Source organism: Copadichromis virginalis, linkage group LG3 (genome assembly GCF_057382275.1).
Source record: "Copadichromis virginalis isolate Kocher_CV1m ecotype Utaka linkage group LG3, C_Virginalis_male_GT1.1, whole genome shotgun sequence".
Taxonomy (NCBI): domain Eukaryota; kingdom Metazoa; phylum Chordata; class Actinopteri; order Cichliformes; family Cichlidae; genus Copadichromis; species Copadichromis virginalis.
The window spans coordinates 60236090-60308178 of NC_140620.1; the positions used below are offsets into that span (position 1 = coordinate 60236090).

Sequence of the window (72089 nt, forward strand, 5' to 3'; positions counted from 1 at the left end):
GTTGGACCATCATTTGTTTTCCAAACACACCTCCAGGCTGTGTCAGGGCTGTTTGACCAAGAAGGAGAGTGATGGAGTGCTGACCAGATGGTCTGGCCTCCACAGTCACCTGACCTAAACCCAGTGGAGATGGTTTGGGATGAGATGGAGCTCAGAGTGAAGGCAAAGGACCAACAAGTGCTCAGCATCTCTGGGAACTCCTTCAAGACTGTTGGAAACCGTTTCAGGAGACGACCTCATGAAGCTCATGGAGAGAACGCCAAGAGTGAGCAAAGCAGGACTCAAAGCAAAGGCTGTTTGGAAGAATCTGAAATATCAAACATGTCCTGAGTTATTTCACACTTTTCTTGTTTACTACAGAATTTCATGTGTTTATTCATAGTTTTGATGCCTTCAGTGAGAATCTACAGCGTAAACATTCATGAAAATAAAGAAAAAACATTAAATAAAAAGGTGTGTCCAAACTTTTACTGGCAGTGTGATTAGCAGTGAAACCACAGTGTAAACACTGGGTGGGGCTCTTCTGTGTGCTTTGGCTGCTCGCCCTGTGACGCTCTCCTTTGACTTCCTCTTATTTATTTATGTATTTGTGCCAAAATATAAGCATTCTAGTGGAAAATGTATCATTATTTTTGTTAAAACCTTTGTTTTAAATGCTCACGATGAGATTTAAACTGTAAACTTCCTCCTTTGTTGATGGGTGGAAGTTGGAAGAGACATCTGATTTTATTTTGAAAGTCCCAGTGACGATGGGTTCCGGTTTGTCCGCGTTAACTTCACGATATGTGACCGGAGTATTTGTTTTGTACCGTGTCTACGGATCGAGCACTGGTGAGGATCTGTCATCGAGGCAGGTGGAGTCTCCCATCCACTCCCCGGTGAAGGAACACGGAAGAGGGGACACGCCTGCCCTTCGTGTAATTTAACTTCAGCGTGTGTGACAGGGTCGAGCATGACTTCGGTTTGGAAACGGCTCCAGCGGGTAGGAAAGAAGGCGTCGAAATTCCAGTTTGCGGCTTCGTTTCAAGAGCTGATCATAGAATGTACAAATAAATGGTGAGTGATATAATTCTTATATTTGTCAGTATTTGATAACTGTGGATTTGTTGCGCACCCCGGCACTGCTCCGTGGTGTGCTCTCTGAGCGTTAAAGAGGCTGACAGAGAGAGTGATGCCAAACTCCGGTCAGGCGTGTGAACTTCTCATTTCGGCGAGTAAAGCCTGTGAAACTAAGTGTATCATCCACACTCAGTTTACACGAGCCGGCGTATTCATCACTGCGCATTAACGTCTTATTGACAGACTTAATACAATTACTCCGTGTAATTACAGGTCGTCGGCACAATACCTCAGGTTTTAATGTTCAGAAAAAATAAACGCTAAATGCTTTGTTTTGCTGCAGAGAGAGCCCGCCCCATTACTTCCGTGTTTGTTTTCTTGATAAGAGAACTGTAATTGTTACCATGCGGCATCCTAATAACCATGGCAACGGGTCAAGCCAAAAAACTGTCGTGGCTGTGGGAGTGAGTGGTGTCACGTGTGCTGGTGGAAGGATGAAGCATCTACGCCGTCATCATTGGCTGAAAGTAGACTTCTGGACACTGAGGTCATGGATAAAAACTTCCCCTCTTATAAGAAATCTGTGGCAGGCCCAGGTCTGCAATAACTGTTGGGAGGAGTTAAAAACACGAGGAAACCTTTTTATGAAGGCAAACAGTTGTTCCGGTAAAGTAGCGCTTCAACCAGATTCAAACACTTGTGTTTTTGTGGCTCATAATGTGATTCTGGGTGAGTGCTGGGCCACCACCAGCTGACTTTACACTAACTGGTCACATTTTGTGAGGCTGGGCTGTATAAGAAATCAGCCACCACTTTAATCACACTCTGGAGCACAGAAAGTGCACATTTAAGAGTTTTGTCTATTTATTACTTAACAAAATTTACATTTACAATAAAGACAGCTGGGGAATAGATTTCATTACAGTATCTTTTGGAAGGTGCTGTAACATAATTCCTCATTGCAGAGAGTACTGTGCTCCCTGAGCCTGGTTCTGCTGGAGGTTTCTTCCTGTTAAAAGGGAGTTTTTCCTTCCCATTGTTGTGCTTGCTCATAGGGGGTCATGTGATTGTTGGGTACTGTGGCCCCTCTGTGAAAGAAAGCCTCAAATCAGAAGTGGACTCCATGGTATAACTCTCAAACATGCACCTTGAGATGAAGTGGTATCTCACTAATTTAGAATACCTTCATTTTCCCAGGAACGATAGTTTGTTGCTCTATTTAAAAGCCCTCAGTAAAGCTGTGACATCTCACTCCTCATCATTAATTGAAGAAAGTATTGAATTCACTAATTTCTTTACTAATAACATTTTAACAATTAGAGAAAAAATAACTGACCACAGATATATAATATGTTCAGCTACTTTCAATACTATTTATATTTATTTAGTCTTTATCTGACTGATCCTACTGCATTAACCTCAGCAATCATCATGTGTCTATTAAAACCAATTACTTCAAGACTGCTATAATATGTCCTACCATAAATTAGTGCTTCAATTTTAAAATATGATTAATCTGTCTCAATCATCACCTACGAACCACAGGCCTATGATGGCAGCGTTACTCAAACAGCCTCAGCCTCAGCTGTCTTAGCTAATTGCAGGTCGATCTCCAATCATCCTTTAGCTCAAAACATCTCCAAAGAGTCAGTGTAAAAAAGCTTGTTTTATTTGTAGAGGGAAAAACCAACCCCAATCTCTGGTGCTGTGAGTCTTACCCAGTAAGCAGTGCTTAGATGGAGCTACTGGGTGTGGGGATTAGCCCAGTACTAACTGCCTGAAAAGCCCTGAATGCCTACCCTTCTTCCTGTGACAGAGCCAGTACAGGCCCAGCTGCCAGCAGCCCCGTTTGTTACTGCAGCTCCCCTCTAGATTGGTGCACTTGGTAACTAACTGGGTTAAATTTAGCGTCCTGGAAGACTGAGGAGGGCTGGATTAACCTGTAAGAGTCATTCATGGTGATGTAGATGAATACTTTACCAGTCCCTTTGTAAAGGCCCACAATTAAAACCATTTAACGAAGGATATTTTATTAAAGCAATATAATAGGAGCAAAACAAAAGCAGAACCAAATAATACTAATCAGAAAATATTAATCAAATCACCTCGGTTACATGTGTCTAATGAACCCATTGTAAGCTAATGCTGAGCTTGTTCGGATCCTTGTGAAGAAGGAGGTTGGAGAGATGGGCACACCCAGGCATGAGGAGGAGCTTCCAGCTGTGAACATCTTAGGTCCAATCCTCTGAACTGCTCTTCTTATCTATTCTGCACAAAGCTTTTATACCTGCTCCTCCTTTCTCCCCCTTTTTACGTCACATCGTCTAAGATAACGTCTGGTCTCACCTGTGGAATCACTGTCCACCCGTACCTCATCATCCTCTCCCTGTCTGTCTGAGTTGTCATCATACATGATTTAAAACTAACTTTAAAAGTTAAAATCACTTCATTACAGTTTCTTTTTTTCCGTGTTATTCTTACCATAGAAAGTTTCATTGTATATGAACATTCAGTCGCATATTTCTCCTTATGTTCCATTAGTTTATACAACCTCTCTGTCATGATCTTATTCTTACATGAACATCTTTTAGCATAATCCCTTTTAATCCAGTTACAGGAATACTTTCTTTTGCTGTTTTTCTTTAAAACTGAATACTCAATACATTTTCTTTTATTTAATCATACATTTATAAAGTCAGACATTCTCTCAGATTAGTGGCTCCTTGGTGTCACACCCACACACTGATTATATATATTGGCAATTAAGAATTAAGCAAAAACAAATATGAATTATGGCCGTTTGTCCTTAATTTTTTTTTTAAAGGCTTAAAACTCCCCGAAAAGCCTTCAGCTGATCCAAAATGCTGCAGCAAGAGTCCTGACAGGGACTAGAAAGAGAGCAGATTTCTCCTGTTTTGGCTTCCCTTCATTGGCTTCCTGTTAAATCCAGAATTCAAAATCCTGCTCCTCACATACAAGGTCTTAAATAATCAGGCCCCATCTTATCTTAATGACCTTGTAGTACCATATCACCCTATTAGAGCACTTCGCTCTCGCTCTGCAGGCCTACTTGTTGTTCCTAGAGTATTTAAAAGTAGAATTGGAGGCAGAGCCTTCAGTTTTCAGGCCCCTTTTCTGTGGAACCAGCTTCCAGTTTGGATTCGGGAGACGGACACTATCTCTACTTTCAAGATTAGGCTTCAAACTTTCCTTTTTGCTAAAGCATATAGTTAGGGCTGGACCAGGTGACCCTGGATCCTCCCTTAGTTACACTGCAATAGACGCAGGCTGCAAGGGCTGGCTTGCTTTTGTCCTGTCTCCCTCCTTTCACCTCCAGCGAGTCCTGGCTGTTAGCTGGTAGCTGTCCCTCCCTGAGCCTGATGCTGCTGAAGGGTTCTTCCTGTTAAAAGGGAGTTTGTTTCCTTCCCACTGTTACTATTTAGTGTCATCTGACTATTCTTATAGGGTGGAGGGTCTTTACCTTACAATATAACTGACCACTGTTGTTGTGATTGTGAAACATCAGCATGTAATGGTGCACAAATCTAAATAACAGAATTATTAAATGAGTCTACCAGTGAGAGACGGGGCCTTAAATGAACCCAAAAAGCCGACTGGCCCAGTCACTAAAAGTTTTGTTTTGGCAAGATAAGGACCTTTTTTTCTCTCATTATTCCACGACAGATTAATCAGATCAGATATTTGGACCTGATCCCAGATGTTGAACTTGAGTATGAGAATAAAGGAGTATAAAGGAGTACATGATTAGGATGATGATTGCCAAATTCTTTAAGAAAAACTACAATATTTTGCAAAGTGAAGAAAATTCTTTAGGAGGTAGATCTATAACTGACTCTACGAGCCAGAGACATCTTCATGGATGAACCATCAGTCCCCATTGGCCTCTTCCAGAAAACATCTAAAATCTTGGTATTTGCTCGGCATTTCTCTTCTCGTGAACAGATTGGATGATTAGTCTGGTTTTCAGTATTCAGGACGAGCTTGAAACATGTTCCTCTTGGCCATTTCCAGTTTATGTATACAGAGGATATTGTGCTTAGCTTTAGAGCTGCTGTTTTAGGTTCGGCATGTAGGAGTTCCTTTAATTCCACTGGCGTTAGTCATTGTTCAGTCAACATGTGTTTTCAGTCTTCTGGCCCTGGCTTGTATTTTGGCCGGCCTTCCTTTCACACTGTTTGTGCTTTGTGGTAGTTTAGAGAGATTTGTCACATTTTGCATGCTCTGTACTGGGGTCAGTGGTGTCTGTTAAGGCAGTGTTACTGGAAATCTAATGACAGCACACTGTAAAAGGTAATTATCATGTGGGCTCTGAAGGAATCTCTGAGGTCAGAGTGCCCGAGGTGGTTTTAAGCATCCCTTATTTTGTCCCATAGGATTTTCTTTTCTGGATTTCATCCCAAGACAATTAGATCAAAGCCGATATTCACCGGAACAATAAAACCACACACAAAAGTTTAACACTGAAATAAGTTAAATGTCAAAGCTAAAACGGTGACAAAGATTTTGACACCACGACTAAAACTAAACTTTTATTTCTTTCCCAGCAAAAAGTTTTTGAAACTTATGATCTATAATTGTACATTTCTTCTTCTTCTTCTTCTTCTTCTTCTTCTTCTTCTTCTTCTTCTTCTTCTTCTTGTTATTTGAAACAAAAACTGAAGCAGCAAAGTGCATAAGAAACAAACTTTGTGTCACTGCTAAAATGTTTGGTCATGTCTGTAGGACAAAGATGCAGCCAGTTCATGTCAATAGTAACCAGTTTTATACCAGGAGTAATGCAGATTAGCAGCTCAGATCGAGGACACTCAGTGAAGGAGTGAGTAATGTAGTAAGCAGACGGTTTACATACGTCTGTATTTCTTTCTGAAAACATCGGGCCAATTCAGACCAGTGAAAGGGGGCTGAAGGAGAATCTGTGTATTTGTTGATGTCAGGGTCATGAATTGCTGTGTGAAGCAGGCAGGACAGGATCCCACTGCAGACTCACAGACAGGCCTTTATTTTAGAAGACACAGCTGTGAAATATAAAACTAAGTAAACTGGGACGACGCCTGAACTAATCAGGCAGGCAGAACACACAGCAGGGAAATGAAGGAGGTCGCGACAACGGACAGAGTGAAACAAAGGGCTGAAGTATACAAGGATAATGAGGGAACGAGAAACGGGGGGAAACACAGCTGGGGCCAATCAGACGCATGAGACGAGGCACCTTCAAAGTAAGACAGGAAGTGACATGTACAGTGAGAACCAGACAACGACAGTAGGACATTGAACATGCAGATATGCACGCAGACAACTAAAGGGCCAGATGTGACCCCGAGGTCGTCTACCACCCAGTCACACTGTCTAATTTGCAACAAGAGTTAACAACATGCTTCAGTTTGACCTCCGACTAAAATGATCTCAATAAATGTTTTTTATAGGCAGATTCATCATGTAAACACCCAAAACTGGACTGATTTGGCTTTGATGAAAACTATTTTGATCATAACTAATAGAAAAGATTCCCAGAACTACAAGTTGTCAAGTTGTCATAAAGCTTAACCAAATTGCTCTAAATCAAAAACAAATACAGTGAGTAAAGCAGAAAACTGTTGAACACTTGCCCAAATGATCAACTAACCAGCTGCTTTTGGTAAGAGACTGTGAGCGATGAGTGAGAATGAAAGCAACGGACAGAGAACAGACATGGACAACACGCTTCACAGAGCTTAGAGCAACACCTGCTGCACTATTTATAACAGACATGTTTCTGTGCTGACCTATAAATGTACAGGCCTGTGGTGGTGAGTAACTCAGTGGTTTGTAGAGACAAAAGCGCCTGAAAGAAAACATTCACAGGTACCAGGAATGATGTATAACGACCTCATTTTAAAATGCACAGTGTTACAGTGTAACCATATTAGAGGAGGCTTCACAGTTTGAGGAGCATACAGCCTAGCTGATCCATATTTAAAACATTCTTCTGATAGACTTGTACAATGATTGTGATGCCACAGAAATGTCATTTATGGCAAGCTTAAATGATTCGCCCACACCCATGCATGTGTCTTACCCCAGGCTGTAGAAACAATGGGCTCAGCTTCAGCCTGAAAACTGAAAGGAACATGAAGGTGCCTTAAACCTGAAAACATCCTGTTTAAGTATACCAAACCTACCTGACCGTAACCCATAGATGGCTATGGGAAAGCTGCCCTGAACCTTGACCTTGTAAACTCTTTTCTGATGAGTTTACGGGCTTAGTCGCTCACTGAGGGTTGAGGGATGTAGCTCAGGTGGTCACTTACTAACTAGGTTGATGGTTGGATGGTGCTCCAGTCTGCATGCCAAATCCTCAGGAAAGATACTAACTCCATGTTACTCTTCGATGCATCCACTGAATGTTAGATTGGAAACAGCGTAGAAAAAAGTGCTTTTGCGAATGATCGAGTCTACAGGTTGTGTTAAAGTGCTGTATAAGAACCAGTCCACTCAAAGGAGACACTCTCTCCTGCACCATGCCTGTTTGTGATAATGCAACTATGCCTCAGTCCACTGAGCATCAGCCTGGTAGTTTTACAATGCCCATGTTATAGCTGCTCATCGCCGATGCTGTAGAATCGCCTTCTGAACAAATGTTCTTTCAACTTTGGGAACAGATGAAGTCTGGACTGTAGGGTGGATGATGAAGTTTCAACCAAAGTTTTGCAACAGAGTGACAGTTTGACAGGCGACGTGTGGACGTGTGGACGTGTGGTGTCGTGGACGATGCTTACGCACAGTGCTCAGCTGTGTTTTGGGACTGAAAGGGGGTTTTGTTGGTTGACTTTGATGGCTGGCACTGTGAAACACTGGAAAAACTCAGAAGGGCATTTCTGAACTGGAGAAGACAAATGCTGAGCAAGAGCGTAAGCATTCTCCACAACACCGCGCATCCACACGTCGCCCGTTAAACTGTCGCTCTGTTGCAAAACTTTGGTTGAAACGTCATCACCCATCCACCCTACAGTCTGGACTTCACCTGTTCCCAAAGTTGAAAGAACATTTGAAAGATTGTGCGGCGGCGCTGGTGAGCAGCTATGACACGGGCACGACCTGTTTATCTTTCTATCCCCATTTCGGTCGATGCGGGAGTCCTTACTTTTGGGATTGCGCTTGTATGTTTCAGTTTCTTGTCCATTTAGGTTCCCCTTTTGTCTTTGTCCTCTGTGTGTTTGGCATGTATGTGTGTGTGTGTGTGTGTCCTTGTGTGTTTTACACAAGGTCTGACCAAATCGTAGATGCCATCATCATTGCCACACAGATTGCAATGAAACAGGCAAAACATGTCAGTGTTTCTGCTCACAACAGAGTCAGTGTCTATTGTAAAAAATAGATTTCACATACAGCCTGGGACTTGTTACCAACATGAAGCTGGAGAAGAAAATCTACAGCCTGGCTGAAGTGAAAGTCAAACTTTCATTCAGAAACTGGTTAACTTGTTTATCTGTGTGTAAGACAGTGTCTGTGTTGAAAAAGGATTTTAGTTGTTGCTGTAATATACTCATTGTATGCTGCCAGACACAGTAAAATCAGTAAAATACAGTAAAATACAATATACGCTCTGCTGTTATTCAGGCAACCGGACAAACTGAGAGTGGTGTGGATCAGAAGGAGCAGACGTCACAGCACAAAGGTAATAAAAGGAGAAACAAACGAGCGTCTTTACAAAGCACCGAAAGGAGCTAGTTGTGCCAGCGCTACTTAAGAACAAAATTTGACTTGTCATAATATAAAACCAGTGTTTCTACGTGAGCATCTGACAGATGGAGTAGTTTTTACACTGGGATTAGTCATTACTAAATATTTTGACCTAATACATGAAGGCTGCACATCCAATTTGCATAGCAATTAAAACGTACCACATTTTCCATTTTGGACTGATATAATCCTCTTTAGTGATTTGCAGCCTTTTCTTGATGCTTCCTGTTTCTGTTCTGTCAGCTGCACAGCTGGCAGACAGGAATCCAGAACCCCTACAGAGGCTTGGTGGTTTGGCAGGTTCCAGAGAGTTTAGATATCACGGTCACACTCTTCAAGGTATGGAGCTGATTAATTATATGGATTATAGATGGGGAATATAATATGTCATTCAGCTAATTATTTATGCTCTGACAGGAACCGACTGCAGAGGAGTTTGAAGACAAAGAATGGACTTTTGTTATTGAGAATGTAAGTCTGATCTGTTTGTGCTAGCTTTCATATTGTGGTATGATCATAAACACTTGGGGCCTGAAACTTGGCTACCTGGCTAATAGGACATAGAGGTGTTCTGTGGTAACGACACGGGACCAAAATGGAAGAACAACAAACTAAATTAGAAGATTTTCTCACCATATCCAGCCATACTGAGTAGCAATAGCAAGATGATTATGTGACTAACTAGTACCGAACTGATGGGACAAGAAAAGTACGAAGTAGAACCAGAACAGCTTAGGATCCAAAGCACATCGAATCCCTTATCAAAGATGGTGGGGCAGAGGGAGTTGGACATATCTATGCCAGATGTCGTCTGGGATTCATTCCTTTGGTAAACTCCACGTTGCTCTGTGCTACTCCCTACTGCAATTCAAAGTACCACAGGGCCCACTTATCTAAATCCAAATTAGCTACAATCTATCCTATCTTAGACCCTCGCTGTAACAGGTGCAGGTCTGATGATGCCAAACTAACCCACGTTTTGGACTTACCCTGCCTTGGCAAATTTTTGTGAGGATGATCAGTATATTACTGGGCAAAACGTCGGCTGCGGTCTTTTGGTTCCCTCCTGGTTGTTGAGGTGGAAGGCTGCTGCCCCGCCCTCCCACGATCATTGGCTGATCTCATGTTGTGTCTCAGTCTTGAAAAGATCCACTGCTCCATCCAGAACCAAAAGGGCACATTTGATCAAATCTGGGGTCTTTTTCTGACAAACTTCTCTAACCTTAACCTAACCTTCAGGATGTTCCTGCTGACTAACTGACTTGCTTATTCCATCGAGGTCTGATGTGTGTCTGTGTTAATGGGAACGTGAAGCTCAGTGGTGTTGCAGCTAACTTCTGTGGGGTTTGTAAGGAAAGGGTTTGTTAGTATTGATCACTCAATAAAAATATTTTGAGTAAAAAGATGGCGGGGGCAATGTTATGTTATGCCATACTGTGGTTAGACCTTGAGTTGTGTTGTTGTTGAGTGGTGACTAATTATCTTTGGGATTAATGAATGTGTGTGCATTCAAACTTGAACTCTATTTTTTTAAATCAGGAGACAAAAGGATGTAAAAAAGTGCTGGCATCAGCTGATGTCAATATGAAGAAGTATGCAAGCGCCACACCAGCTCAGTACGATTTAACACTGACGCTCAAACCACTCTCTGTGAAAGTGGTGGAAGCCACACTGAAGCTCAACCTGTCGTGCATCTTTCTCAGGGAAGGCAAGGCCACGTAAGTCAAGAAGCATTTTTATTTATTATTTTTTATGACGTTCCAGGAGCAGTGAGGATTACTTTTCTCTGCAGATTTCCAACGTAATGTCCAAGTTGTTGAGGTTTTACTGGGTGGATTATGGCCGTATGTGGTCTATAAAATTTGTATCTGGACATTTGAGCACAGCACGCTCAGATCAGCAGTTTGTGTAACATCCAGTGTGACATCAGCAGCTTTGCATTGAATCTAAAACTTTCTGTTAGGTATGTGAAAATATTAGTGGAGCTGGATAAAGGTAGTGATGTCTGCTGATTTCTTTGTTTTATCACAGAGATGAGGACATGCAGAGTTTGGCCAGTCTTATGAGCATAAAACAGAATGATATTGGTAATCTGGATGACTTTAATGACAGCGACGATGAAGTCAGCGAAGAGAGAAGGTCAAACTTTGGAACAGGACAAGTTACTTATGTTACAGGTAAGATTTGTGAGGATACCTGTGCACTGATTCAACCAGGCTAAAAATGACAGAAGACAAAATACTCAACTTTTAGGTAAAAGCAAAGCCTGGAAGATAAACGATGTCTTGTGGTTTACCTGTGTCACACATTTAGTAGGTGCCTACAGATAGTAAATGTAATGATGAGGCCCAGATATGATGGCTAGATAACAGTTATATCATCTCCAAAAGTTCAGGTTCTGTGTTTGCTGCATATGGGACTGCATGGATATGTACTGGTCAGAGTGCTGGTACATGTTCACCAGCAGAAGTACCTAAAAGGCCTGACAGCATCAGAACTAGATGATGAGACAATGAAATAGGGTGGTCTGGTCTGATGAATCAGGATAAATACCTGAGGTAGTCTTAGATAGTTCTACAAGTGATTTTTGTTTGTGTAATATTTTCTGCTACAAGAGTCAATGCATGCCTGCGCTTTTTAGGTTTTAAAATTTGCAGCTAGAAATATTGGATTTAAAGTGCAAATATGTACCTAAAAAGACAATACCAGAATTAATACATACAGTGCCATGAACAAGTATTTGTCCCCTTCCTGATTTCTTCTGGGTGCTTTGCATGTTTGAGTGACGAAATGTTTCTCCCACTGAAAACGCGACGTCCAGATAACCAGAATGAACTTTTTGGGATTAGACAAAGATGACCTGAATAAATATAAAATTCAGCTTTTAAATGATGAATCATTTATTAAAAACTAAGGAGATCTACCTGCCCGGTGTGAACAAGTAGTTACTCCCATTTGAGGCTGGGCGATATGGCCTAAAATCCATATCGTGGTATAATTTGAAGCACGTGCGGTAACGATATATATCGCGATATATTCTTTTCTTCTGTATACCACATTTTCCGCACTATAATGCACACTTAAAATCCTTTAATTTTCTCAAAAATCAACAGGGCGCCTTATGTATGAATTCTGGTTGTGCTTACTGACCTCAAATCGATTTTATGTGGTACACGGCGCTCAAAAATCTGTCAAAAAATGTTTTAGTACGACTTTGGTAAGCTATGAAGCCGCACCGCTTGATGGATTGTCGGAGCATTACGGCCACCGTAGTCAGGAGCCTCGTGGAGTAATCTGGGCCCTAAACTCTGTCCGCTTCAGGTCCCAAAGTCAAACGAACACAGCCGCATCACTGAGAGTTAAAAACTGTCTAAAATCTTTTATCTTTTAAAATGATCAGCATTGCTGCTTTACCAGGTGTAACAATTAATTTTAACACCCAGGCATCCATAAAAACAGGATTAGTTACATTTAACAGAGTTAGAAGCTAGCAGGAAGTTAGCTCGCTAGCTTTCACCTAAACATGATATAGCATGTTCTGACTGAGAGATTTTTGACAAAATTCAAACGTACAGCTCTGCTATCACTTCCAACATGAATGAAGACAGAAAACTAAACAGCAGTGACGTTTGCAGGGTTACTGAAGTTGGGCTAGCTGGTATATAATGATGTGCTACGTGATCGCTAGCGACACAGCTATGCTACCATAACATAAACACAGCGAAGCTGGAGAATGAATGCTAACTTTTTTCCACTCGATAAAAGTTAACGTGAGGGTTCCCGATGGTTAGAGACAAATAATAATAATGGATTGGATTTATATAGCGCTTTTCAAGGCACCCAAAGCGGTTTACAATGCCACTATTCATTCACTCTCACATTCACACACTGGTGGAGGCAAACTACGGTTGTAGCCACAGCTGCCCTGGGGCAGACTGACAGAAGCGAGGCTGCCATATTGCGCCATCGGCCCCTCTGGCCAACACCAGTAGGCGGTAGGGAAAAGTGTCTTGTCCAAGGACGCAACGACCAGGACAGAGAGCCCGGGGATCGAATCGGCGACCTTCCGGTTACAGATACGCGTCCCAACCCCCTGAGCCACGGTCGCCCCGCAGTGTCATGGCAGGATGCTGTAAGATATCGTGACACTCAGGCCTTATTACTGCCAGACCTAGGAATCAAGAAATCACTTGACTAGAACCTGCGTGACAAAGTGATGCTGACCAGAAAAAAATGGACTTCATGCCATGACTGAAAGAAACTGGAGAACAGCTGAGCAACGTAGTCATTGACTTCTATCAGTCTGGAAAGGGTTTCAAAGCCATTTCTAAGGGTTTGGGAATCTAGCCAACCAACAGAGGCGATCCTTCTTTGGAGTGGCCGGCCTATAACAACAACATTGATCTAAGTACACCATCATGACTCATTCAGGTGGCCTTAACAGAATCCAGAACAGCATCTAAAAAACTGCAGGCCTCACCTGCCTCAGCCCATGAGAGAGTTCCAAGGCAAAAACCACTTCTGACCCCAAAGACCTCAACGACTCGTCTCACATTAGCCAAAAAACTACTTGAATGACCTCCAAGACTTTTAAGAAAATATTCTCTGACCTGATGAGACAAAAGATTAACTTTTTGGAAGGTTTGACTACTAAAACTCTAAATATAGTGTTATATTTAATAAAAAGAACATGATACCAACAGTCAGAAATGGAGGTGGTACTGGGATGGTCTGGAGCTGCTTTCAAGCTTCTGTACCAGCAGAGACTACTATGATTGATGGAACCATGAATCCAGAAAATCAAATAATCTCCAGTTCAGGGCAGGAAAGTCAAGCATACTCGAATAATGCAGCAGGACTATGATCTGAAAAACACACCAGCAAGTCCACCTCTGAATGACTAAAAAAACAATCTGCTAAAAGTCTGAACTCTGCAAGGAAGAGAGCCAGAATTCCTCCACAGCGATGTGAAAGACTTGTTGCCAGTTATTGCAAACACTTGATTGTAGTTCTTGCTGCCAAGGGTGGCACGAGCAGTTATTAGGTTTGGAGGCAGTTAATTCATGATTTAATAAAGGCAGCAATTACTTTTTAACAGAAGGCCAGGTAGGTTTGGATGGCTTTGTTCCAATAATGAAATCGTAACTTTATTGTGTTGCACTGTATTTTGTATTTATTCTCCTTATCTTTGTCTGATATTAAAATTTTCTTGATTTGTAACAACAAATATGAAAAAACTAAGAAATCTTGAAAAGGGCTCATATGTTTTTCATGGCACTTCCAAACAGATTTGTTCTGTTTCTGGTAGATATGGAATCAATGCCACATGAACGAAGCATTTTAGAAACTGTTTTTAGCTTAGACTCATGTTGGAGGGAGGAAATTATGCCCCTTCTCTCTATTCTGTTTCTCTTTGAACTTATATTCCTTAACTGTTGCTGCTTCCTTTTTGGTTTCCTATATAAAATGTGCTTTGCATTCTTTTAATCACTCTGCCTGCTGTTTTCTTTCTTCATACAAAAGCCTCTGCTTCCCCCACTGAAAGAGTTCATGATCTGGCCTGGAGGCCTGTAGTTGAATTAGGCCCCACAGGTAATTCTCACTTCTGTGAATTTATTATCATTTCTCTTCCTCCTTTCAGTTCCTCTCTTCCACTTTCCACACTCACATATGTTTTCTTAAAAATAACACAAAAACCCACTTTCATATATGCATCTGCGACTTTACTTTAACCCTCTAAACCAGGGTGTCAAACTCCAGGCCTCGAGGGCCGGTGTCCTGAAACCTTTTCATGTGTCACTGCTGCAACATCCCTCGAGGACTGGAGTTTGACACCCTGATCTAAAGCCTAACCTGTCGCCGTGCATTTTCCAATGTTTTTTTTTTAAACATCTGTAACTCCTGAAACATTTGCTCAAATGAAAAAATTCCAAAGCTTCCTAAAAGCAGCGATTTGTGCTTTTCAGTTTTATTAGAGTAATTACGGTAATGCCAGGCATGGTGTTGCATTAAAGTTTGGTTGAAAGAAGAGAGAGTCAGTGTGATGGAGCTCTGCAGAAAACAGACATTTTAAAGGCATTTTGGTTCTTTTTATCGTGTTTTTTTAAAAATTTGTTTTGTTTTTGTTGTTTTCTGTGTTATTTGACAAGATCTGGATGTGGCGCCTTGCCTGGGAGGACCATACTGACCCTAATATCACTGAAAAGCACAGAGTTGGTGCTTTTATAAACCATTGCAATTTTTCGATTGTGCCCCTGGAACAAGAGTTACATTAATTTGACCTAAAGGTTTGGCCTAAAACTGATTTAATGGGTTAAAATCAGTGTCCAACCTGACCTTTTTATTTATTAGAGCCAGTTTGGGAGTACACATGTCATTATGTTTTTACATTTCTGCTTGTTTCCTGTTTCCTGCTGACCTTTATTTCATTTCTTTATTTTCCATCTTCTCCCTTATCCCTGTGCATGTCATATCTTTCACTCAGTGACCTCAGAGACTGATAGGAAAAGGTCTTCTGGCATTTCTTCCACCTTTTCAGCACCATCTTATCCTCTACTGTCACTGCCAGTCCCTGATCCATCTGTTCCATCTTTCTCATTGCAAACCCACGCACAACCACCGAGCACTACCCAGCAAGCTCGGCCCTCTCCCAATGCCTACTCGTTGCCAGCCTTTGCACACTCTCACCTTCCTGTACTCCCCAAAATCTTCCAGCACACTGTTGGATCAGGTACTCGTCAACAGATGTTACTAGTTTTGTGTGCTTCCCTTTCTTCTCTTTGACCCTGAGAGCCCATTTTTAAAGGGATTATCTGCATTTGATTTAATGCATCAATGCATCTGTTGCACCAGTTGCAGAGCTGAAGCACTTTCTGTTAAAGGAGTGTATGTTCATGGATTTACACCTATTCTTAGTAAAGTTAGGATAAAACTGCAGCTCACTGTTGATATTTCTTTCTCATTATATCCTATTATAATGCTAGAAGTCATTATTATAGCTAATGCTGCAACAACTGAGGTGAGGCTGTAGGTTACTCCTGCCATCAAACTCATCTCCACTGCCTGCACTCTCTCCTTCACCTCTCATGTGCACTTTCATAAATGCTGTGAATCCTGTCTTCTGGTTGTAGCGTAGTTAACAGTCTGCATATTTTCACTTGCTCTCGTTATTTGTCTTTTATCTTCACACTGCTCCCTTTCTCTTCTGATTCTGGCGCTTCCTGGACATGTTCTGCTGGCGTCTCGTGGACATTTCAGCTCCTCAAAGGCCCCAAAGCTTCCATTTTGGCTCCTCTTCAACTGAAGCCTTGAAGGCCCAAGGTTTCCTCTCTTTAATTTCTTCAAAATTCCCCTTTACCCTCTGATCCATCTTTCTATCTCCCTCAATCCTCAAATTCCTTGCAAACAGCTTTGTTTTGGAAAAAACAAAGCCGTTTGCAAGGAATCCCGTTCTGCTCTGTTCGTATTGACATTAGAGTAGATGCATCATGTAAACTGGTATTTATGTATTTAGGGTAATGCTGCACTTCAGGGTAAAACATCCATTTAAGCAAACATACCATAAAATGTATGAAGGAAATAAAATCTGATAGCAACAGGTAAACTAAAGGTGGGTCCACACAGGAAGTGATACTTTGCTTTGTTGCTTAGTTGGTGTTCAGCTGATGTTCCTGTCTTAGGTTGCCTGGGTAACCATTTCATGGATGTGCTGTCCTAGCCAGCCAATGCTATCCTGGCTATCTTGGCAGTTGCTTCTTGTCTTGGAATTGAGAAAGGTTTAACTCAGGACTGAGTTCCCGTGCCCTCTAGCTCCCCACGCCCATTATTAGACACTGTGAAGTAGCATAACGTAAGCAGCAAGGAAGGTGATAAGTAAACAGCATCAGCAGACTATTTAAGCTTCTTTTAAATATACTTTATTTCTGGCATCTCCATAAAACAATCAACCTGGTAGGAAAAAATCCCACTTGCTTTATACAGGATTTTATCCACACCTGAACCTCGTTAGTCTCTACCATCGAAACAAATAGGTCGGACCAAACAATACAATTCTAAACAAAGAACAGGAATAAGATTATGCATGAAATTGACAAACTCATTTACTCAGCTAAATGGTTTGAAAAGTAAAACACTGCATGAAGTACAACTCAAAAGGCTACTTTAAAGAAAATAATCAATACAAAATGAAAAAAAACTTCATTTGGTTACACCCAGTGATGCAATTAATGACCTCATGACCCTATACCCACATAGCAAGCAGGTCTGGCCCGGAGCTGGTATCAAGCCGGCACTGCTGGCTGACCTCTGGCATGATAAGATGTATGTCATCCAGATATGGGCCAGGCCTGGCATAGATGGCACTGTCTATGTGATTGCATGCTCATAGAAAACAGGTCTGGCCCGGATCCGGCATCAAGCTGGCACTTCTGACTGACTGGTGTCATGGCAGGGTGTATGTCAACCAGATGTGGGCCAGGTCTGGCAATGATGGCACTATTCATGTTCCTGTTTTCCTATTTTAGTTAGAGGACCCAAATGCCTTGTTGCAATACTATACTGCTGTGGTAGCCAACGTTTCAAATGCAGGTTTGACAGGTTTGTTAGTTTACACTTTATCCAAAACCTAGTGACGGTTTACTCATGGTCACCACCGGGTGGCTGTAGCTCAGGAGGAAGAGCAGGTCAGCTACTGATCGGAAGGTTGGTGGTTCAATCCCTGGCTCCTCCAGTCGGCATGTCAAGAGTGTGAATGTGAATGAATGCAGTTAGGAAGCACTCAGTTTAGAGAAAGTGGGTGAATGTGGCATAGAGCACTTTGAGTAATCTGGGAGAGCAAAAAAGCGCTATAAAAGAACAGAGTTATGTTACTTTTGCACTATTATGTTCCGGCACATGTTGTTATTACATGGCTTGATTAAGGTACACATTAGGCTGACATCTGAGCCAGCAGTGTGTCTGCAACTGGCCTTGTGCTGGCCCATGTGTGGGCCACCTCTGGCAAACCAGATCTGGGCCACCAAAGGGCCGTCATTCTTTGCGGCATGTGGGCCATGTGTAAGCACATTGTGTGGGCCAGATCAGGGCCATACCAACTTTGCTATGTGGGTATAAACAGGAAATACTTGGCGGCCCTTCCCATATACCCGTCTTAAATATAGGACCTGAATACATGGACAAACATGGTAATTATAACCAAAGCAATATGAAGAAACATAATTTACCGGACATTTGCCTGTGAACAGAAGAAAATTCAAATGACCTGATGGTTAGTAGTGTTTGCTTTAAAACATATGCATGGATGTAATAGATGTAACTGCTGCTACCACAAACAAACCCAGGATAGTGTGTCAAACAAAGTTACACCAGCAATGTATAAATTAAAGCATTATGGCTAACTGTAAATTAACAAGGAAATAAGTTATCAATTCGGTTAAGGGACAAGTGGTAATACAAGCAGAATACAAGCTCACACACACACACACACACACACACACACACACACACACACACACACACACACACACACACACACACACACACTATCGTGGTCTAAACATATCATGCATTATTAGCTCTGTATGCTGCTCAGTAACACTGGATATTTATTGCTCACTGTAACTGATGCTCATGTTGGTTGGTGCTGTGGTTTCCCTGCTGTGCTGTTTCTTTTTCTCAGCAGGTGATCGAGCAGATTTTCAGTTTCTTTTCTTTCCCCCTCGTCTTTCTCTTTCCTGGCCCCCCAGTCCTGTACGTTCTGTTTGTAATAAAATCTAAATAATAAAAATTGAACAAACTATGCCAGTCAAGTGGACCATTATAGCAAAAGCTGTGGTGGTCCACTTGGGAAAATCAATCTGTTGGGCAGACGGGACGGGCAGGAGTCCCAAAAACCTGAAAAGTGTTTTAAATATCTCCGTCCAGCCTACACATGGGATTTAAATCAGGATAGATCTCAGCAGTTTCTCTTTGCACAATATTCCAAACAAAGAATCCATGTCTTCCTATGATGAAACCAGTTTGGCCTTGAGATGTGATAGAGGGAAGCCGAGCATGTTGGTAGGTGGTTAAAGTGTTAAAGTTGACCCACTGCTTCACAGGCTGTTCCTGTCTCAGTGGCCTCTGGCCCCACGTCACTGCTGGTCACTTCCTGTGTGGACCCATCATTAGAAGTATAGTTTTCATATTGAGAATGAGACTTACTGATCTGAATCTATTTTGAGAACAGACCATTACATTAAGCACTGACAGAGCTCTGATGTCATAGCTTTGAAAATAACTGCAGAATAAATACTTTCATATGTTAAATACTAAAACTAAATGTATCCTTGGAAAGTTGTCAAACTGCTGCCAAATGTAGTGTTTTACACAAAGTAGTGTGTCATGCAGCCGATGTTATATGTAGTACTCTGCATGCACAGGTAAGCTTCCCTTGTATATTTTCACATGTGAAAAGTTTGCTGTCTTGATTATCACAATAATGCAGCGATAACTTTTCTTTTCTCTTCTTTTCTTTTCTTTTCTCTTCTTTTCTTTTCTTGTCTTTTCTTTTCTTTTCTTTTCTTTTCTTTTCTTTTCTTGTCTTGTCTTTTCTCAGCCTGTACTAGTGCACGTAGAGAGCAGAGTGGTCCTTCTTTTTCCTCTGTTTCCTCATCATCATCCTCAGCTCTACTCAGCTCTTTCCCTATACCTCCGCCACGTCCTGCTCTCAAAGCCTGCTCCACCTCTGAAAAGCTTGCCCCACCTCTGCTAGAGTCTGATATGGGGTCTGCCCATATCAAACCTACAAGTCTACCGTTTTCCCCAGAGTCAGGTAAAGGGACAGAGATTAAAGTGTAGACCAAGCAGATATTTTCCACACCCTTTACTTGACCTTTACCTTTGGTTTTTCCTTACTCTGTCCTCCCATGTTTTCCCCTTTGTTTTCCAGCTTCCTGGCAGACTGAATGGAGGCCTCCTAAATCTCAGGTCCCTCTAGCACAGCTGGCCCACTCTCCTACGTCTCTGCATCCCTTTGTCAGTGATCCTGGACAAGCTGCACTTCTGCAGAAAAAGCAGAGACTAGAGATGCCATGTAATTCTGCTCTACTTTAAACCCAGACCAGTACTCTGCCATGTTGATCAGAGGCTGCTTGCTGTACTTCTCTTTCATTCGTCTCTGTTTTTCCCTTCTTGTTTTCTTTCCTGTCAGCTTCATCTTCTCTGCCCACTGCTCAGCCTTTAGATGAGAAACCCAGCGGAGGGTCTGGATATGTTTCTTTTTGGAAACCTCAGGTCACATCTGCATTAGAGACCGCCTCACCTTCTCTACATCTTTCCTCTGCTCATGTGTTTCCTTCTCTTTCAGTCTGTGAACATGATGCAGGTACATGGTTAGGTTCAGCACAGAAAAGAGTGTAGCTGCTATGCTAGCGTGATGGCACACGAACCTCGTTTTTTAGCTTGATTTGTAAAATCGTATCTTTGCTTTTCCTTCTTATTAGAGTTCAAAAGACAGCTGAGCACCCTGAATGAAGAGGATAACCAGTGCACAGCACCCACAGGTAAGCATCAAGTCAGCATTCAGTGGGGTAAGGCCTACAGTACGGACTGCATGGCTAACTCTCTGAACTGTATGTTATTAGCCTCTAACCCTGGAGGCCCAGCCAGCCAAAGGTCAGAGAAGGTCAGAGCTTCAGAGAGGAAAAGAGATACAGCGTGTGGACTCGACGCTGCCAAAGCATCAGCAGGGTAAGTTGTTCCTGCAGGCTGCTTGAGTTTGGCACTTCTGAACATTTGCTGTGTTTTCACGATCGTCTAACAATAATCCACGTTCCCATATCACAACATTTTTGCTTATGGTTCTATCAAACTGTAGTTTCGAGAGTACTTCATGAGGTGTAGTTATCCTTGTTTAATTGGCCTATAAAAATGAAAAACACTGTTTTTCCTCTTTAAGGTTATATTCTCATGTAATTCTGAGCCACTTTATTTGAAGCTGCTGTGTAACGACATTGTCTGGAAGTTATGTTCTCTCCATTTGTGCTTTGTCAGAACTTTTGATTGGATTTTCATTTTTTAACAAAGTCACAGTGAAACAAATCTGAGTAGTGAGGTGTGCAAAGATTGTGTTTGTGTGACCAACAAATCCCCAATTTTTCAGTGTAACAAAATTACATGCTGGCATGCTATGCAACAGTTTCACTGTTGTCCACGTGAGACAAATTTAGGAAACAAACCAGTGAATTTTGAAATAAACAACGATCATGCTCGTGGTCTCACCGTGCAACTGAGATTTTCCTTTTTTGGCCTGGGAACGATGTATTCATCAAATAACCTGCTGAAAGCTCAGAGACTCACATGAGCAGCGATCGTCAACGGGAAATCTTGCACCGAAAAAACACACATTTAGTTTATTTTCTGCAAGTATTCAACTTTACAAGAGGAGGTAAAACAGGACTCACTTTAAGTGATTTAAAAATAGCACCTGAACTGTAAAGAGTTACACAGGAAGATGATTCTGGTGGGGAATAGAAAAAAAGTATTTATTTATTATTACATAATGTTTAATGTGACTCAGGAAGTGTTGCTTTTAATAAATGATAATAGTGTCATAATTGTAAGAAGAACATGTATTTACTGAGCAACAACGCGGTCTACAAGAAAGAATGAACAAAACAGCCTCGAGATCAAGAAAATAAATTGCACTAATTGCAAAAATTAGTGCAATAAATTTTTTTTGAGTTTGCACTAATTGCAAAAATGCAATTTTTTATTACAATATATAAAACCACCCCATGCTATTTCAGTCCCGAAAAAATTCACAGAATGCGTGGCATGCTTTGGAAAGATGGACGCATCGGAGAGCAACTTGGAGTTTGTATCTTGCCCAAAGATATTTGGTGTGCAGACTGGAGCAGCCTGGGATCAAACCACTAACCTTCCTTAACCTTAGTAGATGACCTGCTCTACCTCAGAGCAGCTACATCCACCTCAAGGAAACAGTCAACAACATCCACTGAAAGAACATTTCTTTAGTAAGGCTTCTGTCAAGTCGAGTTACGCCTGATATATTGTCTCTAATCAAGCTGCATAAGAAGTCATGAACCTTTCCCATCAAGGCTGCTGAAATTCAAGTCAACCAATCATCATCTCAACTGAACAGGGTTGGAAAGTTATGAGAAAAGGCCAGACCAATCAGATTTTAGATCTGATTTTAGACTCCATGTTAAGAAGATGAAGCTGTTGCTTTAAAAACAGTGTTTGAGTTCCCTGTTTGATGTTTCTGGGTGAAATTTTTGAAACTTCTGCTTTTTGATTCTGCTTTTAGAAATGTGATTTGTAAAATGTGCCACTCAATTCCTGACAGGCCACTATTTGTGATTGCTAGTCCCTTGCTTTGCATTGTGATGCAGTGATGTGATACATTGTTACAGCTAAACACCAGCTGGCAGAATTCTTATTTGTAGTTTGCATCAGTTGTGTAGTTTTGAACTTTTTTGTGGTTGCTAAAAATATAAAGTACGTTAAAGTTACAAAGGAGAGAGAGTGTTGCCAAAGGAGCTGAGATCACTGAAGTCACTTTCAGAGTCACTGGTTGCCATTACGTCAGATTATGGTATTACTGGTATGCTAGGAACAGTGAAACAGTGAGAGCAGGTAAGTGTATGTGAGCGTGATACCTGACCTCTGCTCTGGATGCCATTAATTATGCTCTTTTTATGAGATGAGCTTCAGTTGTTGTTATTGTCACTATTCCAGCAATAGTGATGTTACTGAGCAACACTGGTTGCAGCTAAAAGCACTGAATATAAAGCAAATAAAAAAGTAATCAAAGACTATGCATTGCAACAAAGTCAGAAGAAATGGAAAAAAAAAAGTTGCACAGTCGCTGTGGAATCATCATCAGCAAAATGTTGTGACTTGGTGCTTTGTTTGTGGGGTGCAGTTCTTGAGTGTGGTGTCTTAGTACTGGACTGTTTGTTGTGAAATGCATTTGTCGAATACCATGCATGACATTATGAAGTTATTAAAGCAACAAAGAGTAGTAACAGTGCTTTATTCAAGCGTGTTATTTTAAAAAAATGATTTTAAAATGATTTTAAAAGATTTATATCTACTTCACAGTGACCGTAACCCTGTACCAGAGTTTCACTGTATTATTATGAAGATTATGAACTTGAATTGCATTGATCTTTAATAAAATGATTTAATATATTTATTATATTATTGTGGCATCCTCCTCCTTGACTGTAGAGTATTGACTGTGACTTTGTATTTACCTTTTCTTTAGTGATGAAAACGTGGTTTTACTGCAGTCAACATGTTCGATTGGTGCTGCAAAACCACTATCCCAAACCCAAGTAAATAACGCTGAACAGCAACTACAAAAACCTCCAAATAGTAGCACCATTCAATGGGAAGAGCTACCAAAAATGACTACAGAAAGTTATCCTGCAGACAGGATCATTCTGTGGGAAGAGCTACCAAAGGTGACTACAGAGGAAATTAGAAAAGCACCACAGAAAGACAGTGAGATGATGAAAGAAATGGCTGACACGCAGATGGAGACAAATAGAAAAGCTGGGATACTGTTGCCTGGCCCAACCATCAGCAGCACATTTGGATTTCCTACTACTTCTGAACAAACATCTGAATCCCTTGTGCACAATGAATCTACTTGGAAAAAGTCATCAAAAGATTTTGAAGTTGCAACCACAGAACTTGCTCTTCACCCAGAAGGAGACGTATATCTAGAAATAGATAAAAATGTTTGCCAGCCTAGTGCACAATGTGTGCAAAGTTGTGTGGCGCCTGAAACGGGCTATAAACAGGTTAATTTTTTGGGGACCTGTTCCAGGTTGACAAACATTGCTGGCATGCCATCCAAAATGCCACCAGATTATGAAAAACAGTGGCGTGTTGATCGAAAGCTAATCTGGAAGAAACAATCTCAAATACAGCGAATATTACCACCATCTTCATTAGAGAAGAATGAAAGTGAAAAGAAGGAAATGGTTTCACTGGCACGCTCTTGCCCCAGGAAGGCTAGAAATCCAGGATTCCCATCTGTGTCTCAATACAGTTATACAAATCACTTTGGTCCAGATGTATGCAGCATACCTGGCTCAGAATCTGTTATTGATAGCAGATCAAAGATGTCGCAAGAAGAATTTAGTGCCATGACTGAAAGAGAAGTGTTACTAAGAGAGAAGGATGGAATTCAAGAACCGGGAGTTTTGACGCCAACATGTCCAGAGCATTCCTCAATAACAGACATGACCGTGATTCCACAATCTACTATAGTAAAGTGTGGATTGGCTAAAAACAGCATTTTAGGTTCTTGTCCAAAAATCTCTCTAATTGAAGGCATTCCCTCATTATTGGAGAATCCTTTCAGCAAAAACTGGATAACAGATTTTAGACCTTTAGCAGTAAAACAAGCGAAACTCAACCTCATAATGACTGAATATAGCCTTGACCATGGTGAAATGAAGGTAATGTCAACCTTTGCCTCGATTTGTCCAAAAGAAGCTTCTGTCCCAGGATTTCCATCTGTTTTTGCACCGACAGTAATCTGTAATAAGTCTAGAATGCTCAGTCTCCTTCCATCTTCCCCCACTGTCTCCAGTATAGCTGGTTTTCCATCATTACAAGCTGACAGCAAAAACTGGAACACCATTCATCAACCATTGTGGAAGAAGCCGTCTGAAAGGGAGCTCGTGTTAGTAATGGAGCTCGATAAAATACCTAAAAACATGAATGGAATCGTTTCTCTTGCACAAAGTTGCTCAAGGAATTCGTGCATCTTTGGGTTTCCCTCTGTGCCAAATCCCAGATTGTATAATGTTGCAGATATGACAGATATGGTCAGTCTTTCATGCTCATGCCCCAAACTGTCACAAATAGCCGGATTTCCATCATATTATGATTCAAAAGACTGGATAATAAGCAAGGAACCACTGTTTGAACCAAGAATGAAAGACAAGCAGATGGACAGAGAGAGCAAAATGACAAGTAATGAGAGAGTAATGAAATTAATGGTTTTCCTTCTACCAACTTGTCCCAAAGTTTCAAGTATTCCTGGTTTCCCATCTGTTCCATGTCCCAAAATTCATGGCCTGAATATGGTCAACCTCCTTCCTTTGTGTCCAGTAATTTCTGCTGTACCTGGATTTTCATCGATTGAATCACATCTGAACGTGGGATGGCCATCTGAAACGGATTTACTGATGCACAGACCACAAAGGAATACTCATCTTAGCATAATCTGCTCACCAGTGATCATAGACAAACCAAGCCACATGCTTCCTTTAGTTCCATCGTGTACAAGATCATCATTGATTCCAGGCTTTCCTACTGTCACTAAATACAATATCCTAACTCTCCTACCCGCTTGCCCGCAAGTATCAAGTTTGCCAGGGTTTGCCTCACTCAAAGTGGGCTTAAAATCCCAGTGGCTTTTAGATCCATATACTTATGGATCTATGCATAAAAATCCAAAGGAGACAGTTTTTCTTAAAGATGTTCCAAATCAAAATGCAGAGATTATGCATTTAATGGCGCCAGCTTGCCCAGAAAACTCCAGAATCCCTGGATTCCAGTCTGCGCCCCATTACAATTCCAAGAATAAATCCAGAATAAGTTTTGTACCTTACTGTGCCAGTGCTTCATGTATCAAGGGATTTGCATCCATGACTCCAGTACCAAGCACAGGTTGGCTAAGTGAAACAAAATCTATTTTGTCAAGACCTCAGAAGAAAATGGCAGAAATGTTTGTGGTACTTACTCAACAGGTCAAGTCGGATTGCTTCAACGTAAACATACTGTTGCCTGGCCCAACCATCAGCAGCACATTTGGATTTCCTACTACTTCTGAACAAACATCTGAATCCCTTGTGCACAATGAATCTACTTGGAAAAAGTCATCAAAAGATTTTGAAGTTGCAACCACAGAACTTGCTCTTCACCCAGAAGGAGACGTATATCTAGAAATAGATAAAAATGTTTGCCAGCCTAGTGCACAATGTGTGCAAAGTTGTGTGGCGCCTGAAACGGGCTATAAACAGGTTAATTTTTTGGGGACCTGTTCCAGGTTGACAAACATTGCTGGCATGCCATCCAAAATACCACCAGATTATGAAAAACAGTGGCGTGTTGATCGAAAGCTAATCTGGAAGAAACAATCTCAAATACAGCGAATATTACCACCATCTTCATTAGAGAAGAATGAAAGTGAAAAGAAGGAAATGGTTTCACTGGCACGCTCTTGCCCCAGGAAGGCTAGAAATCCAGGATTCCCATCTGTGTCTCAATACAGTTATACAAATCACTTTGGTCCAGATGTATGCAGCATACCTGGCTCAGAATCTGTTATTGATAGCAGATCAAAGATGTCGCAAGAAGAATTTAGTGCCATGACTGAAAGAGAAGTGTTACTAAGAGAGAAGGATGGAATTCAAGAACCGGGAGTTTTGACGCCAACATGTCCAGAGCATTCCTCAATAACAGACATGACCGTGATTCCACAATCTACTATAGTAAAGTGTGGATTGGCTAAAAACAGCATTTTAGGTTCTTGTCCAAAAATCTCTCTAATTGAAGGCATTCCCTCATTATTGGAGAATCCTTTCAGCAAAAACTGGATAACAGATTTTAGACCTTTAGCAGTAAAACAAGCGAAACTCAACCTCATAATGACTGAATATAGCCTTGACCATGGTGAAATGAAGGTAATGTCAACCTTTGCCTCGATTTGTCCAAAAGAAGCTTCTGTCCCAGGATTTCCATCTGTTTTTGCACCGACAGTAATCTGTAATAAGTCTAGAATGCTCAGTCTCCTTCCATCTTCCCCCACTGTCTCCAGTATAGCTGGTTTTCCATCATTACAAGCTGACAGCAAAAACTGGAACACCATTCATCAACCATTGTGGAAGAAGCCGTCTGAAAGGGAGCTCGTGTTAGTAATGGAGCTCGATAAAATACCTAAAAACATGAATGGAATCGTTTCTCTTGCACAAAGTTGCTCAAGGAATTCGTGCATCTTTGGGTTTCCCTCTGTGCCAAATCCCAGATTGTATAATGTTGCAGATATGACAGATATGGTCAGTCTTTCATGCTCATGCCCCAAACTGTCACAAATAGCCGGATTTCCATCATATTATGATTCAAAAGACTGGATAATAAGCAAGGAACCACTGTTTGAACCAAGAATGAAAGACAAGCAGATGGACAGAGAGAGCAAAATGACAAGTAATGAGAGAGTAATGAAATTAATGGTTTTCCTTCTACCAACTTGTCCCAAAGTTTCAAGTATTCCTGGTTTCCCATCTGTTCCATGTCCCAAAATTCATGGCCTGAATATGGTCAACCTCCTTCCTTTGTGTCCAGTAATTTCTGCTGTACCTGGATTTTCATCAATTGAATCACATCTGAACGTGGGATGGCCATCTGAAACGGATTTACTGATGCACAGACCACAAAGGAATACTCATCTTAGCATAATCTGCTCACCAGTGATCATAGACAAACCAAGCCACATGCTTCCTTTAGTTCCATCGTGTACAAGATCATCATTGATTCCAGGCTTTCCTACTGTCACTAAATACAATATCCTAACTCTCCTACCCGCTTGCCCGCAAGTATCAAGTTTGCCAGGGTTTGCCTCACTCAAAGTGGGCTTAAAATCCCAGTGGCTTTTAGATCCATATACTTATGGATCTATGCATAAAAATCCAAAGGAGACAGTTTTTCTTAAAGATGTTCCAAATCAAAATGCAGAGATTATGCATTTAATGGCGCCAGCTTGCCCAGAAAACTCCAGAATCCCTGGATTCCAGTCTGCGCCCCATTACAATTCCAAGAATAAATCCAGAATAAGTTTTGTACCTTACTGTGCCAGTGCTTCATGTATCAAGGGATTTGCATCCATGACTCCAGTACCAAGCACAGGTTGGCTAAGTGAAACAAAATCTATTTTGTCAAGACCTCAGAAGAAAATGGCAGAAATGTTTGTGGTACTTACTCAACAGGTCAAGTCGGATTGCTTCAACGTAAACATGATAGCACAAGTGGGGTCTTGCCCCAAAAAAGCCAGAGCATCCGGTTTTCCGTCTGCTCAAATTACAAACAAATCACCAAATATGGTCAGCCTAAACTCTTCTGCTCCATGTGTTTCATGCATCCCAGGTTTTCCATCAGCCAGAAGGCATAGTGCTGAATCTATGAACATACAAACCGTGGCAACATTCAACAAGATCTTGTTTAAAAACCTACGCAATAAAAGAATTAGCATTGGAGAGTTTCCTGCAAAACAAGACCATAAGCAAGATGAAGTTAAGAACATGGTAGCAATGGCTCCATCGTGTCCAAAACTCACTCAAACTCCTGGGTTCCCCAGTATTTTGCAATTGAATCCAACTGCAAAAACAATGCCTGTGCCACCTGCAACTAAGAAGCAAACCTTGCAAGAATTACCTCATGCAGAGTCATATCTCAAAGACACAGGAAATCCTGGTGTTTCTTTTGTACCTGGTAGCAGTCCAAGCACAGAACTTTCATATGGTGAGACATTTGTAATGTTAATATAAAGCTCGGAGTTATCTTTCTTTGCCATACATTTTAATCCATTTGATTTTTCTTTTAAACAGAAGAGAAACTTAAAATTGGTGCCAAGCAAAACATAGAACTTAATGTAGATAATAGGTAAGTGGACGTGCCTGATGCTCTTGCGTTTTTTGCATTTAGTGTTTGCCTAACATGCACTGCTTCGGCCAGCAAATTTAGATTGCATGGTAAACTGACAACAAATATGACGTTGAATTTCATGATATTATAATTTTAGTGCTAATTAAGTTTTAACAGCCAGGCTTTAAAATCCTTTATATTCGGGTCCTCAGAAAATCTGAAATAGAGAGGACAGCAGAGGAAGACCTAAGAGTGAAGAAACCATTGGAAAGATCTGAGCTGGTGGGAATCTTAGGTTGGGAACTATTGGAAGCTGAAGGAACAATAACAGAAAAAAAAGGAGAATCCTCTCTATCAGAAAAGGAAAAAGATATCTCTGGATTAGTGGGTGCTATTGTGGGTGTTTTCCACAAAGGGTAAGTGTTCAAACTGAAACCAACTGCATAAAGCATGGGTTGCTTATTAATAATCCTAGACAGAGTCTGATATTTCAGTGTCCAGGTCATTCTAGACTTGTGACACTGTTTGTGCTCACGGTGCAGTTTTCACTTTATCTTTATGTGCCAACATCCACAGGCTGGCTCTTTTAGTCAGCCTCGTCCACGTTGGTCAACCCCGCTCACCTGCTGGGACTAAAAGCCCCCAGCCCTTGTAATAAATTGGTACAATCTGTATGAAGAGAAGAAGGCAGTTTCTTTCTGTAGACTCTGGAGACAAGCGAATGTGCCAGTAGCCTTTGGTTAAATCCAGCATTGTGAAAAAGCAAGCAGTGCCCAACTGGTCTAGGAGTTTGTCGACCTGGGACATGGGGTAAGCTGGGGCAATGGTTGAATTTGGTACGCTGGGCTCCAACTCATCTCGATCCTTAACCGAGCTCACCAGAGAAGCAGTATCAGCCTCTCTCCATTCTTTTAGGAGGTTGAGGTGATATATTTGTGTGGCTTCACCCCTGTCTGACCGCACCACTTCATAGTCAATATCAACCACTCCCTGTGTGACCACCGAGGGTCCTTGCCACTTGGTGAGTAATTGTGAGCTTGATGAAGGGAGCAATACAAAATGTCTTAGCCTAGTCCCTCTATTGTACAGCCACTGCTGATGTTACTGGGCAGGGGGGCGATTCTCCTGTGGAAACTGGACTAAAGCCTTGCTCTCAGGTCCAGGATGTATTGAATTTTATTTTTCCCTGGGTGAGACCTTCATCCCATTTTTCTTTAATCAGGTCCAACACTCCCTGTGGGTTTCTGCCAAACAGCAACTAAAAGGGAGAAAACTCGGTGGAGGCCTGGGCCACCTGCTGCACTGCAAAAAAAGAGGGTCTAGCCAGTGATACCAGTTACTCTCATCCTTGTCTTGACTTCGTTGACTTGTCTTGTTCAGCGACTCCGCCAGCTTGTCAGTCTCAGGGTGGTAGACGCTGGCCTTAACAGATTTATCAGGCTGGTTCACCAGAAGACATTCTGTGAAGGATGCACTAGGCAGACCACTTTTTTGGCTTTATTCAATAGATACAGTTAATGTATCTATTGAAAGCAGACAGAGTTGAAGATATGTAGCAAAAGGCCACGGGTCAGAATCAGGGCCAGCTGCTTTCAGCTGTACGGCATATGGCCGCATGCTTATCCCAGTGAGCTAAAGTGGCACCCAGAGAAAACCATTCATCACTCGGTCAAAGCTGAGTGTAGTATCTTTACGAGAATGCTCTAGTGGAAAATATTCCATGGAGCGAATCACTGGAACCGGCGGGTTCTCCAGTGAAGGCCCTGTTGTATCCATCTCGCTAGAGTCCGCATGCTGTGCCTTGAGGCAACTGTTGTTGTGATTTGGCACTATATAAATACAATTCCATTGAATTAAACTGACATGTCACCCCTACAGACACCCATTAGCTTTCTAAATTCAGTCAAATCTGGTCCCAGGGTGTGAAAGTCGGGAGCTAACCACAGCCTTAAGTCGGTGCATTTAATTCACCAGCACTATGGGATATTAAGGGATATCCACACTCTTAATTTCCACCCACTCTGCTTCCAACAATGCCCCCGGTCAACACAAGGTTTGGTGAACCAGGGTCTGCTTGCAGCTCGAATCCACCATAGCCCATTGTGTACTCCGTTAGCACCTTACTGCAGCCCTGTACGTCGCTCTTGGACTGGGGGAGGGCGTCGGAGGGCCGATGGTGTAGAGCAGCTGTCCTGCTCCCTCAGCTACCATTTGAGCCAGCATCTCCATGGCTGCACGGGTCATGAGTACACAGCATGTCGGGAACTTGGGCGCCACCGTAACATACTCCGTTTAGTCGTAGTCCCGACATGCCGCACACTGCTTGTGCTTCTGATGCATTTTTCACTTTATTTGACACTGTGCCAACATGCACAGGTGACGTTGTCACTCTGACTCCACCTCCTCCCCTGGCACTGACCCCTGAACCCACTCCACCACCCCTCTCCTGAACTCAAGCCACAGAAAACATCCCACCACAATATTAAACTCCCTTAATTTTCAAATGTGTAGTTTTAAGTGAAGTGAAAACTTTACTAGGCTGCATTTGCATGGGAACACATCGCCAATATTTACTGGCTTCTGTAATGAGCTACATGCTGATAGAGGAGACAAATTATACATAGTTCTAGTTTTCATTCACTCATATATGAATTCATTTCTCAGTTACAAAACTGTAGCATCAATCTTGGGGCCATCGAACTCTGGGTTAGCTGAAGCTGATCACCAACCCAAGCCTCTCTCTTCTTTGGATGCAACAATGACCCCTTCGGATGAGTTTTTTCAAGTCTTTACAAATTGCACCATTCCCATCGAGGACAGGTGTGAGGCTTCTATCGGCCATGCTACGGAGGATACAGAGGAAAGATTACTCACAGGGAAGGTCGCTGTTCAAACACCAATGTGCACTGAAGGTTTACTTCCAAGGCAGCAGACTGAGGTAGAACAGGATGAGGTTAGAGTGGTGTTGTCTTCTTGTCAGCTGGAAAAAGGGTGAGTGCTGGTTGCATGGTGTGTACATTTTTGATGATAACATCTCTATTATTTGGCTTATGAGTGCTTACTGCTCAGGATGCTTGTGATGGTAAAGTCAGCCAGTACTGACACTGGAGTATGGAACTGCAATATTGGTCGCTTTGTTAAGGTTAACCTTTGTTTCCTGGATGTGCCGCTTTGTTCTAATGACTTGTTGTGTATCAGGATTTGGTTTTGTCTTAATAGGCGGTTGCATGCACAGTAGAAATATGTGACAAAGTTAAGAACAGATGATTCTGAAGTTTGTCCTTTGTTTTTCTTAAGCCCTGAACAAATAAGCATGGAAGAAAATAATGCTACCTCCCAGAAGCCCACATCAAACGAGACACTGACAGATGCCACTAAAGATAGAGAAGTAATGTTGGATGTTGCCTTGGAAGAAGCCTCACGTGATCATAACGTTAGTTCAGATGGACCACAAGGTGACAGTTCAGTACCACAGCGAGGGAAGAAGCCAAAAAGAAGAAAAGTTCAAGACCCGCCACAGAACGAGTGTGAGAGTGAAAACACAGTTCCTAAACGTCCTCTTAGAAAGAAAGATAGTTTAACCCGAGACCACAAACCCAAATTTAATGGTGTATCTGTCAAGTGCCTTCCTGAAGTTGTCCCAGTGGAGTCATTAAACAAGGATGCTAATGCGGAAGTAATATCTACACAACCTGCTACCTACCCAAGCCCACTCAAAAGAACTCACGATATCATCCCAAAACCAGAGCTTTGTGAGAAAACTGGCACTATTTCACTCATTAAGGAGATACATCTTCCTTCAATTGAGAGTGACAAGGGAATTACACCACAGAATTTAAATGTCACAGTTACGAATTCTGATAAACCAGTCCACTTTGATAAAGCAGCAGTTGGTGATAGGCAAGAACTAAGTCAACCAGCAATAACTTGTGACGCATCTATTGATGCACTTAATATTAAAACTCCTCAAAAGTCAGAGGATGCACCAGTCACTGCAGAAACTGAAAGCCTAACAGAAACAGCTTATTCTATCCCAAAGCCTTGTACGAATATCCATTCCAGTGGCACCTTCTCTGGTGACCTTTCAGCTACAGAAAGAGCCTCTAAAGCTGATAATGGAGAACAGGCACAGTCAGCAAGGCATGGTAGCCCTTCACAAATTTCTTCAACAGCTAAAGAACTGTCAGAGGTGGAACATAATAAAGACCTTCCTCTTCTTTCCCCAGTTTACCAACCAGAAGTAGTGGCTGGTGTACACTTAAGGAAAAGCAGATTAACCAATGAGGAAAATGTTCAAGCAGAGGATAATAATTCTTCAGAATCTCCAGTAAAACTCTCACGTTTGCCAGTGCCGAAACCAAGAGTAAAGAAACGTCTTAGTGATTTTTTCCCAGACGACACTGAAATCTCAGATAGTTCAGCTGTCAGTAACAAGGAATCAAAGGAAGGCCCACCATCACTGGATTCAAGTACGATATCTGAATTAAGTTTTGTCACAATTCATCAAGAATATGACAATACATTACAATTGGAAAAGGAAGTTCTAGCAGCAATGCAAGAAGAGTTTAGTCAGTCAGGTGGAGAGGATACAGAGCACGCTTTCGGTGAGACCACTGAAGGCTGGACTTTTACAGACGAACACGTTTTTACAGATCCCTGTGAGAAGGCTGTAGAGGCAGTAACTGAACAGTATGTAATGGAGACAGTCCAGGAAGCAAAGACCGATAGGCACCTTGCAAGTACTGTTGCTTCTCAGGATGACTGGCTGCATCTAGACGATAATAAAGATAGTGAACAAATGGAAATTGAACTAAAAAAGGAAAAGAAAGATGAAGAGTTGGACTTTGGCTTTGTGTCTGTCACTGCAGGTTGTTCAGAGTTCAGGTAAGATTAGTCAATACGCATTACGATGTGTGAGGGGGAAAATTTTAACTTGGATGTGTATATATTTTTCTTTCTCTTTTTACATTAAAGTTTGCATCCCTTAAAAAAAATGAAACTAAACTCAAAAATGATTTTAAATTAGCAACATGGTCTGGAAACGTATCAGCAACTAATAGATCATTTCTTTTAGAATAAAGATGCTTACATTTTTATAATTTGCTTTGTATTTGTGTGTATTTCCAGGCAAAGGGAAACAAGAGAAGAATTATCAGGTCAGCCTGTACCGATGCCTCGGAATAAGAAGCGTTTGAGTTGTTCTTCCTTAGATGACAGCAAGTCACAAGTTGTTGCCCTTAAGCAGGACAGGAAACCAACAACATCTCCATCTCAGGAGGTACGTTTAAGCTTACTCACCTGTATATTTGTATATGAACAGTTGATCAAATAACTGGGTGTAATATATTTCTTGGAGTAAAGAAATTTTAGCTGAATTCTTTTGAAATTTACAAAAGGCCTCTTGCTGGGTTTGAAGGTGTGCACCTTTGACTAAACTACAACCAGTAGTCGAGCCAGTCATGAGGTAGTGGAAATAATTATTTGGTCCTGTGCTGAATTTTAAATGTTGCTCATTTGAAATAATCATTCTCAAATTTTTATGGTTTGTTTCTAATGGAGAGAGACAGAACACCAACCAAAGCATAAATCCTTATTTATGCCATTGAAATAAATAAGTATTTGACCCCCAGCTAGAATTGTGACTCCCACAGTTGGCTGGCAGGTCACAATCAAGATTGCAATCAGTCAATACATCTATTACAGACACATCCCAGCTTATCGCGTGTATAAAGGACACCTGTCCACAGAATCACTTTCTTCCACTCCAACCTCGCCACAACGATAGACAAGTCCAAAGAGCTGCCAAAAAATGTCAAGGACAAGATTGTAGTGCTGCAGCTTAGCGATGAGGTGACAACTGTTTGTGTGGTTATTCAAAAATGGAAGAAATATAAAATGACCATCAATTTGTCTTGGTCTGGAGCTCCATGGGATCAACTTGACCAGCTGTGTTTGACAGAAGAGAAATGCTGTGTATAACCCAAAGAACATCATCCCACAGTTAAGCATGGAGGTGAAAATATTATGACTCTAAACTCTAAAGGTTAAACGACTAGATTTACCAGAGGATTAAGCAGCTCGTTATGGATAAAATAAAGGGGTCTACCACAGGCTATCAAGGGCAAGGTTGATAACTGAGGATACCTTTGGTACTCCGGTTCTGCAGTGGTCAATGCACATTGTGTCACTGGCATTGGCTCAGGTAATACAGAGGCCTATTCTCTTCTGCTTATCCAATATATTGTCCCGGGGTCCCGATGCGACAGGCTGCCAGTCTGTCACAGGGGTAACACATTGAGACAAAGAACCGCTCACACCTGTGGTTGATCAGCAATTAACCTAACCCCACTAACTGGGTGAATTTGGACTGTGGGAGGAAGCTGGAGAGAACCTACACAGACACAGTGAGAACATAGAGAGTCCACACAGAAAGTCATGAAATTGAACCTTCTTGCTGTGAGGCAATAGTGCTAACCACTGCACCACTGTGCTGCCCTGTGCAGGAAACAGATGGACAAAAATATTCAGTACTCAGTTCACCAAGTCGAAGGAACTTAGTGAATCTAAGGAGGAGGAACTGCAGATTCAATGTGGGAGAGTCTCTTGGAGCCTTTTCCAAATTACGGCAGATTCCAAGATTATTAGTTCAAATAACTGTACATTAGTACAAGTTATACCACTTTGTCAAGGTCTGGAAGAAGACCTAAACTGTCACCCTTAGATGGGAGGAAACTTGTTAAGATGCTCAGTAATAACCAAGGAACCACTAAACTTCAGGCCCTTTTTAACAGTGAGACGAGGTTATGAATGAGCTTCTTGGACAAAATGATAAGAAATATATTTGGAGGCTTAAAGGTGAGGCTTTTTAACCGAAGAGCACTGTTTTGCTGCCAGTGGGACTGGTACACTCCACAAAATGGATGTAAACATTAAGGAGGAGGACTACCTTCAAATTCTTCAACTTTACCTCAATTCAGCACGTACATAGGTAGCACTTGCACACAACTGGGTGTTCCAATAGTGATCTCAATCATGTGTCAAAACCAGTTTTGGGATAGAAAAAGCAAACTAATTTTAAGATGTTGTCCCGTAGGAAATTGTTTAGTCATCTGCATTTAACCCATTCACTCAGTGAAGCAGTGGACAGGGTGAATCTACCAATCAGGGAGCAGTGTGTAGGGACGCTGCCTTGCTCAAGAGTACCTCAGGATAGCCATTCAAAGGATTTGACCCCCTGATCTTCTGATCATGGGGGTGAACACGCTACCTACTGAGTTATCCCTGGCCCCTGACTTCAACCCTACTGAAAAGTTGTTGACTTTAAAAGCTCTGTCTGTGCCAGGAAGCTGACCAAATTAACTGACAAGAAGAGTGGCCAAATATTCAGTTAGAATTATGCCAGAAGCTTGTTGATGGTTATAAACCATCAACCAAGCTAAAAGACCTTTAGCCAACTATGAGTTGGGCTGTATGTACACCCAACCTATTCAAATGGTGGCTTAGTAGCAACCTCCAAGTGCCGCTGCCCATGGTCCTGCCAGAAACAGAGTAAAACAGAGAAAAACATGTTTTCAAAGCCTTCAGTAATTCCAACAGAACTTCCTGCAGCTTAGTGCAATATTCTACCCACAATGCAGTGTGTTGTTTTAAACGTATTTCTACAAGTGACACAAGTAGTCTGTGATGCAACATTTGTTTGTCAACCCAAAAGCAGAAGATTGAGAATGAGAACCGTCAGTTTAACCCTACCTAGACGAGCCATTCCACAAGAGCGTCACGCTAACGGACCAATAAAGTTTTGGATTGATGTTGACACAAACCAGTTCCCTGATGTTAAGAAAGTTCCAGCTGTGACTCGAGTTTTTCACACATGAACTCTGTAAAAATCAGCTCTCGTTGCTCTCTGACTGACGGTGCTCTTCATCATTTCCTTTGGTTTGCACTGACTCAGCTTATGAGTCAAAATTTGCTTTCTGTCACGTCTCCCATTAGGAATTTCAAAGTAACTGTATCCTATATATCAACATAATGTGGCTTGTCTAACAAGCCACGCCCAGTCACAGGTGTAGATTTAGAAAAAAACCTGTTCCCTCAGTGTGTAGCTGTAGATGTTGTATTTATGTGTTACTGCTATGGGTTTGTGCACTGATAGCTTTGATAGAATTGATAGCTCTTTTTTACTTCTGTTAAGTACTCTTTAAGATGTGCTGGGTCTGATGTCATCAAAACATTTATTTTATTTTGAAAGGAAAATACCACTAATAGTTTGTATTACTTCCACTTGAGTCAGGTATGATCAAAATGCTTATTTCCGTGTGAGTTATGACCAGATTTAAAAGAGAAACATTGAGAGAACATTACTTGTTTGTCAAAACATTGTGTTTGTTTGAAATTTATAATAACCTGCTGCTTACTGGCTGGTACAAATTCCTTGTTTTGAAAATCTGGCCTAACGATCTTTGTAATCCAATTGCCCTGATATAGACTATTAAAGAAACAAAAGAGTGATTTATATTGCTACAAATATTGACTCATCTATTAAAATCATTGAATTCAGGTGTTCCTTGGCCACAGGTAATCAAGCACCTAGGCATGCAGACAGCTTCGACCGACATATGTGAAAGAATGGGCCACTCTGAGGAGCTCAGTGAATCACAGCATGGCTGTGTGACAGGATGCCACCCATGCAGCAAGTCCAGTCATGACATTTCCTCACAACTAAACATTCCACAGTCGACTGTTGGTGATATTATAACATAGTGAAAGTGATTGAGAATGACGTGCATACTGCACAGAGGTCAATCACAGCAGACGTCCAAACTTCATGCGGCCTCCAGATTAGCTTAAGAACAGTGCGTAGGGAGCGTCATGAGATAGGTTTCAATGGGTGAGCGCTGCATCCTTGCCTTACCTCACCAGGTGCAATGCAAACCATTTGATGCTGTGGTGTAAAACATGGCACCACTGGACTCTAGAGTGAAGTGGAGATGTGCTCTGGGTTTGTTGGTTGCCAGGTTGCCCAAAAGAAGTGAAGCTGTCATAACTGCAAGGGGTGGGCTGACATCTTATTAGAACCTATGAATTAAGAATGGGGTGTTATGGTGATATGCATGTGGAGACAGATGAGCAAATACTTTTGGCAATTTGTATACTGGAGAAAATCCCAAATAAATTAATTACTTAATTAATTAATGACACAGTAGCCTCGGCATGTCTATAAAACAGGTTCTGACTGTTGTTAAATAAATGTGACCCCTAAAAACGGGGGATGTGTCTGAAAAAGCTTTAAACTCCTTAACGTTTAATGCACATTAAACCTATTCAATTAAAAATGTGTAATTCTCCACTTTATGTCAAAAGTTGTGTCACTATAATTTCAAAATAATCTTAATGTGTTTTCTAGAATCCACCGGGAAGTCCGACCTTAGTTACGTCAAGTCAGTCCTTACTGGAATGGTGTCAGGAGATCACAAAGAATCACAAGGGAGTGAAGATTACCAATTTCAGCACTTCCTGGAGGAACGGCCTCGCGTTTTGTGCCATCTTACACCACTTCCACCCAGAAAAGATGTAAGAAACAGTTGCCCTATCACCCTTACTGGATAGACTGTGGACTGCTAGTTTAATTTTTAGCTTGACTATAAGCAATGACAGCTATTGTGTGCAGCTTTCCAGGTGCTCACTGGCCAAATGTTTAGCTACCTCTCTGTGTCTTTTAATGCTAATTGTATATGTAAAAATGTAGTGCTTTGATTGTTATGTAGTCAGCCAATTCTATATTGGTTGGTTAGCCATCACCAGTTTGTCCGTCTGTATGTTGAAGTCCTACTGGATCTAAGCTTGGTTATTCTCAACCGCCCTGATGGGCATGTCCCATTTTGACCTCAGGACCTCAGGCTCTGATGTTCCTGTATCCTATTCCGACCACTTGGTTATGGCGTTCCATGTATTCCCTGCCTGCTAGCATCTTGCTCCCTGCTGTTATGTGCTGGATTGTGTCAGGGGCATCTTTGCTTTTCCTTTACTCTTTCTTGAATGCCTGCCACTGTGATAGTTACTGGACTCTTTTCGTGGAGGTTGCTATGGTCTGCTCTTAGCTCATCTAGTCACTGAGCATTGTTGTTATGGGTTGCATCCTTCTCCCATATGCTCTTCGAGTATTTGTCTCCAGGCTTGGTGGAGCTGTTCTCAAATTGTTCTCCTGCCACTGAGAGAACACCTTGGATGGTTTCACTGAGAACATCTGGTTTATTCTCCTGGATTCTGTCTCTCTGGTATATCTCTTCAAACAGCTGGCCAAGGCTATTAGTTTTTGCTTGGTAGTTTCTAAGGCCTCAGGTGTGAATAGCTTGCTGTACTTCTTAGACACCCCATCTCCGATAGTTGCCCAACTTCCCTCCATGCTGCCTTGATCTTGACCTCTAGTTTCCTTCTCCATGGAGGGTACTGCTCCTTGTTGCTGTGTGTCTTATACCCAAGCATCTCAATTATCACTGCTGCCGTGGTGTAGATCAGCTGGCTGGTTTCAGTGATGGCCGCAGTAGGGATTGTCCATAAAGCTGCATTCACACCTTCTGCTAGTCCATCAGAGGGTACTTTACATAGTCTTGGTAATCTGGCACGGAGGGTTTCCAGTTTAGCCACGATCTTATCTCTCAGATCAGCTGCTCTCGCACTCACGCACCTGTTGAGCTTGGTACCCAATCTCAGATGGCGGGGATGATGATATCTCCCCGTGATCTTCTTTCGAATGTTGGTACATTGAACTAATAGTTGTTTTGATGTTGGTCTAGATGTTGGGTGTCCAAGATTCCATAGGTCCGTTGTGACGTTCATGCAACCTCTTCCTCTGGGATTATTTGCACGTTAGCATTCCACATCCCTTGTCCACTCACGCCTTCTATTTGCACAACACTGTGAAAAAAAAATACTAGTAGTCTATATGAAACAGATTTAACTAAATTTAAGGATCCCATGTGCCAACACAATACAGAGTAGCTTTTTATTATCTGTTTAGTTGTACTTACTGCTTGCTCAGTCTTAACGTGTCGTTTTATGCTTGATTTTAAATTAGTTTTACACATTGCACAGGATTTTATAGTTTTTGGTTTGCTTTCTTGGCGAGGTTTCCTTGAAAAATAATCTTTGTCAGTGCATATACTGGTTAATTAAAGGTTCAATGAAAACTTAAAAGATATAAATGTGGTATGTTGCCCTGTTTTGTCTTTTTCTAGTAATTTTGAAATGTTGGATCCATATGACATCAAGCAAAACAACAAAAAGGTGGTTAACAGTTTCCTATATTCTCATGAAATTACAATTACTGATTACTTAATATTTGGGAAGTCCTTATAATGTCCTTGTATTTGAACATGTTGCAGGCTTTTAATGGCTTTGCTGAACTTGGAATTTCAAGGTTGATGGAGCCTCCAGACATGGTCATGCTTGCAGTGCCTGACCGCCTCATTGTCATGACCTACCTTAACCAGATCCGCACATATTTCACTGGCCAGGAGCTCAGTGTGCTTCACATAGACAAAGACACCAGTGAGTCCAGTTATGCTGTGGCAGGGGACCGGGAGGCCCAAGACGACCCCGAGGCAACTGTTCGCTACTGCGCCCAGAGGCTCCAGGAGGAGGGTATAAGTCTTGAGACTAATGGGAGTGTAAGCACTGCAGAGAAGGACAGTAAAGCCAGCAGGGACGTGGTGCCGCCTCCCAGAACCAAACGCTCGCAGGTTGCTGGGGTGAGTGCAGCTCAGTCTCCGGTGGCGCCACCACGGACTCATTTTCTGTTCAAGTCTAGTTTCTCTCATGTCAGAGATGCTGACCTGGTTAAGAAGCGTAGGTCACAGCGCAGGAGCGGGTCAGTCGAAGAAGGAGACATATCAGCGGTATGTTACCTCATGTTGCCTCCCCTGAGTTGTTTATACCTTTGAAATGTCATTCTTTGTCTTATCTACATTGTGTGTGGATGTTGTTTGTCTCTGCAGGCTGAAGCCCAAAGGAAGTCAGAAACTGGTTAGTTCTCTTTGACTTAAACTAAAAGCAAAAACACAACAACAACAGAACTTGGACATAATGATGAATGATTGGTGGCTCATTTTTACATTTTTTTCATGCAGAGAGAATGGATGCTGCGTTAAAGGACAGAAGACCAGAGGGCCAGGTGAGCAAGCAGCTGTTTAACTGTAATTTGTAAAGTGCGTCAGGAAGTCTGTGGAGAATCTTTTGTTCTCCTCTCATCGTCTGCAGAGTGAGTAATTATTGTTGTATCTAGGACCCGAGCGAGTACGTGCTGAATCAAATGGAAGCCTTGGAAGCAGAACAAAATCACGTTGATAACAGAGCAGGTGTGGTGGAGAGGAAACTCAGACAGTTGCTGGAAACAGGTAAAATACCCGCTCTACCTGCCCACCATGTTCTAATCTAAGAAAGAGAACAAAGAAGACGATAACCAAGACGGGACATTAATGATGGTTTTACCCCACAGGCAGTGACAAGGAGGAGGAGGAGCGGTTGATTCAGGAATGGTTCACATTGGTTAACAAGAAAAATGCTTTAATCCGGAGGCAGGACCATCTACAGCTACTGTAAGACACACACACACACACACACTGCACACATTGTGCAGAGGAAACTGTAGAATACCAGTATATCACTGACATTAAGACAAAAATCTCTCCTCTTGGCTCATTTAGCAGCACAGAGACAGGTTACAAATATGTATATACTTGATGTGTTAGTATATTGCCCAAGGATATTTGACGTGCCTGGCCGAAGCAGCCAGGGTTCAAACGACCAACTTATCTGATTAGTAGGTGACCTGCTCTGTAACTTCCCCTAAAATAACAGGACGGTGCAGACAACCAGGAGTCAATAGTACTAATCTGTGAGAACTTTAAAGTTCATTCATAATCATTCACCACACCGTAGCCATGTTGTTGAGAAAACTCCAGAATAGCAACTAAACAGACCACATGATGTTAGTGTTTTCCAGTTTTCTTTGCAAGCTCCTTTGACTACGATGACCTGGATGACTGAGAACCTTCACAGACAATACATGAAATTACGGCGTTTAAGGCAAAAAAACCTGAGTTTGTACAAATTGAACAAGCTTGAAAGTCAATATTTAGTATAACCACCTTCATTCTACAACACAGCTTGAACTCTCCTACACAATGTTTCATGTAATCTTCAGGATTAGTACGTAGGACATTCTTCTTCGGTTGTATCTGTTCTCTTCTCTTATCCCACACTGCTTCTATAATAGTAAGGTCCAAGCTCTGCGTAGGCCAAACCATACCTGATAGTGTGGTTTTTCTATCAGGTATGCTTTTAATGCACTCGCAGTGTGTTTGGGATTACTGTTTAATGAAGCTGCTGTCAGACAGATGCTTTCCAGATAGGCAGCTGTAGCTCACGAGGTAGATGGTGGATCAATCCCAGTCTGCAGGCCAAATGTCATTGGGCAAGATATTAACTCATTCACTGCCAGCCATTGGCAGTGAATGAGTTAAACCCATTGACTCATTCACTGCAATTGACGGCTATAGACGTCAATGGCAGTGAATGAGTTAACCCTAAGTTGCTCTCTGATGAATGTGTGTGAATGTTAGTTAGTGAGCACTTAAAATCATAGAAGAAGATGAATGTGGCGTGTTATATGAAGTGCTTTGAGTACTCTGGCAGAGTAGAAGAGTGCTGTATAAGAATCAGTCCATTTACCAGAGGGTGGATCTGTGTTAATAATTCCATTCACTCTGACGAGCTCTAAGACAGCACTTACTGAATGCAGCCCTAAACTATGTCAGAGAGTTCTTGTGTAATTTTGGCACATGCCAGCCTTTTCTTCCTGTTTTCCTTCCTTAAGAATGGTTTCTCCATGGCCTTCCACTGACACCATTTATCACGAGGCTTTGGTAACCAGTTGATGGGTCAGCGGACGGGGATCTTTCCTTTTTCTCAAGGACGTGACTTTAAGATATATTGTATATGAGGAATATATTTTTTGTAGGTCTGTTTTTACCTTACAATGAAGAGTCCTGTGAAAATGGTCAGGTCCAAGCTCAGAACTGAACATAAGTGAAAAAGCAGCCAGTGTCCCAAGAACCACTTTGACATGACAGGACAGTCTTAAAGGAGTAAGGGGTGGTTCAAGACTTTTGCATAGTACTGTATATCTCAGCACAAAGTTGCTGACTTGCTTCATGTACACCAATCAGACATAACATTATGACCACTGATAGGTGAGGTGATTATCTCTTCATCATGACTCCTGTTGGTGTGTAAAATATTAGAAAGTAAATAAGTCAGATCCACAGAGGCCCAGCAGGACTTTAAGGATCTGTTGCTAACATCTTGGTGGCAGAGACCACAGGACATCTGCAGGGCTGCAGTGGAGCCCACGTCTCGACGGGAACGTCATTATTAGGCAGGTGGTCGTATTGGTGTATTTGGTAAATTGAGTGATACTCTTATAGCACGTTTCTACTCTGAGTACTCAAAGTGCTTTTTACTACATGCTACCTTCACCCATTCACCCATTCACACGCACACACACACACACACACACACACACACACACACACACACACACACACACACACACACACACACACACACACACCTTGGATTTTGGTATTTTACCTCTATTAGCAGATGGTGGAGTTGTCAACTCTGTCATAACACTTTATAGCAAGGATCTTGGTTCACATGTTGGCTGGGGGTTCCCACCTAAGACAAAGTTAAATGAAACACAAATGTTGTGTGTCATAAATCATTTCCATCTGTTCTGATTAACAGGCTTGAAGAACAAGACTTGGAACGAAGATTTGAGCTGTTAAACAAGGAGCTGAGGGACATGATGGCAATTGACGGTATTAAACTGTTTCATGTTCCCATAGTGGAGTTAAAACCTTGATTAGGGTTAGTTTAGCTCCTGAGATGTGTCAGCAGAGCTAAGAAATGGGAACTGACACCCTCTGTTTGAAAGCAAATCTCTACTGAGAGATCAGCTGCTATTTGGTGCGCTGCGTACATGTAGTGGCAGCCGAAATACAAAATACATGCAGTATAACTACATACAGGCTGAACCACCGACTTAGCCTGTCAGTAAACTTTTCCTTTCCATCCTCACTTGGCAGGAGGAAATGTTTCACAGCCCACCTCAACAAAACCGTGACACAAAAGCTTTCATTTTAAATCACATCAAACTCATTCACATGAATTTCCTCAGTAACTTTGGCTGTGCAAACAGAAGATGTTTCACTTCAAACAGCTTCCTGTGACCTTTGACACTAGCTCCCTCACTTTTTCGACAAATAGAGACAAATTATTTGCACAACAAGAAAATCCAGTTGGTAAAAAAGAAGAAGCATTCAGAGAGTTCAGTACTCGTCACGTGTTTTCCACTGCACATGTTTTCAAAACAGAGCTGCAGAGTCGACAACAGCAGAGTGGCCACAACCCTCTAATCACTCAACCTCTCACTCCACACCAAGCCAGGAGTCACTCAGTGTCTGTGTCACTAGAAATATTACCTGTGTAGTGACGTCCCTGCACAGAGCGTCAGCCTTTCATTTGGCAGGTCTTATCAAGCACAGTTGACAGCCACTAAATTCAGCGTGAAACTCGACGTCAGATTTCCTTTTTGACTTGACTTTGTATGAACGTTGCCACTTGATATCCTGATATGTGGAACTTACTTTGTAACAGTAAGTTCCACATCTATACAGAAAAAAAGTAAGAAGCAGCTCGTTACAGCTCGTTTCCTCCCTAAACTGTTCTCTGTCCCACCTCTGTGTCTGTGTGCTGCAGAGTGGCAGAAGACTCAGGCCCATAAACACAGAGAGCAGCTGCTGCTTCAGGAGCTGGTGTCACTGGTGAACCAGAGGGATGAACTGGTCCACAGTATAGATGCCAAGGAGAGAGGGTGAGACTCACGATACACACATGATAAACTATTCCTAGACTTTCAGATTCAACTAAAAAGGGATTTCATTAGCCTGTATGAAACATCACAACGAGCCTGGAGGCAAATCACGGTTTCATATTCAGCTTTCAAACTCTACGTCCATCTTTTTTGCATTTTTATTGAACCTCTTGACTCAGCAATAAGTCGGTGATAACATCAGTAGTTTTTGAACAGATTTACTAGTTTCTGATGAGGAATTTACTCCTGTTTACCTGACCTCACCTTCTGGTTGTAAATGGTAAATGACCTGGGTCAGAGTGCCTTATAAGGTCTCAGCCATTCATATACGTTCATACAAGCACAACCTTCCAGTTAGAAGATGACCTGCTCTTCCTCTCGAGCTGCTGTCACCTCACTCATCCCCCTCTCTGTCGGTCTGTCCAGCAGCAGCCTTCCCTTCACAGTCACTACCCTAAATAACTGAAAGACACTTTTAAAGAAAAATGGACATCCACAGTTTTCCCAACACAAAAGCATGTGCAGGCAGCTTGTAACCATCTCTCCTCTGGTCCTCAGAGCTGTGGAGGAGGATGAGCGTCTGGAGCGTGGCCTGGAGCAGCGCAGGAGGAAGTATGCTAAACAACAGAAAGAGAAGTGTGTGATGCAGTGACCACCGCAAACTTCCAAATGTTGGGCCAAGGCAGTTTTCTCTCCTCTGTCACCTGCTATCAGAATGAATGATGTGGTTTTAGGTCAGCAGTAAGTGCACATTCACACTGAATCTGAGAAGATTCAGAATTCACATTAAAGTTTGGCTTGAGTGGAAGTTTTGGTCTGCTTTGCATTTTTAATGTCTCAACATGTGCCACTAGGAACCCTTTTGTTACCTGATATATGCACTAGTTAAACCTCATGAACTGTTTGTAATGATGCAAAGTGGGTTTGAGTGTGGAAATGGTTGGAAAGCCTAGAATAGCTGGCTTAGACTATGGATGATCTATAGATCCTAGAAGCTCCAGCAGCACAAAGCCAACAGCCTTGCAACATTACAAAAAGCATCCGTGTGGGTCCGTTTTGTTTAAAGTTAATGGTTTCAAGCTGAATTTGGTGTAACGTGTGATTTTCAACAGTTTTGAACAAAAAAAAAACACAAGAAAAGTCAAGGTGAGAATGTCACAAATGTAGGTGCTACTGATTGGAGCTGAGTAGCCTTCACACAAATGTAACTGAAACAGCGAGTCGCCCTGTTGAAATGTGAATGATGTCACTCTCCCGCTGCTCAGCGTGTCAAATCAAAGTTTGTATTTAAGTGTCTCAGAGGTTTTATCTTGTGTTTGCAGTTCTCTGTTCATCATTCGTGTGTACTACAGCTTACATCTCGCCAAAAGCAGTGCCTTTTATAAAGTTTTATTAACACCTGTTACATTTAAAATATTTGTAAAGACGGGAAAATACTAAAAGCTTAAATACACATTTTATGCAATTTTGAATGTGTTTTAAACTGTGGGATTATATTTGCCATTCTTCCATAGAAATTCAACGTCAATAAACCTTCCTGACACAAAACTGCTTTTGTTACTTTGTTGTCACTTTCTTCTTCTTCTTGTTGCTTTAGCAACAAGAAGTAAAACACTGCTGAGGATTTTATAAAGACTTGTTTGTTCAAAACAACAAGGGTGGTTTTCAGAATATCAAATAATTGTACGTGGATACATGTATAGTTGTATGATTACAGTGTAAAACCTCACTGAACAATAACATGCAGCATGAGTCATCTTCATCACCATAGAGTGACCTGCTGTTTCACATACAAACATTAGGACTGTTGTGTGGCCATTTTACAGATAACCTGAGGAACCCAAAGCTGTAGATACACTGTTTGCACCGACTACAAAGACAACCCAAGTTTTAATATGATAATAATAGAAATTCATATGTAATAATGAGATATATCAATCCTAAATGACATACCTTTGTGTACATGTCATTATCAAAGTGTTTATGAAAGTTATTTTTAATTTCATCAGACACTCACTGTCACAGTTTGGCTGAGACGCTGACTGTGTGGAGTGAGGAGGTGGACCCAAGTGCAGAGAGACAAAACCTGACGTAACAGAAAACGAGCCGTTTATTAAGGCTGGCAAAACTAAACCTAAACTGGGTGAACTGAGGCTAAACATAAAAAATCATGGAAAAGAAACAAGAACATAGAAACCTGACATGAAGGCCTGGCATGAATTCAAAACCCTGGAAACATGGCATGGACACAAGGCAGGAAAACAGACGGGCGAGGAATGAATGGAAACACACAGGAAGTGATCAGTGGAAGTGGAAACACATGGGGAAACAGCTGATTATAACACCACAGGGGAAGTGAAACTAAACACACTGAACAGGACACCAGACCTCTTCAAAATAAAACAGGAAACAAGGCACGCAGACATGAAACATGAAGGGCGAGGGAGAATGTACAGGACTTTACCTCAGCTGTGGTTGTTTTAAAGTGCTTTATAAATAAAGATGATGATGATGGTGATGATGGTGGTGGTGACTTTCCCTTTTTACCCCTCAGCTGCTTCAGGAGCTGAAGGCTGAAGGGTCACCCCACCGGGAAAGTGGTGTGGACCCCAAAGTTTGGGAATCTGATAACTTGATAATCTTGTGAACATAATAAATCAAGAAAGACGTCACTCATTCATTTCACTTTTGACTGGGAATGACACAGATGGAACAAGGTTGATTAAAACACTCAAAATTCAGTTCAAAGGTGGTGCTCATCACTTTTATATGTTCAAGTGCATAGTGTGGAGGATGTTGTAAGGCCTTGAGGTAATCAGATGTAAAACACAATATTTATGAGTGTTTTAAGTTGTAAATCGGTCAGATTTGACAGAAATGTGAGAGGAAGTTAAATCCAACAGCACTGGAAACACTTCCTGAACCAGCACGACTTCAAATGACTCGACACACTCTCAAAAACCTTGGCACATAGTAGCATCCCATTCTTAATCCATAGGGTTTAATATAATGTCAGCTCGCCCTTTACTTCTATAACATCCTCCAATCTTCTTTCCACAAGTGTATTTATGGGAGCCTTTTACCATTTGTCCTGAAGTGGCCCTCACCGACTACAAATGCCAGAGCCCTGCTTTGTTTCTATAATTTTTGTTCATCACATTTTTTATTTTACAAATTTGATATGTTATTAGCACAAAAGAGCACCTTTTTATTTAAAATGGTTTTATTTTGTGTTGTGAATTATTGCTTAATGTCCATTTTTGTTTGGTAAAGGTCCAGTGTTGACTACAGAAAGAGACTTAGTGTGACAGTACAGGCATTTGCAATAAACCTCTGTCTGCAACTGATGGTTAAAAATGGTTAAAATAAAACATTTCAATTCAGATTTTTGGTATTTAAAGTAGAAAATAAACACTGAGTGGTCTATTTGAATGAGTGTACCAGTTAAGCACTATATGGCTGAAAACAACATTAGTTTTAGGAGGTTATTTAAACATATCACATATCGTGTGATATAGTCAAAAAAATATTGTTATATTAGATTTTCCTCATATCGTCCAACCCCACCTCGAGGTGACTGCTGTTGTGATTTGAATAAAACTGAAATGAATAAGGAGACATAAATACAACACAGGGGAAACGCAGTGGTTCTCACTGCTGCCGCACAGCAGCGATGTCCTGGGTTCCAGTCTGTGTGGACTTTACATGTTCGCTCTGTGTGGGTTCGCTCCACAGTCGAAAGGCTGCAGTTAGCGGGGTTAAGTTAACTGGGGATTCTGATTTGCCCAGGTGTGAATGTGAATGGTTGTCTGTTTCGATGTGTTAGCCCTGCGATAGATTGGTGACCTGTCCAGGGTGAACTCCATCTCTTGCCCTGTGGCAACTGGGATATGCTCCAGCCCTCATTAGTTTGTTACACTTATGTGTGATATGACCCGCATGTGAAACTCATGCACTCTGCATGGGACAGCTGGCTCGTGAATCACTTTACGCTCTGCTTTGGCATAAAGTCCAGTTCACCATGAACTTTTTATAATTATTTGATATCAAAGCCTGAATGGCATTTTATATTTTTAAAATTTCAGTGAAAGTTATACTGAAGTCATCGTGTTCAGTGGTGTGTGTGCTGCGACCTGGATCCCCTGCAGCCATGTGCTAAACCAACACTGACTAATCTTGGTGTCAAACTGTGATTTATTCTTGATACGCAGATAAAATCCATCATCAAAGCTACTTTTTATCATTTGAGACTTTTATCCAAGCACAAATCCACCTTCAAACTTTGAACATTTCATTTATGCTTCTGTCACAGTACCTCTGGACTACTGCAATGTGCTCTGTTTTGACCTTTGAAAAGATCCCCTTACTGTTTGTCCAAGATGCTGCAGCTTGTCTTTTAACTCGCAAACACGAGTACATTTGTCCCGTCCTCGGCTCCCTTCCCTGGCTTTCTGTTTGTTTAAGGATTCATTCAAAGATTTTTTTTCCCTAAAAGCGTAAATAATGTGTGTTTAAACTCTTTCCTCTGATTATTTTCATGTTGACTTAAACAATATCTCCCCCTGCTGTTACTGCAACTTCTGCATGAGTATGCATTTCACGCTTTGAAGAGGCAAACATACATGTTAGGATGCCCCCCCCCCAAAACTAATAAAAACTCAACTAAAATGAAACATTTTCAAACACTAAAACCTCAAAACAAAGAATCACGCTCTGTAAACTCACTGATTGTAAAACACAAAACGATAAAAACAATGCTCTTTAAATCTAATGTTACTTGTAATAAATGTGGCCTTTTTGTAGCTTTGGAGGCCAGGCTCAGTGAACTGGAGTTAGACTGTGAACTCTTGAAAATAAACCAGTATGGCCAGTAGCCAGGACCCTGTAACTGCTGCAGGGACAGCAGCTTAACCCAGTAAGCTGTCACTCAGCAGGTCCTCCAAGGCAGTTGGGAACCCTGGCTAACGAGATGACTGTGAAGAGGAAGTGCAGCCTGAAACTGAAGCCATCAGAATGTGAACCAACCTGTTTCAAACAGTCGTCAGACACAATGACTCTGTCCCACGTCCAAAAGTGAAGCGATTACTTCTAAAATATGCTCAAATGCATTTATTTAATAATCTTTCTGTGACACAAAATAAACTTTTGAGATATTTTCAAGTGAGAATGTAGATGTATAAACTTCAAATATCTTATTAAGAGCTTCATGTTATTACTCAGATTTTTCATCAGATTTAGTGTCCAGTTCAATTCCACTGGGTGACTTTTACATTCACTTATATAACTTTCAAATTTGAATAATTTCCTCTGGAATGAATAAAACATTCTGATCAATGTAGATGATGAAACAGTGCATTTAGTTCATTATTGGGCTACTTTAAAGTGTCAGAATGCAAATAAGCTGCCTCATTGTTTTAATCCCACAGTCGATCTTGTCTTAATTTATGGAGTAGAAATCCCCGAACACCTACACAGCACTGTAGCACAATGTATATGACTGCAATTAAATGCACAAAGCATAAGGAAAAATAATACACGATAAAGATCTAGATAATTATAATGTAGAGTTAAGTAAGCATGTTTAAGTTCAGCCCTGTCATGGTCCCTCAGTCATCTCTGGCTTTGTCGCATGCTAGTTTTTCTCTCTCCTCCTTTGTGTGTGTTCATGGGCAGTGCTCATCGCGGGTTAGTGGAGGTCACTACTTAAGGTAGTGGCTGAAGGATCAGTGTTTGCTGGAACTGAATGGTTGTAATCTTGGCTCCTGTTATGCTGGGTGTTTTTGCTCTGCTGCTGTGGATTTGTGGCCCTCTGTGCCCTGTGAACAGGTTCCTCTACTTCTATGCCTGGTGTGGTGAGCCTGAGCCTGACTGCGAGAGAGTGAGGACTGTACACGTTGGATGTTTGGAACCATTCCTGTGTGGTTTTTCTTGTTGTCTCTCCCCAGCACAAGCATGATGTCAGACATTAAGCTGCCAATCAAGCTTGCCCTCGAGGAATGGATTGTTGTGGACTAACTTGACCTGGGAGACATGGAACATGTGGTGAATGTGCATGGATGCTGGAAGATTGAGTCTGACTACTGAAGGGTCAGTAAAATGGGGACTGAACTTAGAGGAGAGGGCCTTCAGAGGGATGTCCTTAGCTGTTAGCCATTCCTTTTGTCCAGGTTCATATCTGGGAGCGGCCATTTGGAGGCGATCCAAATAGTGGCGCTGCCAATGAACGGTTCTGAGTAGAGCTTCCTGAGTCTGGGCCCAAATGCATCAACTACATCAAAGGTGATGTTGGACAGATGGAACTGTGACGTCAGCTTCTACCTCAGGGAAAAGAGGCGGCTGATATCCTAGGGATATAAGACGAGAGACTAGTAGCAGATGAGGTGAGTGTATTGTGTTTGTACTCTTCCCACGGGAGCTGCGAGGACGAGGTATGACTAGAGCACAAGGAAAAACAGGGTAAGTATTAACAAGATTAGGATGAATCATGAAAGCATGAATGGCCTACAGTATCACAGATGTGGGATAGCGGATGAACTGGCGAAGAATAGTTGTGTACGCTGGTCTTAAAACTGCCAACTGGATCACAAACAGGTGAGGATGACAGGTGTGATGATTTGGACTCCACCCAGAGGTCGAGTCCCCGACCCTGTGGAAAAACAGAAGCACTGGCTTAACCGCTGAAGGGCTGATGATTCTGTCCACTTCGAAATGTCCAATGTAGTGTGGCAACAGCTTGCGAGAAGTTGCCCTGAGTGGAATGTCCTCAGCAGCGAGCCCAGCCTTGTGTCTAGGAGAGTAGGTGGGCGCTGGAGCCCTTTGATGATTGGCGTAGAGATGTGACGGACTGAAGCAGCATCTCCAGACTTGGAGGTGGTGCTTGACAGATGGTACTGTGAGCTCAACCTCATGTTCTGAAAACAATGAGAGTTGATACTGAGGAGGCTTCAGGTCTGTAGCAGAGGAGGTGAGTGAGTTATAAGCATACTCATAGGATAGGTGGACCAAGTTGCCGGGTTGTGCGCGGTGATGCAGCGGAGGGTGGCCTCCAGTTCCTGATGAAGGTGTTCTGTCTGACCGTTGGTTGATAACCTGAGCTGAGGCAGGGCTTAGCTGCAAGAGCGGTGCAGAAAGCCTTCCACACCTGAGAAGTAAATCGGGGACAAACACTATTTCCACTCGGACACCATGCAATCTGATTACTTGTTCCACTGGAATTCTGGATTTGTTGAGATGATTGGTTTTGAGCTTAGGTCTTTACAAAATCTGCTTAAGTGGTAGGACTTTGCACTTCATTGCTCCCTTGCACAATAAAGGTGAGACTTTATTGCTGGACTCACACTTACAGGTGTGAGATGACACCAGAGAGTCGAATCCCCTGTGGGGGTGTTTTGTTTATTATTTTCCATTATTTGGACCCATTTTTCCTTTCATGTAATGCTATTGTTTTTATTGTGTGTGTAAGTGATTATTCATGTTGAGATTGACAGGTTGTGTTGAATGCAAGTCAAGTTCATCAAACCAAACTCATTAGTCATCCACTTTGTTTAGCAGTCATTAAGCAAAACTTAATACACTAACACAGGACTATCAAAATAAAACAGGAAACAAGAGACGTGATAGGACACGTGATTTGATACGATGACTGGGGGAATGAGGACACAGAGACAAGACAATGAGGGAGGGACAATATAATCACAAAGAACTGAAGGCAACAGAAACACTCTCTAAACATGTCGACAGAAAAACTAAGAACTGAAACAGAAACTAAATGATGAAAAGAAAACACTAACAAAACCAACCATGCATCAATCACACCCAAACACAGAACAGTCCAAAACATAAACGCCACGACAGTCAAAGGATGTTAACAACAAGATTCTAGTTATTTTTAAACATTAGTGTTTCCTGAATTTAATCCTTTTCCTTCACTTTTGGACATAGTTTGCAACTATTTGCATGTGTGTGTGTGTGTGTTGGAATGAATGTCTGATTATGTGTCGTCTTTGGAAGAACTCATCTTTGTTCCAGTATTTTGAGTTTCGTTTTGCTTTTGTGATTCTTTCTTTTGGAATTAAGGAATGTAAGGCCTCCCTAAACTAATACTAACTGGATTAGTTTGTACTTCTTAATAATGTCTTTTCATCATTTATAGTCCAGTTATTTCCAGTTCTTGGTTCCTGATTACATAATTCCCTTTCATGTCCGGTATGTTGCTAGTCCCACCTCTGTGTCTTGTCCCCATGGTTGTTTAGCTCCGATCTTCCCAGTCCGTGTGCTTTCTCTGTCTTGTCGAGTTAATGCGTTTGTCTCTCTGTTTTCTTGCTACCTGTTTCCATGTTCATCTCTCTGTGTTTCCTCTTTTTTGTCTCCACAGTCAGTCACGTCTCCATGTCCGTTTATTCCCGGTCACAGTTTCAAGTCATACCTTACGTTTAATCAGCACTTTGTAAATACACATACTATTTTATTTTATGTTTTTATTTTTAACGTTTTTATGGCACAACCCTGTTTGTGCTGGTGCAACATGTTAAAAAAATCTGACCATAAGAATCCTACGGACAGTTTTCTAACATGGGTCCACACCCTTGTGTGAATGCACTTAGTTGAACAAATCTACAGTGTATACTGTGTGGAGTCTCTGGGGGTCGCTGTTGTCTTGTTATAGACTAAAGACTAAAAAATTCTGGACTATACTTTGACCTCCAGAATGATGATTTCAGTTTTACTGCTTAAACCGTGGCTAAATAAGACATTACATCATATTTTGCTCTATTTTATATTGTATCGTACCTTTCAGGTAAATATGCAGCACTTCACACAGCAATGTCAGTTAAAGGACTTATTATTTAACTTAAAAATAGCAGTTAATATAGATAGATCAAATATCTTGTGATTAAAAAGCAGAAATGCCATTTTAGATCATGCATACATATCCTTGTGCCTGCCGAGGTTTATTTTCAGATGTAATAAACTGTGACAGGCACAGATAAAAAGATTTTGCAGAAAAATAAAGAGAACAGAACAGAGAAAGAAGGAAATAACAAATATGATGTGCACAAAGGTTATGTGCACAGTTTTGTTCTTACACAGCAGATATGAGAGGAAAGGAGAGAGGGGAGAGCGGGAACGGGAAGATTGATGCGTTATGCCCAGTCAGTGTTGCTGCAGTTGCAATTAGATAATAGGTCTGGATCAGCAGCACATGGCCGGCTCAACACCATTAAAGATTAGCCTGAGAAAGCTGTTTCACTGCCTGCTTATTGCAGACCTTTCCATGGCCACTTGGCTTTCTGTATCTCATCTGTAAACCTGTTACCTTGTATACATTAACCTTTTCATGCATGAATTATGACAACCTCAATCAGGATTTTTCCTTAAGTATTTTTATTCATCTTTAGCAGTGTTGGGAAGGTTACTTTTAAAATGTATTCCATTACAGCATACAGAATACATGCCCCAAAATGTATTCTGTAACGTATTCCGTTACGTTACTCAATGACAGTAACGTATTCTGAATACTTTGGATTACTTAATATATTATCATGCTTTTTACAACAACGTGAATGTACTATTGCTGTGTGATTTATTACTATTACTGAAGGTCCGCGGCTCCGAACTGTAGTAAAGGGACCTCTGACTAATACGGCGGGGTCCCTGTCGGCTCGTAGCCGAAAAATAGCTTTACTTTGTTGTGTGGGTCAACTTTTCTTGCCAGAGACAGAGAGAGGCGTTGAAAGACTGCTCCAACGGAACTTATTGTTTTCGGAGGAAAACACGAACACGGTGTACAGTCGAGTCTTAATAGCTTACTTACAACTGGGCTCGTCAGGCTCTCTTCTTGGCTGAAGTGGTTATTATTATATTTACATGCTTCCTGCTCCCGTTTCTGCTCGATGACAACTCGTACCTTTCCACTCCCCTTTTTCTCCCTCCTCGCGCTCACAGACCCATAACGTGTATGGCAGTCCATTCTGCCCATGATGCTACATTCTTTAGAGCTATGCTTGTAGCATTCTGCCTGTTAGCTTAGCACAACAACAACGAAAATGCGCTCTCTCACCCAGGAAACACACAGTCGCAGAGAGAGAGAGAGAGAGCGTCGCCCTGTAACCATGGCAACCGTAACGCTGCCGCCTGGAGCAACAGAACGTAGCTGTCAAACAAAACCCAAACAGTCCTGACCCGCGACAAAATGAAACAGGAAAGTACCGCAGTGTAATCCATTTATTTCAACAAAGTAACTGTATTCTGAATACCACCTTTTTAAACTGTAACTGTAACGGAATACAGTTACTTATATTTTGTATTTTAAATACGTAACGGCGGTACATGTATTCCGTTACTCCCCAACACTGATCTTTAGGCATGAAAGAACGATTTTTAAACTTCATTTTCTAAACATACTTTTGAAAGAGTTTTTTACATGTCCACTTAGGTGGACAACACTGGCTGACTAGTGGGGGGCAGGTATGGAGGGACACATCAGTGTCCAGTGTAGTGGTTTATGTGCAAGTACACCATCAACACTGACACAAGTGCAAGAAACTGAACACAGTCGTGGCTTCTTTCTACAATAGAAATCAAATATTCTCCCATATCTGCTGCAGAAGTTCCCATAAATGTGGACCAGGTTGCTTTGCTTTCACCAGTTCATCCCAAACCAGCTCGATGGAGACTGGAGACTGTGCTGGACACTCCACGTCTTGTCCTTGTTTCCTGAGGTAGTTTGGCACAGCTTGGCCTGATGTTTTGGGTCATTATCCTGCTGTAGGATGACGCCCTGACCAACCAGGTGCATACCAGAGGGTTTTGCATCGCGCTGCAGGATGCTGGAACTTCCCCTTAATGACAACGTGTACAACCATTGGAGATGTGAGCAGGACAGACGGAACAATTGACGGAAAAAGTGTGGACTTTATACCAGTTTTTAAATTGTGTTGATCGGCCACGTGAAACCACAGTTATGATAAAAATATCTGCAATGTTTGGTTTTCTTCCTGAATACTGGTTGTTTATATTTACTGCGGGAAGAAACGGTAAAAACGGCGTTTTATAAGAAAAACTCTCGAAAGCCTGTGAGCAAAAACACCCCCCCCCCCCCCCCCCACCACCCTTTTCTATTGGTGGAAAAATGTACCATGTCGACCAATCAAAAAATGATATGGCAACGTGGCATCTAGTTGTTAAGAAACGGGGGAAGTTTTAGGAGTGACGGCGGTGTTTTGAGATGTGAGAGATTTGCGACGTTTAGCGCAAATCTTGTGTAGTTAGTGTGTAGTGTAGTCAATAGTGTTGTTGTGTGTGTCAGAACAATGAGGCGACTGCTGAATGTTACAGGTGTTACAGCAGTGATACATCTCCTGTTGTCAGGCCTGCAGGTATCAGGCTGTTGTTCTCCTTTATCTCATAGTGGACAGAAATTATTTTTTGGAGTGACACAAATAATTTGTGTGGCATCAGATTTGATGCAGAACAGCTGATTGTTCTGTAAATAGTTTGAAATGTTTATTTAAAAACGCCTTGGCTGCATTTTTAGGTAAACAGCTGCAAAAAACTTTGTTATTTGCATAACTCAGTAACTTTTTTGAAGAAGTAACTATGTAATTAATTGCCCAACATTGGTCATTATTTACTGTATTTTGCAGACAGAGTTACAGACTCTCTCGCAGACCACAGACTCAGACTCATAATACAAGTCAGAGCTTTACTGAAGTTCAAGTTATTTTTACTTCCAATAGTGTTAACATACTACACAGGTCACGAACAAGATTGTTTTTTAATTTTCATTGTAAGTGGGCCGAAGCAGTTAATTAAAAGTAGTCTAACATATGTCGGTTTTTGAGGAGTCATTGAAACAAGGCTCTCTCCCTCAGACACTAAGACAGGCTTCTGTCTCATTACTGCATAAAGAAGGAAAGGATCCTACCTGTTGTGGCTCCTATCGACCAATAAGCCTTCTTAATGTAGACTTTAAAACTTATCCAAACTGCTAGCAACCCGTTTGGAAAGAGTTCTCTCTTCTATTATATCCGACGAACAGACAGGCTTTATTAAAGGAAGACATTCCTTTTTTAATATACGGTCCCTTCTTAATATAATATGTTCCAAAAATCATAGCACCGTTCCTGAGGTGGTGATCTCATTGGATGCTGAAAAAGCATTCGATCGAGTGGAATGGGAGTATCTTTTTGCGGTCTTGAGGAAATTTGGTTTTGGTGACAGTTTTATATCTTGGATTCATCTTTTATATACTACACCACTGGCATCTGTTTGTACTAATACTGTGAATTCTGAGTATTTTACTCTATGACGTGGTACATTTCAAGGTTGCCCACTCTCAGCTTTACTTTTCACTTTAGCAATAGAGCCTCTCTCTGTGACTCTCAGAACCTCGCCTCTGTTTCAAGGGGTTATTCGTGGTGGTACGGATCATAGGGTTGCTCTGTATGCAGATGACTTATTACTATATGTTACAAATCCAACAATTCATTTATCCTCTATGCTGAAAATACTTCTAAATTTTGGCTCTTTCTCTGGGTACAAGATTAATATACAAAAAGTGAATGTTTTCCTATAAACCCAGCTGCACAAGAGCTTAGACAGACAGATTTTAATTTCCATTTAGCTTCTTCAGGTTTTAGATATCTAGGAGTGCATATTACCAGTTCATTTAAAGCTTTGCGAACAGCAAATTTTAACCCTTTGCTGACCTGTGTAAGGTTGGCTTTTCAAAGGTGGGCAAACCTTCCTGTATCACTGCTTGGCAGGATTAATATTATAAAAATGAATATTCTACCTAAATTCCTCTACCTTTTTCAGTGTATCCCATTGTTTAACCCTAAGTCCTTTTTCAAATCTGTGAATCGAATGATTTCATCATTTATATGGGCAAATAAGACCCCCAGGATTAGTATGACCTCACTACAACAGGGTAAGCTCAGTGGGGGTCTTGCTCTGCCCAACTTGATGTTTTATTATTGGGCAGCCAACATTCAGAAGTATACCTATTGGCTGAATGATCCTCAGGCTTCTTGGTGTTGCCTTGAGGCTCAATCATGTTTCTCTTCCTCACTCCCAGCACTATTATTTTCATCCCTTCCTGTTTCCCTGTTACGATTCACAGACAACCCTGTTTTAATTGGCTCTCTAAAAATATGGTATCAATTCCAGCGTCACTTCAATTCAGTCTCTGCTTCTGCTCTGACCCCAGTCTGCAAAAACCACCTCTTCCCCCCGTCCCTGGTGGACTCCTCCTTCTGTATATGGGTAAGAAAAGGTATCAAATGTTTTTATGACTTTTTCAAAGATAACATTTTTCCAGCTTTAGTGACCTATGTTCTCTGTATGATTTGCCCTCGTATCATTTGTTCTGCTACTTTCAAATAAGACACTGTGCATCTTCTATCTTGCCAGAGTTTCCAAGTCAGCCTCTCAAGCCTTGGTGAGAAGACTTATTCCAGCTGAAGCCTCACAGTAAGGCTCTAATATCACAAATTTTAATTATGGCATTTGGCAATTACTCAACCAAAAAAATTGCTTCAAGTTGGGAACAGGAACTGGGTCTTAAGTTTGGGGAAGGTTACTGGGAAGTAATTGACAAAATTCATACCTCAGCCTCATGTGCAAGACTCTCCCTTATTCAGTTTAAGACGGTATACAGATTACACTTCTCAAGACCCAGACTATCTAAAATATATCCCAGCATTCCTGAGCGGTGCAACAGATGCAACACCTCCCTCTGTGATTTAACTCACATGTTTTTTGCCTGCCCGACACTTCAATGATGATGAACATTTTATTTTGAAATGCTCTCTCATGTTCTGAGCGTTACACTCAAACCATGCCCACTAGTTGCCATTTTTGGTGTTTCTGAAGACGCCACCCTAAACCTTAGTCGTAAGCAGCTGGATGTTATCGCTTTCACTTCACTGCTGGCACGGCGTCGAATTTTGCTGTCTTGGAAAGCTCCTCACCCTCCAGCCCGATCACGTTGGCTGGAACATGTTATGTTCTTTTTAAAAATGGAGAAAATAAAATTCAGACTCAGAGGAAATGTTAACAAGTTCTCACAGATGTGTGATGGCCTAATCTTTATTGAGATATGTCTTTGTATCGGTTGGTACTTGCTTTATTGGGCCTGATATGTCAAATTACATGTAAAAGCTCTATAAATAAAGAGGGAAAAAAGTAGTCTAACATAAATGTAAACGCTGTAATTTGATTATTTTAATAAACCATGTAACTTGGATGCATTCGATGCTGCTGTGACCACAGTGCACACGTCTGCTGTTGCTCACAGTGGTCCAAGGGACCGCTCAGGGAGTTTGTGTGTTCGCTCAGACACATGAAAAATTAGAGGGAACATTGCCCGGTACCATTACAAATTGTTTCAGTGACATAGATTATCTCACTGGTTTTAGTAATACTGGAAGCAGGATTTTCCACAGAGCGGTGTTCACATCTGCAGCAGTCCAACCCTGAGAATCCCACAGTACCAGAGATGCTGCTGCCTGTTCCTACATGCTGTGGAAACTGGCCACATGAAATCAGACCTGCAAAAAACAATCAATCAGCACCATCTGTACCATCATTCTAGGTTCTTTAGGCCTGGACTCTTCTGTTTTCAATCCACTTTTTAAAATAAAGAAACTAGAGACATCACTGATGGATCACAAAACTGGCACTAAACAATATTTGGGACTTTGACTTTGTCACAGCACTGAGACTGAAAGACAGACGACGAGAGTGAACAATGTTCAACTGGGAGAATGGAAGATAGATGGGTGTTTATATTCTGGGGAAGCTTGGCAGAATATGAATACCCATTGGATATTAGGCAAAAGATGCAGAAAATGGAGCTGCCATGCAGGATAACAAAGATTCTTTGATGTAGGAGGATATACAGAAGGTTGGCGTGAGAAAAGATGATGCAAAGGATAGAGTGATGTTTGAGATGGACAGTGGAAGTTTTAGTGACAGTCACCCTCAAAATAGCCACTGAAACGTGGAAACAATTGGTCCGGTCTATAACTAGTAAATGGTTGTCAGCAAGAGTTGCAGATGCTGTTTAACATCTTCACACTTTGGGGCTAGAAACAGGAGTGGCTGATATCCTGAAGTAGAGTGAAAATATAAAAACAAAGTGTCAAAGAGGGGCTGAAGGCACCAAAACTGAACCCAAGTGCAGAAATCCAGTGCGGAGCTTTTAACAAACTTTATTTGGCTTGAGCCGAGACACAGAGGAATCATTAATCGTAACAACGTGTACAACGTGTTAACAACTTGGCAAGGGAATGCGGCGAACATGGACTGGTTACGGGATGAGGGGGCCTGGTCTAATCTTGTTAATACTTACCCTGTTTTTCCTTGTGCTCTAGTTGTACCTCGTCCTCGCAGCTCCCATGGGAAGAGTGCAAACACAATTCACTCACCTCATCTGCTACTAGTCTCTCGCTTTTCAAAGTATCCCTAGGATATCAGGCAGAGTGGTTAGTGCCTGTGACTGCCTCGCTCAGTCTGTCCATTACTCTGTTAGTCGAAACCAGAAGAAACACTATAGAACTGAGGGCAACTTAGGGAGGGGTACAAAATGCACAGCTTTAGAAATTCAATCAATAATGGGGAGCATGGTGGGCTTAGCTCAGTGCGTTGAGTGGGCGACCACATCCCATACGGCTGAAAGCGGCCAGCCGGGGTTCGAACCCTTTGCCGCATGTCTTCCCCTCTCTCTCTGCTGCCGCTTTCTGCCCTCTCCACACTGTGTCTAATGAAGTTGAAAAAAAGGCCAAAAATTTTTTAACAGATAATGGAGAGTATGGTGGAGTTACCTTGGGAGTGTGGAGGTGACACCGTCCAAGGAAATATGGATAGTTAGGTCAGGTGGTTGGTAGGGGTTGGCCTGCAGGTGTGTCAAGAACGCTAACCACAGCCAGAAGACACCGCCATCTTTGGAATACACAAATATGTGCACAGAGAGAGACTCTCATGATGCACTGAATGTTTCTTCTTCACATTCAGTATAATGAGGATGAAGACCGGGACAGCCCTACAACATTCAGAGTCTTAATAAACTTATGGTGGATCTCATCTACCAAACTATATCCTCAGCTGAAGTCATCAACTGCAACTGCATCGCGTGAGCAGAGCACCAGTTTCCCCTTCCTGAGTCAGCTGAAGGTTGGCCAGAATCCCTTCAAGGCAGACCGCAGTCTCTTTCCATGTCAGCCTTCCTTACCTTGGCCATGTCTCTAAGCACTGAACACCTTGTACTTCTGGACACTCCGGGTAGGTTGCAGTTCTGAAATATGGCAGCAGTGTAGGATAATGGGTTCCTGGCAGCTTCATGTTTGATTCTTCTCAAATCTTTGGCAGTTAATTTGCATCTTTTTCTCTCAATATGTTTCTTGCGACTCTGTTTGCTATTTCCAAGAAAAGGTTTGATGGTTCTGTGGTCACGCCCTAATATCAATTTCAAGGGTGCTGCATCCCTCTGAAAGACCTTTTACAATTTTCAGAGTCCTTTAAATCTCCTTTTTGGCCCATTTTGCCCAAGAAAGAGAAGCTGTCTAAAAATTATGCACACCATTACGCAAATACACTTCATCCAACATGCTTAAATCCAAAAGGCACCCAAAGTTTATACAGCTTGAAGTTGCAAAATAAGCATAATTTTGCAATTTTGGTATGGCCAAAATACTCACTTGCCTAATAATTGTGCACACAGTGTATATCTAACCTCAGGGTCCGTCTCTACCTGAGAGGTGACAGACCATCTGAATCGCTGTACGTTAGCCCGCCCCCACCCAGCATCGATTTGCCTTGAGACCCTACCAAGGGCCCAAAGACCCCTGACAACAAAGCTCTTGGGATAACTGGCACACACAAACCCTCTATCACAACAAAGTGATGATTCTATGCTTTTGTGTCTCGTTCAGTGTAAAACCTCTATAAGCATATAGTGTAAAGAATAATTTGTTTTGTTTTGGTGGCATGATCCATAATACACTGGATTTAACGTGGCTTCACTCCACAGCAGCCACGCCGCTTTGCTCGCTAAAACACCGGTGTCAGCACATAAGGACGCTGTCATAGCCTGTCAACCACGTTGATTAGCTGCGTATATACGAATGTGAATCGCATTATTGGCTGGAGTACGGGATAAGGTGGCATCGTTCTGATCCCATACAGGAGCAGCCAGTCACTTACTGACTAACACTGCCAAACAGAATTGTTAAAGTTTTCATTTTAATTTCAATTCAGGTTAGATTTTTTTTTGTGGGCAGAGACGTGCCAGCAGTGCACAATTATGACCCAGTGTTTCAGTTTCTTAGGCTTTTTCTGGCATTGTTTAGGTTTCTAGTTTCATTTTTTTTTCCAGATCTTTTAGTTATTTCCTGCTAAGCTTCTACGTTCTTGTATTTAGGTTTGTTACTGTTCCTCTCTTACATTCCTCATTTCATTTCTAGTCTCCCTCGTCTTCATCTTCGTTTATTATTTATATGTCTGTTTTCTGTGTTTCCTGTCTGTCTCCCCAGTTGGCTATGTTCCCATGTCTGTTTCTTCCCCATACAATACTACATGTCAACAGCATAATCACAAAAGCTGAAGAACCAACTACACCCTTACTCCTTCCATAGTAATTAAAAGCAGAAGTGGCATTCAGCTGCTGATAATGAAATGCAGTACTGGTGTGAGCAACTATTTAAATGTCAGTCCAAGTTTTTGTGCATATTTGTGTGGTGACACAATGCCACACAATGGAGATCAGCAGTGATCTTAGAGAATAAACTATTGTTGTCCATCAATCTGTGGAGGATATTTTGCTATTTCTAAACAATTTGAACAGTTATGCCAGGTTTGAAAAGGTTTTCAGGAGAAAACAAATTCTCTATAAAAGGCTTAGGTTTGCAAAATTTTATCTGTGCAAACACAAGATGTCTGGAACAATATGCTCTGTGAAGACAAGACCAAAACTACAAATCTTTGGGCATAAGGTCCGTAAAGATGAAAAGGATTATAAGGATTTGATTTATGAACTCCAGCTGTCAGCAGCTGGGAAGTGGCTGCTACAGCATCTTTGTCAATACAGCTTTTTCAAGGTAAACAGCACAGCATAACACCTGCTACACAGAAACTGTAGCTCTGACTCGTCATGTTTTTCATAACCAGTCACTCTGTTAGGTTAGAGGCAGACAAATACACTCAAATAATAAATGTATGCTTAGGTTGTTTAGCAAGCGGATAAACTCTTGCATGCAGTAGTAGGATGGTAGTGAACACTGTCTGCACTTTAGATCAAACCATATTGATTATGTAATTTACAACCAGTTGTGCTGCAGTGTCTCCTTAATTCTCTGAGAGTCACTGTGCTGAGGCAGACACTGTAATTGAGAGAGTGAGGGAGAGGATGGAGATGAAGAGGAACAGAAGCACAGAATTAGATCAATCCATCAAATTCTAGCGTGTTGTGTGAGTCGCGGATCCATCTGTGTGGTCGATGGTGCATATCTATACGTTGTATTGTATTTTTTTCAGCAAATCAATTATACTCACACAGGAAAAACACATATGGCACAAATCTGATGAGTAATTTTATTTGGAGTCAGACATATTGATATTTAAAAAAGCAGCTATGGGCGATCAGACAGGGTGCAGATATTTATGAGTCTCTGGCTGCATATGACATCATCTGTAGACAAAAGGAGAAAAAACAAGGCTATGATGCAAATGGGTCCAAAGATTTGACAGTGACGGCTCAACTCAGGGACACGATTATTTGTAACATAATAACGAGAAATTAGAAGGTGGAGGTCAATAATTTTTGAGCTGCCTTGTGTTCAGAGAAGCAGTTACATCCAGGACAGAGACTTTTAAAGGACATGCCTTACATGTCCACATGAGGGGTATGTTTGTGTGTATATGAGTAGATGTTCGTTAATGTCTGTGTGCATGTGTGTATGCGTGTGAGAGAGAGATGCATCATGTGGGGAGGAAAAAGGTGAGGCAGGTCAAATTCGAGGCACTCAAGTTGATTAAAATGTCTTTGCCACCGTGCCTTCTCTCCTCTATTGCTTTCTCACTCTTCTCATTTCCTTCTCGCTGCTCTCCTTTCTGCAAGCGACTGCAGCGATACACAAACATTTCTGACCAAAAGCATCAGAATTATGACTGTTGAAGCTCAGATAGAAGGCCTGATGTAAATAATGTATTGTTTTTCATGTAGTTTAAGCTAAAGACAGACATTCTAGTGCTCTTTGCAGTCAGTCGCCTTCAAAACTATCCAAATAACTGTTTTCTGCTTGCTGAACCTCAAACTCAATAAAGAACCCATCATTAATATCCCCAGAATAATTTTGTTTTATAAATATAAAGATAAATAGAAGAAGAAAGAACAAAATGTTAGTTTTTTTTTACATTATTATAAACATGTGAAAATATTGCAATATTTCATCAGTGGCTAGGATTTAGTGAGGTTTAAAGCCTGTATTGTCCCTAACCATTGGGAGTTCATCCTCCAGCTTCACTGTGTTTATGCTATGCTAACATAGCGTGTAGCTAGTGATCATAGCACATCATTATATACCAGCTAGTCCAACTTCAGTAACCCTACAGAAGTCACTGCTGTTTAGTTTCCTGTCTTCATTTATGTTGGAAGTGACAGCAGAGCTGTACGTTTGAATTTTGCAGAAACCTCTCAGTCAGAACATGCTACATCATGTTTAGGTGTGTGGCAAAATGGGTGAGAACACATACGTCGTGGGGATGTAACGCTTAGTTAACATGCTTGTTTTGATTTAGCCATATCTCATATGTAGTCTGCAATAGGCAAACATCTACTATATCGTGTTTATGTTTTGCACTTTTACAGATTATGTAACATAACATCTTTGTTTAAATCAATTCTGACAAGTTTGTTAAGTTAACACGTTATTTAATTCAACTGTTAACTGGTTTAGTTTGAACTCACCTTACTTACCTGTGTTCCAGGAACAAAAGGAGGAAATATAGTTTCACTTCCTGTATTTATAGCTTCCTGGTTAATCTGAGGTCACAGGATAGACCAGGTGAAGAACGGGGAGAATCTTTGTAATTTAATAAAGCTGATTTTAGACTGTGTTTATACAGAAATGGATTTATTGGTGAAATATGTATTGATTACACTGTAGAGATTTTATTTCTAGTGAAGAGTAGCAGTATAGGTTTGAGTATGATAATGTTCATCTTACCTACTGAATGGAGTAGTCCAGGGGTGAATGGACTATTTAAACAGATGAATGCAGGTGTTCAGGGAAGAAAGGGCCAGGTTGGTGTGGCTGGGTACAGTGTGACCTTATGTTATGTTTATTTGTACTGAGTTAACTATGGAGTTGAGTTTCTTTTTTTTGTAAATATTGTTTGGTCACAAAATAGTGAATAAACCACTCGCTACACTGGACAGCATCTGTCTCCTGCACTTCTTTAGCCACTTAAGTCAAGTCTTACCACAAGGTGGAAACTAGCGAGCTAACTTCCTGCTAACTGCTAACTCCGTTAAATTTAATAAATTCTGTTTTCATGGATGCCTGGATGTTAAACTTAATTGTTACACCTGGTAAAGCAGCAATGCAGATCATTTATTTAAAGATGAAAGACAGTTTGTAACTCTCAGTGATGTTGCAGTGTTAGTTTGACTTTGGGACCCTTAAGTAGACGGAGTTTAGGACCCAGATGACTCTGCGAGGCTCCTGACTACAGTAGCCATAATGCTCCAACAATCCATCAGGCGGTGCGGCTTCATAGCTTACCAAAGTCGTACTAAAACATTTTTTGACAGATTTTTGAGCGCCGTGTACCACATAAAATCGATTCGAGGTCAGTAAGCACAACCAGAATTCATACAGAAGGCACTCTGTCGATTTTCGAGAAAGTTAAAGGATTTTAAGTGTGCATTATAGTGCGCAAAATACAGTAAGTTGATTATTTTCAGTTATGAAAATACAGGCCTCTCTGTGAATTGAAGCCCCTTTGTATGTTGGGCAAGATCCAAAGGGGCTACCTTATCATGGTGAAGGGGTTTGTGTGTGCCAGGGATCCCAGAAGATCTGTTGTTGAACGGCACAAAGAGTGATTTAGAAGAACCTTATCACTATAAAAAGAAGAGAACAGTTCAAAATGGCTGGGACAGGGTTACTGAACCAGGCCTGGGAGGGTGCTGGAGGGAGAGTGCATAGTGTGTGAGCCTTACCCATGCGGTCTGGCTGGGCACAGCCCAAAAAAGGAGCCATGGGCCTTCCTTCTTGTAGGCCCACCACCCACAAGAAGTGCATCAGAGGAGGTTGCAGTGTGTTCTGGATAGCAGCAAAGGGTGTAGACCCTGGCAGATCGATTCCCAGCTACAAATTCTGGGAAATTTAATGTCACCTCTCTGGTGGGGAAGGAGGCTAAATATAGTCAGGATCACCTCAATGCATGGCTTGGACTCTGTTCCAGTCTGGAGTTGCCCACCGTGAGAGGTAGTGAACTGGGCTGAATATCTTGGCATCCCCTTGGCTTGTGGCCTGTACCTCGTAGTTTTTCCTTGTGGACTAGAGATTTTTGTTCCTTGCGCCTTAGGTTTGGGGAATGGTCCTGAGTGCAGAGTACCTGGCCTTCCTAGATTCCTTGGATGGAGTGCTTCAACTGGAGACTCTGTGGCCTACTGCGAGACTTTAATGCTCATGTGGGCAACAACAGCGAGACCTGGAAGCGCATGATCGGGAGGAACCGCCTGCCGGATCTGAACCTGAATGGGTATCCATAAGTGCCTGTGGTGCCACGACACCCAAGATTGATTTGGGAACAGGTCGATCAATTTTGTCGATCTCCCCCAAAGCTTTCATGTTCTCCCAGTGTAGCACTCCTGGTCTACTTTAACACCTGTGAAATTTGATAATATGACAACCCTCATAGATAAAATGAAGTCGTCTTCATGCCCCTCATATATCCTCCCCACCAAGCTTTTTACCAGCGTTTTGATACTGTTGGTCCTTGGGTTGTGAACCTTTTTACTGTTTCTCTTCAGACTGCGGGGTTCCCCAGCTTTTTAAAACATGCCATTGTGAAACCAAGGCTCAAAAAAAACCCAACCATGGGTTACAGGTAACGGCTTTACCTTTTTCAGTAACGAGTTATCTAACTAATTACTACTACTATTGTTGAAACGCTGTTACCGTAACTAACAAGAAAATGCGGTCCGTTACTATTTTTCAACAAACAGAGGGTTGAAGCTGTGTTCAGCTCACCGCAGCTTATATATAAGTTGTAAGTAATCTGGGCGAGAGAGAGAGACAGCAGAAAAAGAAAGAGAGTGAATTTTGAGATGTGAGAGATTGTGTTTGGAGTGTGTAGTTAATGTGTCGTCTTGTGTAGTTAGTGTGTAGTGTTGTGGATAGTTTTGTGTTGTGTGTCAGAACAATGAGGCGACTGCTGTCTCCAGGTAGAAACAGCAGTGATACACCTGCTGCTGTCAGACCTGCAGGTATCAGGCTGTGATGTTTCCTTTATAGTGGACAGAAATTATTTTTTTGCAGTGGCACAAATAATTTGTGGCATCTTATTGAAGAACAGCTGATTGTTCTGTAAATAGTTTGAAATGGTTATTTAAAAAAACAAGGTAAAAGGTAAATGGATGCAAATAACTTTGTTGTTTGTAAAACTTGTGCATAGGATTTTAAAATTGACATTTATATTTGCATTTAAAGTTATGAAATATGATCATTAAACATGTTTGTGGTTGTTACAGTAAAAAATATAACTTTTTCTACTTGGATTTTATGTTTTTTGTCTGATTTTAGATCAATTGTGTTAATACAGTATGTCAAAATGAAAACATGACTGTAAATTCAGACACGTGAGGCTGTGCTGAAAAGGATGATACCAAACAAGGCAAAGGAAATAGCTTTTAACGGTGAAATGTGGAGGAAACATCAAAAGTGGTTAAAAATGGCCAATTCTACCCTGGACCCCAGAGGGTTAAAGTAACGCAATAGTTACTTTTCAAGTAATTTAGAATCGTGTAACTCAGTTACTAACTCAGTTACTTTAGTAACTAGTAACTATAATTAATTACTTTTTCAAAGTAACTTGCCCAACACTGCTTGGATCCAACATTACTACCAAATTATATACTTATAAACTCCCTTTTATGAAAAGACTTCGAGAAGCCAGTTGCTGCTCACGTTGCAGCCAACTGGATAAACATAACATCTATGACTATTTCCAATCTGGTTTTCTTGAAATGCATTCCACTGAAACATCACTACTTAAAGTTACCAGTGATATTATGAAGTCAGCAGATTCTGGAGAATACGTCCTGGTCTTAGGTTAGACCTCTCCTCAGCCTTTGACACAGTTAATCGTCGTCCTGATAAACAAACCGAGCGATCTGGTTGGCACGTCTGGCTCTGTTCTTCTGTGGTTTCCATCCTACATAATGTCAGGAGTTTTAGTGTGTATGCAAAGCAGATCATGTCTGAATGTACAGAGCTGCTATATGGAGTTCCTCGAGGCTCCGTGCTGGGACCTATTCTGTTTTTAATATACATTCTTCCTTTAGGCCAGATAATACAGCAGTTTATTGATATTTCTTCTTTTTGCTAAAGATATTTAGCTATACTGCTCATTTAAGGCTTCTGAAGTTCACAAACTCTGCATTTTGACTGCTTAACAAATATTAGGCAATGGTTGAACAACAGCTATTTACAGCTAAACCGAGACAAAACTGAAACTTTGATTATTGCCAGAGCAATGTCTGACATTAAACACCACCTGGGTGATTCGGGTCTCTTGCAGAAGCGTAGCCTTAGAAATTTAGATGTTACTTTTGACGAAGCTTCCTTGACTTAAAATGGAGTAAGAACCTTCTTTTTTCATTTGTCTGTTTACTTGTTTAAAACAAGAAAGGGCTGGCTCATCTCCAGGTTGTCCAAAACTCGAGGGTACTGACCCGCTCAGATGAACTCATGGAACAGCCTGATGGAGGTGGCTGGGGAGAGGGAGGTCTGGGATTCTCTGCCTAGGCTGCTGCCGCTGTGACCAGGCCCCAGGTCAGGCCCCAGGTAAATGTAAGAAAATGCATGGATGGATTTTCAGCTATGTAACTTCTATTTGTTTTAAATTATTCATAAATTAAACCCATTATTAAAAAGTGTAGTGTGGAAATGACACACCAACAGCGTTTACAGTTGCACACAGCTGCCCTCTTTGTAGCACACACACACTTGAGGTCCCAGCACATCTTTTATAGGGGCGCCATGGTGAGATGATTGCTCCACCCCTCCCCTCCCCTGCAACTGAGCCACAAACCACACCCGCCGCATGTAGGGAATTGATTGTAAGAAATAAATGAACACACCTGACACGGTTTGGCTAAAGCTCAGGCGGTAGAGCAGGTCACTTAGTAATTAGAAGGTCGATGGTTCAGTCCTCGTCTGCTCCTCGTCTAAGTTAGATAGAAGGCGCTTGTGTGAATCAGGCAAGTTTTGTCACGTGCGATATAAGAACCTCCATTTAGCATTTATAAAATAATAAATTTGCTTAATTTAGATTAGGCTTGTTATATCTTCATTATAGGTCACTCATTCCAACCCTGCCATGCAGCCGCACAGCTTTGTTCAAGTGTCGAATTATTTTAAACATTACATAGTGAAGGTTTGAAAGATGGCAGCTGAGGGGCTCATGTGAAGGTGTTTGTTGACAGTATAGCAACAAAACCATAAATAAGATCCAACCCAGAGCAGCAGGGCCTCTAACAGCCAACTGTTATTAGTTTTATACTCTGCCTGCGAACAAGCCACTGCATCCGTAAACTGTTTAGTATTGAATTACGTTAATACAGCTGCAGATATTAGTATTAGACTCCTTGATGTTAATGCAAAGCCACAGGGCTGCTTAGATCTGTTTGACAGAGCAAACAACCATTTTTTTCATGGTAAATATACGTACGCAGAAACTTTCAACCTCCTGATTTTATCAGGGGGTTTGTTGCACGAATAGAAAAACTGTAAAGAGGCAACAGCTGACTTTTATAGAAGACAACTTTCCTGACAAACATCCCACAGCTGCAGCAGAAGTCATGCTTAGAATTAGAGGAATGTTGGTCTGTCCTTGACTGTGTGCAAACAATGAACATGGACTGACATTGTGGTTCTGTGAGCTACCTTTTGAAGTATTGATACATATTTAGAAGACACGGTAGTTTTATGGAGTTAACAATGTTATTATTATAACAGTGTGCATGCACTGGATGGCTGGCTTTGCAAAGGATCTTCACTGTGATGTGAATATGTACTTAATGTAAAAATAGAACAGCTGGTTGTGTTTTAAAAAACTATCCAACCACTTCATTAGAACTAAGTTAAACTGGCAAGTTGTGAACAATACAATGTACTTGCATTTGTATAACTTTTTTCTAGTCTCACTCAAAGCGCTTTAGACCACAACCTACCAGAATAATTAAACCTAAGATGCATGTCTGGGGACTGTGGGAGGCAAAGCACACAGTGGGCTTCTTTGTATGTTGGCTGGAGGTCTGTTTTTCATTTTATCATAAACAATGCAACTAATGATTAATGTACAAAGACCATTCAGATGTCTGATGCATTGAGTTTTTCCTTTCCAGTCACCTTTCTCACTCGCTATGTGTTAACAGACCTCTCTGCATTGAATCATATCTGTTATTAACCTCTGTCTCTCTTCCACAGCATGTCTTTATCCTGTCTTCCTTCTCTCACCCCAACCGGTCACAGCAGATGGCCCCGCCCCTCCCTGAGCCTGGTTCTGCCAGAGGTTTCTTCCTGTTAAAAGGGAGTTTTTCCTTCCCACTGTCGCCAAAGTGCTTGCTCATAGGGGGTCATATGATTGTTGGGTTTTTCTCTGTATCTATGAAGCGCCTTGAGGCGACTTTTGTTGTGATTTGGCGCTATATAAATAAAATTGAATTGAATTGAATTGAATAGATGTAATTACTACTGTGTTTAAATATTTTCTATGTAAAATAAAGGAAAACCTACGAGTATCCTACTGCTCAATTATTATGTGTTTGTTAATTTTTTTGCAAATTTGTGGAAAAGTGGAAATGTGTCTGATGCCGAGTTGAACAAACACACACGGAAACACATACCAGACAATATATTCCTCAACTTTGTGTGCAAGTTACAGAACATCTGTGACAGGAGAGCTAAAGTCAGAGTTAATGCCGTCTGAGACGAGTGTCTGGTTGTAAAACATTCTTTTAAGTATTATAGGCTCAAATGTAAACATGAACTTACAACGAGACAGACGGCCTCTCTGTTTGTGAAATGTGAACCACCTACTCTGACCTCATTAATAAACATAGAATTTAAAATGACATTACTATTATATACTATTTATACCACTTTTGTTACATTTTACTCTACTACATGCTTTTAAGTTTTGGGGACAGACATAGTCTGACAGTATAAACTCCTCACATGTTAATTATAGTGCACCACTTCACAACAACGGTTGCTTCAAGCTGCTATTGTAAGATATAGGCCCTCGTGTAGTGTTTCTCTAGCATCTCCAGGGTAGAGAGAGTGTAGCGTCGTGTAGACTGGCAAACAGTCCAGTCCCATCCTGCCAAGACTGGCTGTTGGGAATGAGGTTAAATTTATGGTCCCACAAATGTGTCCGTCTGTGTAGACTTTTTGGTTGGACCGAGGCGGAGAGAGGTTTTCACCCATCCAAGATGTTCTTCCATGCAGTCCTCCAATATAATGTTCACTGGGAACAAAAAAACTTCAATGATAAAAAAACTACAGTATGAAAATCACAAAGAGTGGTTGCACGGTCACTTTTTCACTTTTTACCACTGGTTTCACTTGAACGCTTTGCATGCTATTTCAAGACCTGCACCGACTGTTACTGTGATGAAACACATCCCAGTCTTTCCCAACCAAGACTAGGAAGGTCCAGCAGCTGCTTCAAGAGAGGAACATCAAGTCTGGTGTCAAGGCCCTCTACAGCATGGCATGGACCAACCTAAAGAGAGGCATTAAAAGGCTAAGAGGGACTACAAGAAGAGGACTGCGGAGCATCTACAATAAAGATACCCAGGAGACCATCAGCTGGTGAACTCCACATTTTAAAAGATTCCTCACATCCCATCATAGTTTGTTCCAGGCTGGAGAACAGTTTCTATCTGAGAGCCATCAGGGCATTACTCACCACCTAGCACCATATATAATAGTTGATATTATGTACAATAATGCCACACATGTGTGTTTTCATGCAATAGTGTTATATGCCACATGCAATGGTGTATTGTGTGAATGACTATCACCATAAGGAAGGCACCTACTCTCGTTACATTTCATGTATTTATGATCACAATAAGGTTAAATTCAAATTCAAGTGTTATAGTTTTGCTCTCCTTTGTGGCCGGCTGACAGAGCGACAACAGCACAAGCAAGAGTGGCCACAGACCGGTTGTAACACTGCCTCCCTCTGAGAACAGCGCTCGCTGCAGGCAGACGACCGTGCTCTCTGTGCTCGACCATAGAACCAGCTTTAGGGTGGCGTCCCCAGAAAGGAAGGCCTCTGGGTCTCGACGTAGACCGCTGCCCTCACAATATGGATCAGTGGCAGAAAAGGGATCAATGTAATCGATCGATAGTCGACGGATGTTAGACAATCAGACTGCCAAGGATCATCAATA

At 41.5% G+C, this 72089-nt stretch overlaps 1 protein-coding gene across 10 annotated transcripts; it reads left to right on the top strand.

Annotated features, from left to right (window-relative positions):
• The first annotated feature begins 738 nt into the window (after positions 1-738).
• ehbp1l1a (EH domain binding protein 1-like 1a) lies at positions 739-45557 on the top strand. 10 transcript variants are annotated; one of them, XM_085451841.1, is made up of 30 exons: positions 739-1056; positions 8677-8734; positions 9043-9138; positions 9217-9270; positions 10339-10517; positions 10831-10976; positions 14323-14391; positions 15284-15529; positions 16057-16119; positions 19394-19609; positions 19727-19870; positions 19988-20161; positions 20280-20339; positions 20421-20526; positions 23069-28338; positions 28425-28479; positions 28674-28877; positions 31126-31452; positions 31759-33345; positions 33589-33739; positions 37865-38031; positions 39696-39744; positions 39843-40355; positions 40455-40482; positions 40587-40630; positions 40742-40853; positions 40955-41054; positions 43267-43340; positions 44281-44395; positions 44954-45557. In XM_085451841.1, the coding sequence occupies exons 1-30, from the start codon at positions 953-955 to the stop codon at positions 45045-45047; spliced, it is 10605 nt and encodes a 3534-aa protein (XP_085307967.1). In that variant the 5' UTR covers positions 739-952; the 3' UTR covers positions 45048-45557. The 10 variants fall into 10 exon arrangements, with proteins under 10 accessions (XP_085307967.1, XP_085307968.1, XP_085307971.1 ...); XM_085451842.1 differs by lacking the exon at positions 14323-14391; XM_085451845.1 differs by lacking the exon at positions 31126-31452 and having other exon boundaries at positions 740-1056.
• Positions 45558-72089: the final 26532 nt, after the last annotated feature.

Bases quoted from the DNA above. Each gene is read 5' to 3' on its own strand.
- ehbp1l1a (XM_085451841.1), top strand. From the start codon at position 953: ATGACTTCGGTTTGGAAACGGCTCCAGCGGGTAGGAAAGAAGGCGTCG. The intron at 39,745-39,842 runs GTGGTTAACAGT...AACATGTTGCAG, and splicing joins TCAAGCAAAACAACAAAAAG to GCTTTTAATGGCTTTGCTGA. The intron at 40,483-40,586 runs GTTAGTTCTCTT...TTTTTCATGCAG, and splicing joins CCAAAGGAAGTCAGAAACTG to AGAGAATGGATGCTGCGTTA.